Source organism: Impatiens glandulifera, chromosome 5 (genome assembly GCF_907164915.1).
Source record: "Impatiens glandulifera chromosome 5, dImpGla2.1, whole genome shotgun sequence".
Lineage (NCBI taxonomy): Eukaryota > Viridiplantae > Streptophyta > Magnoliopsida > Ericales > Balsaminaceae > Impatiens > Impatiens glandulifera.
This window is the reverse complement of record NC_061866.1, coordinates 2093886-2165974: the sequence shown is the minus strand read 5'-3', so window position 1 is coordinate 2165974 and position 72089 is coordinate 2093886. Positions and strand designations below refer to the sequence as shown.

General features: G+C 29.3%; 8 protein-coding genes across 9 annotated transcripts in view; 6 read left to right on the top strand and 2 right to left on the bottom strand.

Annotated features, from left to right (window-relative positions):
• The first annotated feature begins 1458 nt into the window (after nucleotides 1-1458).
• LOC124937816 (LOB domain-containing protein 14-like) lies at nucleotides 1459-2748 on the top strand. The gene is made up of 2 exons (XM_047478146.1): nucleotides 1459-2121; nucleotides 2317-2748. Exons 1-2 carry the CDS (start codon nucleotides 1843-1845, stop codon nucleotides 2746-2748), a joined length of 711 nt encoding a protein of 236 aa, XP_047334102.1. The 5' UTR covers nucleotides 1459-1842.
• Nucleotides 2749-12476: 9728 nt separating this feature from the next.
• On the bottom strand, nucleotides 12477-13218 carry LOC124937815 (LOB domain-containing protein 16-like). The gene is made up of 2 exons (XM_047478145.1): nucleotides 12925-13218; nucleotides 12477-12824 (listed from the first exon to the last, which is right to left on the bottom strand). Exons 1-2 carry the CDS (start codon nucleotides 13216-13218, stop codon nucleotides 12477-12479), a joined length of 642 nt encoding a protein of 213 aa, XP_047334101.1.
• A 19720-nt stretch (nucleotides 13219-32938) lies between these two features.
• Nucleotides 32939-33271, top strand: LOC124937814 (ethylene-responsive transcription factor 4-like). Its single transcript, XM_047478144.1, has one exon. The coding sequence runs from the start codon at nucleotides 32939-32941 to the stop codon at nucleotides 33269-33271; it is 333 nt and encodes a 110-aa protein (XP_047334100.1).
• A 7102-nt stretch (nucleotides 33272-40373) lies between these two features.
• Nucleotides 40374-40703, top strand: LOC124937813 (ethylene-responsive transcription factor 4-like). Its single transcript, XM_047478143.1, has one exon. The coding sequence runs from the start codon at nucleotides 40374-40376 to the stop codon at nucleotides 40701-40703; it is 330 nt and encodes a 109-aa protein (XP_047334099.1).
• Nucleotides 40704-40765: 62 nt separating this feature from the next.
• On the bottom strand, nucleotides 40766-43205 carry LOC124940075 (probable WRKY transcription factor 21). The gene is made up of 3 exons (XM_047480554.1): nucleotides 41960-43205; nucleotides 41757-41882; nucleotides 40766-41119 (listed from the first exon to the last, which is right to left on the bottom strand). The coding sequence occupies exons 1-3, from the start codon at nucleotides 42658-42660 to the stop codon at nucleotides 40975-40977; spliced, it is 972 nt and encodes a 323-aa protein (XP_047336510.1). The 5' UTR covers nucleotides 42661-43205; the 3' UTR covers nucleotides 40766-40974.
• An 8744-nt stretch (nucleotides 43206-51949) lies between these two features.
• LOC124937438 (photosystem II reaction center W protein, chloroplastic-like) lies at nucleotides 51950-52932 on the top strand. The gene is made up of 2 exons (XM_047477703.1): nucleotides 51950-52112; nucleotides 52501-52932. Exons 1-2 carry the CDS (start codon nucleotides 52025-52027, stop codon nucleotides 52824-52826), a joined length of 414 nt encoding a protein of 137 aa, XP_047333659.1. The 5' UTR covers nucleotides 51950-52024; the 3' UTR covers nucleotides 52827-52932.
• Nucleotides 52933-56115: 3183 nt separating this feature from the next.
• Nucleotides 56116-60511, top strand: LOC124938522 (glutathione reductase, chloroplastic-like). 2 transcript variants are annotated; one of them, XM_047478972.1, is made up of 10 exons: nucleotides 56116-56616; nucleotides 56857-57082; nucleotides 57167-57445; nucleotides 57543-57719; nucleotides 58594-58647; nucleotides 58720-58868; nucleotides 59445-59508; nucleotides 59584-59754; nucleotides 59836-59973; nucleotides 60238-60511. In XM_047478972.1, the coding sequence occupies exons 1-9, from the start codon at nucleotides 56252-56254 to the stop codon at nucleotides 59971-59973; spliced, it is 1623 nt and encodes a 540-aa protein (XP_047334928.1). In that variant the 5' UTR covers nucleotides 56116-56251; the 3' UTR covers nucleotides 60238-60511. The 2 variants fall into 2 exon arrangements, with proteins under 2 accessions (XP_047334928.1, XP_047334929.1); XM_047478973.1 differs by lacking the exon at nucleotides 60238-60511 and adding an exon at nucleotides 60111-60177.
• Nucleotides 60512-68779: 8268 nt separating this feature from the next.
• The window catches only part of LOC124938382 (F-box/LRR-repeat protein 17-like), a 3674-nt gene continuing 364 nt past the window's right edge, over nucleotides 68780-72089 (top strand). The window contains exons 1-10 of the mRNA XM_047478808.1: nucleotides 68780-69536; nucleotides 69762-69863; nucleotides 69965-70109; nucleotides 70207-70391; nucleotides 70474-70578; nucleotides 70828-70925; nucleotides 71020-71225; nucleotides 71307-71373; nucleotides 71666-71751; nucleotides 71853-71954. Coding sequence (XP_047334764.1) covers nucleotides 68941-69536; nucleotides 69762-69863; nucleotides 69965-70109; nucleotides 70207-70391; nucleotides 70474-70578; nucleotides 70828-70925; nucleotides 71020-71225; nucleotides 71307-71373; nucleotides 71666-71751; nucleotides 71853-71954 — 1692 coding nt within the window. The 5' untranslated portion in view covers nucleotides 68780-68940. The remainder of the gene's footprint in view (nucleotides 69537-69761; nucleotides 69864-69964; nucleotides 70110-70206; nucleotides 70392-70473; nucleotides 70579-70827; nucleotides 70926-71019; nucleotides 71226-71306; nucleotides 71374-71665; nucleotides 71752-71852; nucleotides 71955-72089) is intronic.

Here is a 72089-nt window from a genome sequence, read left to right as displayed (position 1 = left end):
AGTAACACTTGTAAAAGTTTGAAAAAAACATTTTACCTTTCATCTTAGGAAATTTCACACTTTGATGTTCGACCACTTCTTTTGTTATTCATCTATGAATTCCATAACATAGGTGGTGATGACTTCTATATAAGATAATTTCATTATTATTTTTTACAACACATAGAAAATATAAATATATTTGAACTATTTTTTTTCTTTAAAAAGTTTTCGCCTTTTTCTCATTTTTAATATTTTACTAGGAAATGGTAAATATTTTTACTTTGAGTTAACTTTAATATCCACTAATCAACCTAAATTGTGGGTATAATATTCTTACAAAAATACTCTAACATGTGTTACCATAATTTAAGAAAACTAAGTCACTTGTAACCATATATACGACATTGATGTGTTCTTGAAAATCTAGACAATGTTGTGTGTGCATGTGTCAGAGTGTTTTTAAATTGCTTGCATATATCTAGGAATATATGCTCCCTTAGATTTAATTAATTATAAATCAAGGCTAGCTGTGCAAATCTTAATTGTCTTCAAATGTTAATTCAGACTGTTTTCGGCACTGATTACTTTAATTGTAACTTAATCATTCACAAATATTTATTTAATAGGCTATGTCTAAATCATTAAAAAACTAAACCCCGGGGGCTAATGATAAAACAATTAGAGGTTCAGAATAATTAAGGATTAGAATGTGAGAGAATTTCATTTTTATCTATTCCTTCAGCCAATTAGTCCGTGACCAAAATTTACTCATAATCCTTATTATAATTATAAGTTTAATCCCATAATAATTTTATATTACTATTGAGGATATATTTTGCAACATGTATTCAGTTTTTCTTTTGTTAATAGAGAAAAATCTGTTGAAACCAATTTTATTTATGAAAAACAATATTCTAATCAATGAAAGAACTCCCAAATTATATAATTCTACTTGATTTTTTAACCCAAAAAAATAGTGATTAAAACTACAATAATCATATATATCTTATCACTAGGAAAATTATGTTTATATCTTCCACTTAAGTGAAATTAACTACGATTCATGGTATAATGTATTGATCTCTCCGCGTTAAGTGAAGTGACAAAGCTATGAATAATTATAAGGGCTTGATTTATTTTTCTGAATTCAATCTTTTAATGAAATGTAATATATTTATCATAGTTGCCGTGATTATACTAAGAATCAATCTCTAGGTCATTTGGGAAAAAGCAAGGAGTCAAGTGATTGATCAAGTGAAAGCTCATAATATTTTTGTGGGTTTCTTGCTTGGTTTTTAGACTATTTGATCTATGATTAAATTTTTCCATTGTCGTTTTTTATCAACTTCTTTTAAAACTTTCTTTCATGGAATTGCGACACAAGTGTTCATGTGATTAATCGAAATAGTTTCACCCTTTTCAAATTATTATTATTATCAAAATTGAAATTCATACAGTCGACAAAAAAAAAAAGCAATTTTTTTATAGATGATTCTTTTTATAAAAGGATAAAAATTTGGGAGCAAAAAGATATGGGTTTGGTTAATGTTAGCTGGTTTGTCCTTTAAGGATGTTGAAGGGAATCTTAAACAATGCTATAAAATAGTATAGAGAGTGAAAGAGGTCCTTTTACATAAAATTAAAATAATGCAATTTGTACCCCATTTTGGAAACAAATTAAATTAATTATTGTTAAGTGCCCATTAGAGTATGATCCCTGCCATCATTCTCAAGTGTTTATAAACACGGGGATTGATGCTCTCTCTTAGCTAGATGATCATCAGATCAAATTAGCTGATCATCACCACCAAATTATCCCTCAAAACAAAAAACAAGAACAAAGATAGAAGGGAAAAAGAGATGACTGGCTCTGGTTCTCCATGTGGTGCTTGCAAGTTCTTGAGGAGGAAATGTATGAGGGGCTGTGTTTTTGCTCCTTATTTCTGCCATGAACAAGGAGCTACCCATTTTGCAGCCATCCATAAGGTCTTTGGTGCCAGTAATGTCTCCAAGCTCCTCGCACACCTCCCGGTTAGTGATCGCTCGGAAGCGGCGGTTACCATCTCATATGAAGCTCAGGCCAGGCTTCAAGATCCCATCTATGGATGTGTTTCTCACATCTTTTCCCTCCAACAACAGGTAAATTCTCTCGTAGTCTGAATGTTTCACCACGATTTATGAGATGGTCACAGAGACTTTGTTTTATTCTTTAAAAAGGAAGAAAAGAATAATATGTAGGGTTTCATCGTCTAAACTAAAACCCTAATCTAACTGGTTTATTAGGTTATTCTTGTTCATTAATTTCTTACATCTTACTTTATTTTTGTTGTTTAGGTTGTAAGTCTACAAACACAACTAGCTTCTTTGAAGGAACAAGCAGCAAGAACTTTGATTAATGGATCAATTGGTGTAAACCCTAATGAAAGATTATGTGGGAAATTCCCTTATAATCCACAAGATCTTCAAGGGTGGCTTCAATCAGAAATCTCAAACATGATTCCTCCGCGATTTGATCCCAACATGTCCGACAATTTTGGAAACATGACGCAAGGAGAGATGATCATGAACCTAAACAACATGGGAAATCATTATCGAAATCCATCCCTCGGCCAAGAACATATGAATTCCTTTGCAAGCTTTGAGGAGGGATCTCATTCTATGGACTCCTTTCAACAAGGTATGGAGACGAGCGACAGGCAGTTGCGTTTCCAAGATCATGCTGACGAGCTTCAATCTATTCCTTTCGGTTATGTTCATCCTCATTGAAAGATTTAATCGTTTTAATTTTTGTATTGATAATATTGCCTACTTTGAAGGGTTATATCTATATATGTACTTTTTACTTCCTTAAGTGTACCACCAGAAACCCTAGGCATGTTCATAGAAATTTAAAATACCTCTCACTTTAATTATTTGTCTTATTTATAATATGATTGTTGTCCTAGATCTTGTGTATCCTTTGATCTTGTTGTAATTAGTGTAGTTTATGAGTTTTTGGTTTAGACTTTGAGAAAATCTTTAGCTAGACATAACAAGAGGAGGAAACCTACATTCCTTCTGTTGAAAACTTTCTTTAGGACGAAAAGGCAACATAACCAAAAGAACCCTATTATAAGGAATTATATTATTAGGTCTTGTCATTTACGATCTTGAGCAAATGATAATTAATTATTCTTTCTTTTTAAAATCAAACTAGGGTTTGTCTAGTTTGATTCAAGAACTTATGTTCGTTTTTCACATTTTTTAGGGTTTTATTAATGAAATGGGAATAAGTCCGTTTTCCAAAAAAAAATGATATTTGATTAAGCGTTATTGATTGTGGGTCTTCTTCTTCTCAGTGCAATGGGCGTTTTTGTGATTTGATTTTTGTGTGCTTGTATATTAGTTATCTCTTCTTTCAAATTAACAAGTAGGATAACCTTATGTAGAAGTAGCTTGTTGTTGGGATACCCCCAACTCATTTAGAAAATGTATGTATATTTGTTCCTCATCATTTTATATCTTAACAAGGTTATTTGAATTCTTCGGAACAAAGATACGATAGATGTAACATATTTTTTTCGAATATTACATAGTCCATTTTTGAAAATAATAAGAGTATATATCATATTATTTTCATGTGGTGTTCTTGATAGAGGTTGTTGAATAAATAACAAATTTTAATGGAAGTCTTTTGACAGTGATCAATAAACTGGTTCTACAATTACAAAAAAAAAAATAATGAATATATATATATATATAAAAGTTTTATTTTTGAAACATTAAAAATAAAAAATAAAAATATATTATTATATTAATATAGTTCAAAAAAATTTATTAAGACTATATTCTCACTTTAAATAAATAATAATATGTAATTAAAAGCATAGAAGTGTAGATGTATAAACTTGAAAGAAAAAACAAACAAAAATAATGTGAGATAAAATATTAGAATTTATTGGAAAAAAAATCATCTCTTCTAAATTTTACTAAATTAATTAAGTGTTTACGGGATGACAGATTTAATCCATAACTAAATAAGGCAACTAAGGTAACTAATAATTAAAATGATTGGAGAGGGAATTTGAGGGAGAGAATGATGTGGCGCAATTTAGCCAAAAAAAATAACAAAATTTCTCTATTTTCTCTCCTCACCTTTTATCCTTTTTTCCAACCAGTGATGTAGTGACACATTACTTCCTGCTCATTCCTTCTCTCAAATTTTTTCCCCTATCACTCCTCTAATTAATAAATCTAATATTAATTTGATTCTTAAACAATTGATTGTTAGTTCTATTTGTTTTTATGTTTATTGGTCAAATAACAATAATGCATACATTCTAGAAATGTTAATTATTTTAATTTTATAGATTTGTCAAGAATAATTGAATGTCATATAATATATTATCACCTTAATTTGAGATAAATGAGATTGTGGAGGGAGAGGCCCAATAAAGTATTGGTTTAACTTTATAAAAATAAAGATGACGAGCCCATAACTTATTAGGGGATGGTATTGTAACCAGCCCAACATAAACTGTTCAACCCTCCACTTAAAATCTTTAAAACCGTATTTTTTAATAGAATTAAATTTGAAATTGGAATGTATGGTGTAATGTCTGATCATTTAAAATTAAAAATTATAATTTGATGGAATTCAAATTGAACCAACTTAATTTTGTAATTTTCAATTCCTCTCTTCTCGAAATTATAATTTCAGTATTTATTCTTTTTATTTTTTTATTTTATTATTAACAATATTGAACCTGATTATTTTTTAAATTTAGAAAATTAATATATTCAATTGATATTTTTTTTCTTAATAAAAATCACACTATACAAAAAAAAAATGTATATATAGAATGGATATTTTTTATTATTAAAAATCAAACACTATCTAAAAAGTTTTACATTTTTTGGGTGTGTATATATTAAGAATATAGTACATATTTAAATTAATTTTATTATGTTTATTACATTTTTTAATATAAAAATTAAAATTAAATTAGAATTTTACAAATTTTTCAAAAATAAATTTCAAATCAAAATTTTAATAGTATAAATGCAATATAATTGAATAGAACAATGGTTGGGAGAAGTACTACGGGTATTAAAAAAAATTGAGATAATTATTGTTATATATATATATATATATATATATATATATATATATATATATAGGTGTAAATGTATTTATACATGCATCTGACAGCTGAAGAGAAAGAATATGGAGATTGCCCGCACGTGCACTCTCAACGGACACCTTCGGTGGCACACGCATGCATTTCTATCTCTCATCATGATCAAAATTCCTAACTCATCATCACCATCTATTTTTTTTTTTCGAATCACTTACATTAGGATCCACCAGAAAAACAAATTGACATTAAATTTATTAGGGTTTGGATACGACATGACACGAAAATACAATTTGGACCGAATACAAAAAAATCATATTAAGGTCATGTATTTTTTTGTTCGGGTCAAAATTAGGTCGACCTGTTTAACCTGATTAATAAACATGTCAAAATCGGGTCGACTTGACATGATCCAAAATAGACCCGATAACTCGTTTATAAGTTTTTTTTGTTTGTGTTATTCTTTCTTATTCACTCACTCGTTTTCTTTTGTAAAATTTTTTATAAATCAATTTGTAATTTAACTTTATTTTTATTTTGTATTGATATTATTTTAATTTGAAATACAGAGATGTAAATTAATTATATCGGGTTTGGTTCGAGTTGAGTTATGTAAATCGGGTCAAATGAGTCAGGTTCAGGTCAAACACAAATAAACAGGTTAGGTTAAAGTTAAAGATTTTTGACCCAAATTATTAAACAATTCAAGTTTAGGTTATAATCGTTGAACCTGTTAACCTATCAACCCGAACCCGCTAACCTAAAATTTAGGTAAATTGCCACCTCTAAGATTTATTTAAAAAAACTAATATTTTGTTATTAAGTAGATGAACTTTTTTAAGTGAAAAATTATTTTTAAAAAATTATTTTCTAATAAATTTTGAAATCTAAACTACATGAATTTATTTTTTTCAACTTTTTTTAACAAAAAAAAAATGATATGTTTCCTTTGTAAGAGATTTTCTCATATGATTTTACAGGTCACGATGTTACAAGTATATTGAGTCTTTTTTGGATTTTGACCGGAATTCAATGGGTTATGTTGAAGATTGTCAATGACTATTGGGATGCAAGAATTGAAGCAACTAAAAAAATAAGACTTATAAGATTGATCTTTGTTTTTTTTGTGGACTATCTGGTTGGAAAGAAATTGGACAACATTTAACAACCGAAGTAGGTCGTTAATGATTATTTACAATGTCATTATCATGAAGATTAGATCCGAAAACTTATAGATTTGTGTGAAGACTTTATTGCTCTTCTTGAAAACTATCGAACCAATTAATTGTATATATATTTTTTAATTTTTTTCTTGCTTTTTTAAACTCTATTTCATGTTTTTTTTGTCGTTGTTGTGTTTAAGCGATTTTTTTATAAATTGATCATTTTTAAAAAAAAATCTAAAATAAACACGTATAATTTAATTTTTATGTTGTGGCTTATTCTTTTTTAATTGAACCATAATCAAACATTATTTTATACATTTTGCCACTAATTACATCACTTAATTTATTAATTAAAATACTATATATTTATTATAAAAATATGGCCATAAGGGAGTTAAGCAAATAGCTCGCAAACAGAGTTAACCATTTAATTAGACGCATAATTTATCGTCTGACAGACTCGAACCCAAGACCTCTCAAGAAGACTGGATATGCCTAACAGGCTCGAACTTAGAACCTCTCAATAAAGTTAAGGATATTCACCTCTTGTTGTCGCTAAACTAGAAAATGGAATAATATATATTATTATATATTAACATTTTAAGTCTTCTTACATAAATAAAGTTCATTCTTTTCAATAAATTTAAATAATTAATAAATATATTTTAAAATTTTCTATATGAAACAAGCTTTTATATATATATATATATATATATATTTATATATATATATATATATATATATATATATATATATATATATATATATATATTATGCTCTTCTATTTTATTGATTTATATATTAAATAAATTTATTAAATTACTATAGAAACATAATTAATTAAAATTAAAATATTTTTAGTATAAATTACTTGTAATGAGTAGAATCAGTGTATCCAAGGATTCACTTAATCCAATGATTGTGTAGACAATAAACATAATATTTTAATTGAGACACACAGAGGATCAAGAAATTGTTATTCAAAGTTTTTTTTCTCTTTAACACACGTAAATCAATGATTTCAAATACAGATTTAAAATAATTTATTTTAAAAACTCATCAATTATTGTCAATATATGTAGTTTAGTGATTAGAGTGTCTATATTTTAAAAGGAGGCAGAGGGTTCAACAAATAGGGTCAACACATAACTGACCTATTTCAAAATGAAATATTATTGATTATAGAACTTTTTGGAAAGTTATATGTGTCAATTATAATCACTTTGAGAAAACTAAATTAAAAAGTGAGTAATATTACTTACATTTAATTAAAAAGTTTGATTGAATTATATAAAGAAGTTTTGATTGAAGAAATTTAAATTAAAAAGTGTAATATTGCTTACCTATTTGATTGAAGTTTAATGTGAAATAATTGGTAAATTTATAAATCATATTATAAAAAGTTTTGTTTATAAATAATTGTTAGCAACTCTTGGCATTTGTTCTCTTATGAACAACTTATCACTTGAATTGTTGATTTTAAACTAAAAAAAAAATAAAATTACTTTTTGTCACTACTATTTTAGCGGACAAATTTCAAATCTCACAATTTGTAATCGTATTTAAGATGATCCAATGAATCTCAATTAAACTTTTCATCAAATTTAAGATATTGTTAACTTTGTGACAATATAATAGTAGATGAGTAATTGTATTACTCGTAATTACATATCCCTTCAACCCAACAAAAATTCATATCCCATAACCAAAACCTTTATTGTTTCCTTAATCAATCCATTTTGATAGTGACTTCAAAAGTTCAATTAATTAAAGGGTACCCACAATGAATTTCAGCTTCAGAGATAGAGTATTAAACTATTTTTATTTGGAATATGAAAAATTATTACTTAATTTGAAATTGATTAGCGCCGAAAATGAAGTTTGAAAAGCCAACAAATTCCCCTTGACTATTAAGTGGTCTTGGTTTAAGTTTTTGGGCTCGAAGAGCTTTTCATTTAATTAAATATATTCAATGATGCCATGCATCTTCTTGCTTACCATTTAAGTAATCATTTACAGCAGTTGTATACTCATATTAACTATTTTATTGAATTAGTTAGGTAGTTGTTTAATTTAATATTTTTTAGCCTGTATATAAAGAATTAAATAATTTTAAGCAACATTTGATAAATTAATTTATTCCTAACAAACATTTAATTTAAAAAAGACAAATCAAACACATATATATATAGATGCAGCAGAATATATTTATCAAGTCATTCATGGTTTCCACACAATTTATCATCACTAATATATGATGTTAATTGTGCTTTGAAATTGAACACATACACTAAAAATATGATCAAATTATTTTTTCCATTGGATCTAATTTTTTGTTGGGATCTTCCGTTACGAAATATTATTTGCGCCCTTCACATGAAGGGGTAAAAAAGTAATATTTTCGTTACAGAGGATTCGATACTTATTTTTCGGTTACGTAAATAAGCATATTCAACGTTATCATAAATATAGAAAAGAAAGAAAAAAAAGTGATAGAATCATGCAAGAGCACGATGATGATGAGAAGATATTGATCATGACAGACAAATCTTCTTCTTCAACACATGAAATCCGGAAACTAGAATTTAATAATTATTGCCTTGTCTTTTTTTAGTTAAGTTCATCCATATTATTTATTATTTATTAATTAGTTTTCGCTTCAGCCAAATTAAGATTCAAAGGGTCTATTCAATTATTGGGGTCCACAGTTTTTATTTATTATTGTTATCATTAAATATATTTTTATTAATATTTTTTTTGTTTCTATCATCCGATTTTATTTTCCATGAGTAAGCAAGATCTTTAAAATCACGACCATTTCAAAATTACACTATTTTTATTTATTGAAAATTAAACCTACAAATTTTTATTTATAAGTATTGTATTATCATTTGAGTTATATTGATATATATGTATAGGCTAATTAAATAAGGTATAATGGGCCGGGATTAATCTAAACTAATAATTTAAACAGGATAGTACAGTTTAGGTTCTAAATTAGGATACTTTGAAAAAAAATGAAGTATTGAAGGAACATAATTAATTATAGTTAATTGCTGATTAATTTAATAGATCATGCACTCTATTACAAGTAATTAGTACTAATTAATTAATTAGTATCAACTGGTAATGATGCAACTACAAGGAAGTGCAGTCAATTAGGAGACATTTTGTCTGCTTAAATGTGTACACATCATTCTTTAAAAATAATATATTATATTGTAATAAAATCAAATAAAATCAAACAAAAACTAATAATCTATTTTTGAGCAATTTTATATTAAAATGTGTTTATATGAGTTTTTGTTTGAAAATTTTTCAAGTGTTTTCACAATTTATTAATGTTACGACCTTCTATTTCAATTTAAAACGTTATTAATAGAAATCAAATCTTAAATAATATTGGATCCAATGTCAAGATTTACATTTGATTAATCGAAAAAATGACACTATTAGACTAATTGAATATGAAAGAGCTAGTGATTTTCAACTATAATTAATTAACATTAGATTTAGGAATTGAGAATAATTTCTTAACTAAATTTTATCCCAATTACTTACTCTACTTACAATTTACAAATAATGAAACTTGCATGATTATAAATTTTGTTTACCTAGCTTTTTCTAAAGAGTGCATTTTTTTTAAAAAATTTATAGTGCCACAAAATAAACATAACCCCACAATCTAAAAATTGTAACAAAATTTGGAAGAATATTCATCCAAAAGTTCAAAATAAAAATAAAAAAATAAAATGACCTAAGTTTAAACTACCCTAACTTAAAAACAAAATAATACTTATATATACAGTTTAGATAAGGTGTTAAAAGTCCAAAAATAATTAAAAACTAGATAAAAAAAAAGTTTTAAAAAATAATAAGACTTATATCAAATAATTTAACAAATTTATATATAATAGTATATATTGGTCATCAAATAACATTTTGTTTAAAATGCAAAGAAGAGTTTTTTCTTATATTATAATGTTTAATTATTGATGACGGTGTGATGCATTTTTATTGATTTGAATTTTCATATGAGTATAGGGATAATATTGATTAATTAATATATATATGGATTAATTCGCAATTTATATCAATTAATATATAAATATATATACAAAATTATATACATAAATCAATACTTTTAATAATCTAATAGTCCAACATTTTATAATTTACAATAAATACTAAGACACATGCAAGCAAATTTGAAATGAATTTAAATTTTATATAAGAGAGGAATAGTTATATATGTGAAGGATAATATGTGATTAATTAATATATGATTGGTTTTGAGTATTTAAATTAAATATTTACAAACAATCGATAAATTAATTTATATATATATATTTTTAAATAATATATATAAATATTTCTTTTTTCTTTTTTAACAATGGGTTGGTTGAATGATGTACATTTAATTAGTTTATTATCTTATTAAAATATTTATTTTATTATTTAAATTCAATTGTAAGTTATAATTATATAATTGTTAATTTATATTGTATTAGACTAATTTGTTTGACATTATTTTTGTCAGTTTGTACTGTATATTATTATTATTTTTATTATAATATTATTATTTATTCAAACTTTTTAATTATAAACAATTAATTATATATTATTAAAAAAATTATAATATTTAAATTTAGAAGTTAAAGTATTATTTTAAATTAATATTAAATTTAATCACTTAATTATTTGAACAATATGATCAAATATCATTTAATTATACCTTAAAAAGTTTTTTTTACAAATCAGTTGCATCCATGCGGTTAATAATTATCTCTCTTGCATGTTGATAAAAATCAGTGATTTTTTTCTTTAATCTAATTTGACTATTTTTCTTTTGATGCAATTAGTAATTTTTTTTCTTTTTGTAATAATAGTTTATTAGGTTATAATACTTCATTTCTTTGACATGCTCCATTTGTATCTTATTTTTGTAAAAGTGATGTTTGGATTTAAATAATGATCTTAACACTTTGACAATATATGTTGTCAATTAATTTAACATCGAAAATATCAAATTAAGCTGATTTTTAACAACCCCATAGCATGACTCTACTACTACTCTAGAGAGGTTGTCGTCTAAAGTCAATGGCTTAATTAATATATTATCAATCATAGCCAAAATCAATACTAGTTTACAAATTAGGCTTAGCTAGATACGGATACCAATACATTAATAATAATACTATACAATTAGATGATAATATCATACTTAAATAAATGCATACAACAAATAAACTTGTGATATGCAACAATTAAATTAATTAAACCCCTCTCTATATCTAAATTAGCCTATCAATGCCAAGTAGTTTTTCTTCCTTTTGATCCCATTGGATGCTAGTAAAAAAGGTAATGTTGAAATAGATCGGATAAAAGTAGTTGAAATCATTCAAAAAAGAGAAACGGGCATTCACCTCTCGAGCCAGGTTGAAGCTCGAGAGGCCTTGTTCTTGAAAGCAACTGTAATTGAGAAAACGAGAGATAATGCAATTAAGGATGAATTCAGCGGCCCTCCACACACATATAAGGGGGAAAATGGATTAGTCGTATATGTTCAGATTTGTTAATTTCGAGATTGATTATGTAAATAAAACAACTATCAACAAAATGGATATTAAATTATTGAAAATGTTGAAAGTAAGGTTAAAGAAACATTTGTTTGAGAAACAAATAAAAACACTAGCAAGAACGCGAACTATAATACTCGCAAAAGAAAAAGATTAAACTTATCACTAAGAGTGCTAGAATCAGTATTATCGATTTTATTTATATAGCAAGTTTTGATATGATATTATTTCTCCTTGTTTTGAGAATTGATGCTATAATTTTTTTTCCATAGATTCATTTTTGTTATTGTGACAAATCATGTCACTAACTTACTTTTAAAACCTAAGTATCTAAAAGAGATTATCATTTTTTCAAAATAAACTTATAAAATGACATATATATTAAAGATTGTCTCCCTAAATTAAACAAAAAGTACAAAATGCTTAATCTAACATTAATTTAGATTTTTATAAGCAGAAGAACTAATGTTGCTTTTAATATTACTCAATGTATCACCATAACTTAAAACCGGAAACAAGCTAAATTGTGTTGTATCTCTCTAGACTCTAGTGTACCATTTGATCATCTTCATCTTCTTCCTCTTCATGATCTTCATCTTCATCTTGTATATATACATAACATTATAGATAGATTAATTCCTCATCATTCTAATGGCAAGAGCTTGAAGCTCACTCATATTTCCGCAGAATTTCCTTTCATAACAATCCGACCTATTACTTTGTATTTCGTGCATTCCATAAATTCCATCAAGGGACTCCATTGAATCATTACTCATCGATTGATCATGTGATGAGAATGAATTGATATTTCCTCCATTAGTAGTTTGATAAGAATCACCTTGAAAATGAGATTGAATTCCCACCATATGATCATCATCATCCTTAGCTTGCCACTGATAAATTTGCTGATCATGATTGTTCTCTATATTTTGTAACATCTGAGCCTTGAATTGCATTATTTGAGCTTGTAAATAAGCCACCTACATATAATCAATAACAAAAATGAGAAAAATGAATTCTCTAACTAAAACTAACCCTAGTTAGGTTAAAATTCCAAAACAGAATTGGGGTTTGTTTTACCTGTTGTTGCAAGGCAAAGACATGTCCTACGCAACCATAGACGGGATCTTGGATGCGGGCCTGAGCTTCATAAGCAATGGTGACGACGGTTTCATACCTTTCGGCTGGAGGAACTCTCATAAGAAGCTTTGAGACATTGCTGGCACCGAACACCTTGTGGATGGCGGCGAACCGAGCCGGGCCTTGATCGGAGCAGAAATATGGTGCGAAAACACAGTCGGAGGCACACTTCCGACGGAGAAATTTGCACGCGCCGCATGGAGATCCGGTGGTTGGGGTCACGGTTGTAGCCATACTTAATTAGATTGGTATTTAGAAAGAGAAAAGGATGCACGAATGAAGAAGGAAATATATTATTATATAAGAAGTTAGATGGAAAGTAGTAACTATATATATATATATATAAGTATATATATATAGTAGTGGGTGTAATGTGGGGATGATGATGTTTTGTTATGGGTGTGAATTTAAGGAGTTTTAATTTAAGAGCTTGTTTGATATTAGTTTCTGGTTTTACTTTACAAAATATTATTGAATAAAAAAAATACAGTATTAAATTATTTGGGTTTTTAATTGATTTATTTGTTAAAATATATTTTTATTTAAATTTAATAAAAAATAAAGTAAAAACTTGTTCGGTTTGAATTTATTGAAATAAATTTGGTTTATAAGATATGTTTCTTTATGATAATTTTAATTGATGACAAATGTATGAGATAATATTTAATTATGGTTGAATTTAAAAATATGTAAATAAATTTTAAGAATATTTCAATTGATAAAATGAATTATTTAATAACTAGAATAATAATAAAGTGATGAAGATAAAATTTTTTAAAAAAAATCAAACAAATTCTAAAAAGTATTTTGACCTGAGTTTTTAGAATTCTACAAATGTTTTTATAAGAAAAATTATAACATCACTATATAATTATAATTAAAATACTTATTTAATTGATTAAAATACATTATTTTATTTTTAATATAAAATAATATTTTAATAATTAAATAAATTCTAAATAATTTGTTAAGAAATGAGGTATTTTTAATAACATTTTTAGAATCTAAAAAAATATATCAAACAAACTCTAAGAGAGAAAAAATATGAAGGGGACAAAGAAGGATTACATGTGTGGTTATGAGGGAACACTTGACATTATTTAATTATATCATTCACTAATGTCTCCTTGTCTTAATTAACATAATATTAATTATAAATATGTATCATAATTAATCATCCATATCAAGTGTCAAACTATTTTATTTATTATTAGTATACTTCAATTAGTTAAAAGTTTATCAATCAAATATTTACACTTGTAGAAGAAGAGTACCAGTCTAGCTAGGTTCTATGGAGAATACAACCATGCAAAAAGAGAAGAGATGAACAAATTTATTATCCAATCAAAACTGATAATTAGGAGTACTTAACAACATATACTCATTGAAGAAACACATCTGAACCATGACTTGGTGTAGAGCAACCCTGGACTGAAGTTTGGTCCTAGGCTCCTAGCTAGTTAGAAAAAAAAAATTGTTCTTATTTTTTGTTTAACTTATTATATTTTATATCATATTTAAAACATCAATAGTTTAATATTATATTAATTTAAATAATTTAGTTGATTAATGGTTATAATAGTTTATACTTCTTAAGTTCAAATATTAATAATGTATTTATTTCTTAATTTTTTAAGGGATTTATCAAGGAATCTAGATTGCATAACTTACCTCAAGACCGACTCTATGCTGGAAAAGAGATTAATGAAAAGTAAAATGAGCATGATACAAGTCATAGTATGGTGAAAATGGTCGAAAAACATTATATTTAGATGATGAGATCTAGACTATGACTTATACTAACTCTAACTATAAATTTACATCTTTCCCGTAAGGTACTTAAGGATTCCATTAACCGCGAAATAGATCGAGATCTCACACTGCAAGCCGCTGATTGAAAAGGTAAAAACCACGATATCGGGTTGGGCGGCGAATAAACTTTCTTATGTAGGGAGGATCGAGCTTATCAAAATCGTAGTCATGAGCATAATTGGATATTGGGCGCAGCAGATGGTCATTCCGAAGAAGGTAATGAAGGAGCTAGACACGCTAATGAGGAACTTCATTTGGAGTAGTAGCGGGAGAGGAGGAAAGAAAATCAAATGGACTGCTCTCTGTAAGTCGAAAGAGGAGGGAGGCATTGGCCTGAAAAACTGTGTCAAGTGGAATAAGGCTCTAACTTTCAAGCATCTATGGGAATTGGAACGCAACCAAAAATCATTATGGATCAAATGGGTACACACGCGATCTATGAAATAGGAAACCAGTATATGGACATGTAAAATCAATAAAGGTATGAGCTGGTCACTAAAGAAAATTCTTAAACTTAGAAGTGATATTGCATATCTTTACGACATCCGGCTAGGGGACGGGAAAGGCACTCTAATCTGGCACGATCTCTGGTTCGAAAACCTGTCAATCATTCACAAAGAGGAGTTCAAAAATACACGTATTAGAAGGGACTGCGTAGTGGCGAAAATCAGAGACGTAAAAGATAGAGACTGGGACTCGCTTTTGAGAAGAAATTTAGAAGGACAACGGATACTTGATCACATCAGTAACATACATCTCTGAGCCATACCGGACGTTCATGAATGAAATGCAGAAGACAATGAAAAGTTGGTCTCAAAGAGAATATGGGAGGTAATTCGAGAAAAAGCGCAGAAAGTAGAATGGGCTCCTCTCGTATGGTCAACCAAGATCATTCCTCGACACCAGTTCATCCTATGGTTTGCCTTCTGAGAAAGACTCAACACTCATGACTGTATCAACAAGTATATGAGAATCTCGGACGTGAACTGTCCTCTATGCAACATAAGTGAAGAAACCACTGATCACCTGTTTGGGAGCTGCAGTATAGTATTGGAAATTTGGGGTAAATTTTCTAAAAGCATGAAGCTGATCAGTTTCCCGGAGGAATGGAAAGAAATCAAAAAAGCAGCACTACTCAAAGTCAAAGGAAACAGATTCGTAACAAATGTATTTAAGTGCGGCTTTGGAGCAGTAGTTTATAACATTTGGCAAGAACTTAATGCGAGAGTCTATGGCAGAACCCGTAGAAGTGTTGAAGAATTATGGAGAGACATAGTCTCTGATTGTGGCGCACTTGCGGGAACGTGGAGAAAAGTTCCAAGTACGAAGCAGAATTAGAACATCAACAAGAATTGGAATTTACCGTTTATTAAAATCATTAGAAACGAAAACATTATAATCAAATAGTTCAATTACGTTTTTGCTTTTATTCAGAATGATAAAACTTCAAAATCATTATAGGTTTGTTTAGAATGATCTCTTAAACTTGTGATTTTTTTTCTCGTTTTTAGAAATTTTTAATTAAATGACGCTAAATTGTTTTTCCAAAAAAAAAAACTACAAATTTATAAGTGAAAATAGTCTATTGAATAAATTTCACGTTATAATTTTAAAGAATTTTAAAAAGAATTATACATGCATAGACAAATTATTTACTATTTAATGATGAATGGGTAATTCAATGCTATATCAATTTAGAGTTCTTGTAAAGATAATTAATTATAACATATCTTATTAGTATCTCAAATGGGATAACACTCAAATAGTCAAATTATATTCTAAAAATAGATAAAAGAAAATAAATAAATAAATAATGTAATAAGTTAGTGCAACTTATTCCAAGTTAAAATGTTATTAGTAAGAATCAAATTTATTAGCACAAATTCTTATCATTTAAACTAATTGGTTGGTTAATTCATTGTTATAGTTAAAAATAAATATTAAAAAGAATCACCCATTGAATGATTATCTCTTTCTTTTCTTGTATAAAAGAGTAAGGGTGAAGTATGTTTAGTCTAATTATAATTAAATTTCTTAATATGGTCACTCTAATTTGTTTATAAATAAATAAAAAATCCTGCCCCCATCCATCCATCCTTTTCATTGCTGATATAAGAAAGAAAAAGAAATAGTTTTCCGCCGAACGCAGCTCCTCGGGACTGCTGCCAGCCACTCATCATTGTTTCACTCCCACGTGTACTCTTTCAACCTTCATTAATTTCATTTTAATTAATTAATTAATTAATTTATTAATTAATTATTAATAATAATGCAGGCATCCACCACACCATACCATACCCACTATTAAATACTACTAAGTGCACTAATCTTTATTTTATTTTATTCACAAGTAACTGACCACTAATTTGGTTTGGAGTTAGCCATAACATTTTTTAATTTCTTGTTTTATTTGTCTACTCTTAAATTAATAAATCACCACTACTAAGAGTTATTTTTGTTTTATATAAGTATTTTAATTGATAGAATTAGTGATTTTAATTATTAGAAGAATAGTTATATATGCAATAATGGAGAGAATTTATACTCTATAATATTACAAGTGTATTTTTTTTTATTTGTTATTTTTTCTTATTGTGAATTCAACAAAGACCTTGTAATTGTAATTGATTTGCTTAAGGAGATTAATTGTTGATCAAATTCTTAATGCATGATACATTTGGTTTTGATTTTCAATGTTTCAAATGAAGGTAGGCCTTAGGTAAGACCAACTAGGCGGTCTCAGGGCCTTCGATAAGACCAACTAGGCGGTCTTAGGGCCTCCTCTCTCGGATGATTTTTTTTATCATTAATGTTTATCCTTAAGCCATTAAATAGGTTAAGAAAACTTTTTACCAACTAAATTGTATTATTTTTTAATCATTTATTATATTTATTTAATAAAACATTAAATTTTATTTAATTAAAAAATAAAATAAATATTATTTTTTGTTTGGATACACAAATTCTCAACAGTACTAATTCCTAACTCATAAATGTCTCATAGATAAAATTTCCCTAATTGGGCACATGTCTTTATTTAAACGTCATGGTGTTGCCAGCCCATTTGTTCATAAAGGACCGAATCAAAATGGGATAGGCCCAAGACCTTTGGTTTATCAAAGGCCAAATCAAACTGGTCTTGGACCAAGCCCATTTGTTTATCGATGGGCCGATGGCCTAATTAGGCCCAAGACTTTATTGATAATGGTCATCAAGTAGGCTTGAATAGAAACAATTAGTGCCCCATATCTATTATCTAAAATAATTAAATATTATTTTATCATCTATATTACATATTTAAAAATAAATAAATAAATTTGTTAACATATTTTCTCATCTAAACTAATATTTCAACTAACAAAGAACTCGATTAGATCAATACATTTCAAATTTATCCTTTGTTTTGTGAATAAGATATTTTTAATTTTTATATATTTATATTTATACACTAATAAAAATAATTTAATTCTGTCACATAAAAAATCAGATGTTGTAATGACTCAAATAATTAAATGTTTTGTACCAACTGGTTGAAGATTTTAGAAAATTTATACCTCTATGAGTCTACGATAATTGTTTAGGGGAAAAATTAACTAATTAGTCATTTATATTTTAAAATCAATTAAAAATGAGTTTTGAATAAGGTTACTTGATTGAATTTGTTTAAATTTTTAATTTTTTTCTATCATTATAATTGTCTTTATTTAACATATATACTATTCAAAAAATGGGTTATATGATAGCCCAAAACTCATAGGTAAGAGCTTCCACAATTTTATGATGATTGATTAGTGGGCTTAATCCTTAATCCGTTGCCCATCGATTATTATTAGTATATGGATGTAAAGAAATATAATTTTATATATTTTTTTATAAAATACTTAATATTTCTTTTTTAAAATTATTTAATTAATATATATTAATATATTTGTTAAACTTTTAAATAGTGTATATATATTATACATTGTAACTGGAGCTGGTTTGAACATTTTTTTTTATTTACTTAAAATTATATATATTTTAAATATTTTAAAGGGTTATTGATTTAAATAAAATAATTTTTTGAAATATACTTTAATTATATATATAATAATAAATTTAATAACATTTGTTTTATTAAATACACTCATTACTTTGCCCAATTATTTCCTATCCATTTAGGAAGCCTAAGCTACAACATTTTAATAAAGTAATTTAAGCTCTTCAAGCCTTAAAAGGCTCCAAACATATCTAGCTTTTTTTTAAGAAGATTTTTATTTTAATTTTGTAAGTCTATGCCTAGTTCCATAAAATATGGAAAATAACTTAAATAGTTAAAATCTCTAATTAATTCTTAAAATCTTAAAATTTTATGATTTCAAATAAGATAACTTTAATAAGTGTGATTTTAATTAACTTTTAAATAAGTAAACTCTTACTATTTTAAATTTATAATGATAAGATTTTATAATTTTACGAGTTTATAAATAATTTTGATTTTACGATTTTATAATATTTTACATTAAAATATATATTATTTATAAATGAAAATATATTATTTATTCAACTAAATAAATTAATATAATTTTTATATAGTTTTATTTACTTATTATTATTTTTAGTTAATTTTATATAATAAGTATTTTTAATTAATTAATTTTATATTTAAATATATAAAATTGACTAGGTATAAAATATTTAATTATATATATATATAAATAATAATAATAATATAATAATATATAAATAATATTTTTTAAATTAACTGTGAATATTTCAAGAAAATTTTAGATTTTATAAGTTTTAAATTGTCCCAATTTTACATAAATTCTCAATTTTTATTGCGAATAACATTATTTTAGATGCTCATTATAATTTATTTATTATTATTTTTAAATACTTAGAGAATATGAATTTATTTTTACAAAAGGGTAAAACCTACAAATATTTTCAAGTAGAGCAAAACAACCTTTGTTCTAATTTCAAACACAAAACCAACACAAATAAATTACATGTTATCAACTAAACAATAAAGTTCCTTAAACAAAGTAGTTTTTGTGAGTTCTTCGACTTTGCTCATGTATTAAGTTATTATTAATAAACTTAATTTTAAATAACAAACTATTATAATTTTATAAGTTATTTGAAACATAAAATAAATTTTATTTAGGAATTGATTTAATCTATTAATTAGTTTTGCTATTAGTTAACTAGTTAGCCTAAAATCTAGTTGATAAGTTATAATTTATGATACTTAATATTTTCATAATTAACTAAATACAATCAACATTTTTATTCAAACAAACTTGTTATCTCTATTCATCTATTAAATATAAAATTAGTTTGTTATTTGAAACTTGGTATCAAATCAATAAAGAAAAAGACTCCCGATTCCAACTAACAGATGCTTCCAAGTATTTCGGTAGGTGTAAAATTAGATAAAAATAATTTTACTTATCAGAGATCTAAAGTCTTACCAATCTTAGACAACTATGATTTCTTGGATTTCGTAGAAGAAACTTTAAAAGCCCCTCCTAAATTCTTCAAACCGAATTACACTAACATCACAGCGATAGAAAACAAAATCATCAATCCTGATTACAAATCATGGCGAGTTAAAGATCAAAGAAAAATCGCCTAGCTCTTCTCTACGCTCACGGACCAGATCCGACAACAATGTTCAAGATGTACTTCTTCACAAGAAATTTCGATGAATCTACAAAATATATTTGCCACACAATCTAAAAGTAGACTCTACAATTGTGTAATCAACTTCAGAATGTTCATAAAGGCTCTCGTCTGTTTCAAATTTATCCATGAACTAAAAAAATAGTTGATTCTTGAATGATCGCTAGATCATTGATCTATTAAACAATGATATGCATTTTTACCTCGGTGAAAAGATTTATTGTTCAACAAAATGATCACCATACTACATAATCATGAAAATTGGCTAGATTTTAAATTGAAAATATTTGTGGATGTCTTCTCCTTTAGTGAGCATAGCTTCTCACGACCAGGGACGGATTCATGTACAAAGCTATCTGGGGCTGTAGACCGGGTAGCCTAAAATACTATGTATGTATTTGAAAATAACGACGGTATTTTCCCGTCGTTATTGACAAGTTTCCAGTCTCTAAAGGATAACATTCACATTAAAACTTGATATTATTATAAGTTAGTCCGGTTAGATTTTGTATAAAAAGATTAACCCGGGTAGATTTCAAATCATAACTCCACCCATGCTCACGAGAAGAAATAGAAGGAGATGAGACATTGAGGACATGTACGTAGGTCTTCACATAAGGGATACTATTCACGTACATGGCAACAACAACATGGTTACTATTCATGTACATGGAAACAACAACATGGTTACTATTCACGTACATGGAAACAACAACATGGTTACTATTCACGTATATGGCAACAACACCAATGATGCTTTTCAAATGAGTCTTTAATTAACACATCATACCCACTCACAATTATGGCTTTTCTTAAATAAAAACCTAACAATTATGGCTTTTCTTAAATGGGTTTTTTTTGGATTAAATTGGTTTTTCTCTCTCCTCTCATCCATCGTTTCAATCTTTTCAATCATTTCATTCCTCTATTTAAAATACTATTTTACCCTTACCAATTTTTCTAAATTTTAAATTATTAAACTCTATTACTCAGAGTGCCATGCTCCGTAATTTTTAATAACAGTAGGGACTTAAATGTCCTAAAACTCATTCTACTCAAATAAACTTATTCATATTTCATACAGGTTTTTCTGAGACTTTAACCAAAATAATTCAAATAATCCTATTTAGGACAAGCCCTTACTCTAACAAATAGAATTCCTCATTTAACATAAATCAAGTAGCCTCTTATTCTAATTCCAAAATGAGTTATGGATCAAATTAAAGGGTATGTACTTGTAAGCACTAAAAATTTATATACCCAATTTATAAATTTAAAATAATTATTTTGATTTATTTTTAAATAAATAAAATTAAAATAATTAATTAGATTAATTATTTTGATAATTAAAACATAATTAATTAAGGATAAACACCAAATAAAATTTCCTGTAACTTAGCACGTGTGGGTGTACATGTGGCAATACGGGTCCGGAGTGACTTAAGGTTCGATGACTTTAACCTTGGTTTGCGTGCCAGACATCTTTTAAAATAAAACATTATATTTAAAAGATTTTAGTAGTACCTGACAAATTTTAAAATAAATTATGTAAAAATAATAAATTTTATTCAAATTTTAATAATATGGGGATTTGCTTATAATCAAATGATGATTTGATCTTTTTTTGAAATCTGATTTAATTAATTTAAGAAAATATTATTTATTTGAAAACATAGTCAATAAAAAATGTGTACGTGTACAAACGTATTTTACATCAAAGTTTTGTTTTGGTTCGAAGTTTGGTGATACTTAGGAAATGACTTTCGCATTATTTCCTCAGTACCTGTTCAAAAACGGTCTCTACTTTGTAAACTTGGCTTTTAGAAAATCGGTTGTATAACGTTTTAAGTTTTAACCGTTTATTCTTTCGGTCCTAGTCATGCTTCTAGGTTTAGCGTTATTTAAAATATTGAAACATCAATATTTAAATGCTGGTACCTGTTGTGGATGGTGTTAGTGTGGAAATATCTGAAGAACGTCAATCATTTTTAAAAGCATTAGGGTTTAGAAATAAACACCAAACAAGCCTTTGACAAAAAAAAAAATTGTGGAAAGCATTCCAAAATATTTTGAAACCATTTTCTATTTTTTTTGAGATTTTTAGAAAAATGATTTGGGGGTCCATAATTACAAAAATAATTTTGGGTTTTGAAAAGTGGAATCAAACAGGCCTTAGGACCAGAGTCCTAAGGCTCAGGTTCGTTTTTCATCGGTCGAGGTCAAAAGACTCTCGGTCTAGGTCAATAAACCTCTTGGTCGAGGTGCTAAGTACTCTTGGTCCTTAACTGATCTTATCAGTCAAAGTGTTAAAACCTATCGGTCCGGGTTTGGTTTGGGGCTAGATTCACCAGTTTGGGTGCATAGACTCATCGGTCCTAGGTTAGCTCAAGGATAAGATCATCGATCCTAGGTGAAGAGGGCTCTCGGTCCTAGGTTAAGTTTACCGGTTTGGGTGTATAAACTAATTGGTCCTAGGCTAAGGGTATCTTCAGTCCTAGGTTAAGTCCCTCGGTCCTAGATTAAATAGGTCTTCGGTCCTAGGTTAGAAACATCGGTCCTAGGTGGAAATGGTTCTCGGTCCTTGGTTAAGTTCACCGGTCCTAGCTAGAAATCCTTGATCGGACCTCTCGGTCCTAGCTCAAAAACATCAATCTTATGCCACGGTCCTAACTCAAGAATATCGATCGTACTCCACAGTCCTAATGAAATCTTCGGTCGGACCCCACGGTCCTAGGCTAAGATTTTCATCTTTGGTTTCTCGGTCCGTACCGAGGATCCTCAATCGGATACCACGGTCCTAGGCTAAGAGCCTCGATCCTCAAGAACACCTAAGTTTTAAAATTATTTGTTTAACTCTAATTCTTTGATCCAAGAGCTTTGGTAGCTTCACAAAGCTTTTAAGAACATGTTGATCATCATCTCAATGTATCAATCGATCTAGTTGATGATCAATTTGTTCAAATTAATTTGTGATCAAATTTTGAGTTTTTGATTTAAAAGTTGTTTTGAAGTGAAATAAGATAACAAATAGCTTTCTTATATCACATATACTTGGTTGGTGTCAAAACAAGAACAATGGTTGTTCGTTTTAACCAATTTAAGAAATCAAAATTTCAGTTATTTTAGAAAAAAATTGATTTTGATCAAACATGATCCAAATAGTTGCCCAACATCATTACAATCATGTTGGGAATCTTTATGGGTTGTGATTTCGATCGAATTAACCCCAAAACAACAAACCCATTTTTTTTAAATTCAAATTTGGTTTTTGGTTATTTGACCGATTGATCGATTTAATCATATCCAGATAGTTTCTAAATGATCATAGGATCAATATTCAACCATAAAATCACATGAACAACAAGCATTTATAATTTGAAATATAAAAATTTCAAATTCAAAATATAAATATGAATTAGAGGATGATTGAAACCTTACTATGGATTCGAGAGCACTCATTGATCCTTAAGGAAACTTTCTGGATGCACAGATTCAAGCTTTAAGGCCTTAAATAGAAAATTCAAAACATCCGAAACTTTGAAGCTTTAATGGCAGATTTTGATTTTCTTCGATTTAAGGGTTCTATGTTGGTAGGTTAACTTTGGAATGACTTGAGGGGAGTATTTATACTCATCCTAGGTCAGTTGGGGAAGTCTAGTGACCTAAATTAGCCAAAAATCATTAATGGTGTTTTGACTATTCTTCAGTTAATTGGTTGGAGTAGGCTGTGTCGAGGCCTACTCTTGTAGGGGAAATGATCATTGTCGTAGCGTGATCATTTCAAGCTTTGAATCAGTCAATTTTGTGGACTGTCGTAGGAGTTCCACATTGGCTTGAAGATCATATGTGATTGTTCTTATCCACTCCGGTGTCGCGTTGGAGAAGATGGTCGCGGTAGGAAACGTCGTCGTTTCAAGGCCGGGACGCGTTCTATCATGACACTGTGGCATTTGAGCAGTCTGTTAGTGTTCCAGCTAATGGTCATTTAGTGATTAGTTTCTACCCGGACACGCGTCTCCTTAGAAACAACGGGCTGCGCAACTGCTTCTTGGGTGCTGGATGATAATCCAGCGCTGATTTGATGGTCCTGGCGTGTGCTGCAACCGATTTTATTAGTTTCGGCCACACAGGATCACACTTTTATTTTTATTTTCATTTTAAAACTTTAAGAGTTTGTTTGAATTTGATTTTTCTTTCACCATTGATTTTAATTTTGATCTTTTTAAACACAAAAATATTAAAATAAATATTGCAAATATTTTACCATTTTATTTTATTTTTGTATATTTTTAGGATTTAAATAAATCATTCTTTTAGGTGAATTGGATACAAAATTCACTCTCAATTATTTATTTTTATCCTTTAATTTTTTCTAAAATTATTTTGAGATAATATGGGTACAACATTTATCCCAAATAATTTTATTTTTTATTTTTGCCTTAACCCTTAATTAATTTGATTAATTAACACATTAATTAATTCTAATTAATTGTTTTAAATAGATTTTTTGTCACGGTGTTAATTATTTTGATCTTATTTATTTAAAAATAATTCAAAATAATTATTTTAATTTTATAAATTGGGAGATAGATTTTTAGTGCTTATAGAGTGTGCCTATCGAATTGATTTTGAATACAAACAAACTAATTTTTGAAAACGCTGATTTGAATATGACATCAAGCACTATGTTATCTAGTCCAATTTACAATCAGAGAGTTATGTAAGATGGAACATGTAGCATATCGTGGTTGGAGTGACCTGTTGATGCTATACATAACATTCGTCGGGGGTGCTTTCGAGCGTTGCTTTAGGAAATCCTTTCCTTGGTGTTTATCCTAATAAGGATGATTCTTGAAAATCCTATTTTACAGAACTTAACAAAGTACTCGTAAAATCCAAGGGTGATGATAGTTATAGGTATTGAAACATCAAATTTCTATAAGGTATGAATCTCAACAGATTATTCATGTTTTAGTCATGTATAAATGGCTAAGGTTATGGCAGAAATTAACAAACTTTTTGTGGAGCTCACGCATAAGTGAGGTTGGAAATGATTATGTATAAGTTATCGTGGCGCTATCAACATATATGCGTTCGTGTTATTGGGAAATGGGAACAAAACATCATTGGAGTACATATCGGAAGATAGGATTTTGAACGGGACCAGAATAGAATAGTATTAGAGAACGAGAACTTCATTGGAGTACCTATCGTGAGATAGGATTTCAAACAGAACTTTATGAGATTACATGTCGGGAGATAGAATTTGAGCAAGATTATATACAAATATTGTTGTGCTTGTCGACAAACAAAGCTTAAATACACTTTAATGACAATATCGTTGAGGCGTATTCCAGAAGGTGTTAGGATTCTTAGCTTCATGCAAACAATACACTTTAGTGACGATATCGACTCGCGACTTTGGAAGGTGGAAAGATACGGAATGTTCAATTCTAATCTAGCTTGGGAGTCTATTCGTGAGAGGGGGAACGTTGTGGCTTGGACTCATGTTGTTTGGTCCGCTAAAATCATTCCGAGACAACAATTTATGTTATGGTTGTTGTTTAAGAAGAAACTTTGTGATGACTAAAATCATTCCGACTTAAGAGATTTATGAATATCCCGGATTCTAAATGCCTATTTTGTGATGACAATGAAGAGACGATGGATCATTTATTTGGTAGCTATCTGTTTACACTCGAGTTATGGAGACGGTTTACAAAAGTTATGGAGTTAGTTTTTTTCCCTCGGATTGGATTGATATCAAGGAGATGGCCATCTTGAAATCTAAAGGTAATCTTTTTCATTCAAATATGTTTAAATGTGGTTTTGCTTCTACAGTTTATCATATTTGGATGGAAAGAAATTCAAGAGTATTCACGAGGGTGAGAGGTGGTGTTGATGATGTTTGGAATAACATAAAGTTTGATTATAATTCCCTTATTCGGACTTGGAGGTGAATTCCCAAAAATGAGCAAATTTGGTGTTTATGTCAAAATTGGGATATTAACTACTATGAAGTCACTCAATCTAGCAACTTCAAGGCGAGATCATAAAACTATTATTGTTTGTTTGTTTGAAAAGTTGTAATTCATTTTGTGTTTACTCATTTGGTTTGTTATTCTTTTTTTTTTAAATTAAAGCAAAGTTGGTTTTTGCTTTAATTCATGAACTCATGTAGGTTTTTTTCTCTTTTGGGGTTTTTTTAATGAAATGACTTTGTCGTTTTCCCAAAAAAAAAAACTTAAATAATGTAAGCATGAAATTTGACTTACCCTAATTTTCAAATAATATTATTATTTTAATAATCTTAAAATAATATTTTTATTTTTAAAATAACTCAAAGAAGGAATTAAAATAATTAAAGGTTAATTATTGTGATAATTAAACCCTAATTAGGAAAATTATTCAAAATTCTAAAATTAATTTGAGGATAAAATATTGTCCAGTGTATCCAGATTTTTCTTAATATGTTACAGCAGAATTTTGGACCATCAGATGAGCGCCTAGGCTTCATTCAACATGCCAGACGCTCCCACGCATCCAGATGCAGCGAAGCCACGCGTGCCAGCCCACACCGAAACAACTAACTGGATGGACTAACCCCATTAGTCAAAACCACTGACCGTGGACGGAATGCAGACGCCATTAGTTGAATCGACGCTGTTTCAACCGTCTTTTTCGCTGGGATGCAGGGCTCACCAGAAACGCGACTCGTTAGCGTGTGATCTTCCATAAGGGACAACTCATGCTACGGGCATCCTTATCTCTTCAAATTTCGGCCACGTCTCCGCCTCATCCTCGCCTACAAGATGCCATTATCCTCTAGCCTTATCCTGCCATGGATAAGGCTGCTACGTTTTAGGAATAAGATCGCCATAGGGTATTTTTTACCTGAATTATCCCTCCCCGACCTACCTTAGGAAATTATAAATAGTCCCCAATTATTTGTGAAGCAAATCATCAAACAAACACTAAGAATTACAGCCTATAACAATCGGAATAATAGTCTAAAAATTCGGCCAAGAACTGGTTTTTATCAAAATCTTCTCCAACGACTCTTGATTCGATCCAAGCTTTTGGATAGCCTCCAACACCTTCCAAGAGTGTTCTCCAAGTGTTTGTATGAATCTAGAACGCCTATATATCAATTTGTAATTGAAACTTTTGATTTTTTTTTAAATTTTCTTGCTTGATCGTGTTTGATCTGTTTTTAAGCTTGATTATGTGATTTCTTTATTTAGAATCATTATATATATCATGTATGAACTTTTTGTTGAAAGAAATCAGATCAAATCACTTTAATAAAAAAATTCAAAAAATGAGTTTAAGAACTAGATTTTTTTAAATCTTATTTTCTAGAGTTTAATCTAATTTTTTTAATTCAGATAGTTGATATACATGTTTTTTAAGATGTTAGAATGATTTCCAATCAACTGTAACAAACTTTTGATCATATTTGATCAAATTGCAATTTTTAAATTTTAAGCTTAAAAACTGGATTTTTGAAATCTCGTGTTCTCGAGTTTAATCGGAATCTTTTGATTCAATTAGTTGTTATACATGTTTTTTGATATGTTAGGATGTATCTCACACAACTGTTTCATCATTTAAATCAAATTGTGTTTTTGATTTTTTTGGATTTTAATTCAAACTTCAAAAACTATTTTTATGTTTGAATAATTTTCTTGTTTTGGTTGTATTCAACTATATTCATCATTTCAAAACTAATTGAACAAAAATCAGACATTGAAATGGCCTAATTTAAAAAATCTATAAATTTGATCTAGAAATTATATTTTGAAATTAATCTTTGTAAAGATTTTGAAATAGTGATTTATGTTAGGAATTTTGCTCTTCATGATCAAATGAACTATTTGTAGCTTACAGATCATGATTCCATGATCTGAATTAAAAGTTATGATCTTCTGAAATTTTGATTAGAATAAAAACACACTGTCCTAAGGTTTTAGCCTAGGACTAGTGATTCTCGGTCAATTTATTCAGTAGGGACCGAGAAAACCAACCTTCGTCTAAAATTAAGATCGAGAAAATTGACCTAGGACCGAGAATCCAAGGACCGGTGTTCTTCATCTAGGACCGAGCCCTATGACCAATATTTCGAACCTAGGACCGTGTATCCTAACCGAGCCCTATTTTAACCAAGACTGAGAACCTCTAGCCTATGACTGATGATTAGGACCGAGAACCTCTAGCCTAGGACCGATGATTAGGACTGAGCCTCCTATACCTAAGATCGATGGACTCTAATCCTAACCATAGGCATAGGACTGAGAACTACCTAACCCTAGGACCGATAACCTAGACCGGTAGACTTGACCTATGATCGAGCCTCCCGAATCTAGAACCGAGCTCTCCGGTCCCTTGACCCATACGACCCGAGCCCTAGTCTAGACCATCTCGATCTTGATCGACCCGACCAAGCCAAGATCGGCCAAACTGAACCCAGACCCTAGAACTCCGGTCCTAAGGCCTATTTGGTTCCACTTTTCAAAATCTAAAATTATTTTTTGTAATTCCGAAACCCGAATCCATTTTCAAATAATCCTGAAAGGTCAAAAAAATATATTTTTATATTTTCGGGATATTTCTTAAACCAATATTTTGGCTAAGGCCCCGTTTAAAATTTATTTTTAAATTCTAATACATTTCTCTAATATTATTAGGTTTTGTTAAATCGGAATACTAGCGCAACAAGTACTCACCCCTTCAAAATAATTTGTACAATTATTTACGCAATCTAAACTCATCCTTATTTAGAACCCTTAAACTACTAAATAAGGTAATAAATGTTATAAATGAATTTATCATAGCCAGACTTTGTTTTTTTACAAAACTTTTAAGAACCGTTCTTAGGCGGGCGTAGTGAACATATTGTGAAAGCCCTTTCTCGAGCGTAAACAAACAACGAACTCCTTTTCAGAAACTCTGGTATAAATACGTTTGTACACATATCATTTTATTGATTTTTCATAAAATCACTTGGCGACTCTGATTTTCAAATAAATAATCTGTTAAATTAGTTATGTTTAATTAATTTAAATCGAGTTCTGACTTAATTGTTATTTAGCCTCCAGATTATTAAAAATTTGAACAAAGTATTAATTTTTTAATATAATTTATTTCTTACCGCTTAAGGTATTTTCATAATCTTTTAAAAATTAAATGTTTCATTTTAAAAGATGTTTAACACGAAAACCAAGGTTGAAACGCATCGAATCTCGAGCTTTCCCACGATAGTCCTTCATATTATCACACGTCTCTTGACATGTGCTAAACTATGGAATGGATAGAGATCATGAGGGATGTACAACTTTCGTGGTGACTTAGCCAAGGAATATAAGGAAGCAATTGGAGAGATTTTTTTTCTCAGAACACTTTTAAAACCAAAAATCCATTTTTTGATCACAAACTGTTTTGAACGATTTGATCATACAGGTCGAATGATACCTTGAGATGATGATCAACATGTTCATGGAAGTTTTGTGATGCTACCCAAACTTTTGGATAAAATAATCCAAACTTAAATCAAAATTGCAAAATATGCAACTTTTATGTTCTTGAGGACCGAGAGGTCCGACTGACAATCATCAGTCTAGACCGAGACCTAGGACCAAGAAATTCAAACCCATGACCGAGAGGTCCCGCCGAAAAATTCGATAGACTGAAAAGTCCGACTAATGTTCTTAAGATAGGTCCGAGAGGTCTGACCAATGTTCTTGAGTTAGGACTGAGAGTTCCGACCAATGATTTTTATATCTAGGACTGAGAGGTCTAACAATAGGACCAGCACGTCTAAACCCAGGACCAAAGAATCTTGAGCCAACCTAATAATTCCAGAACCTAGGACCGAGGAGGTTAGCTTAGGGTTAACCTATGACCGCTGAGTTTATACACTCTAACCGAGAATTTAAGCTAAGGAGCGAGAGTTCTTAGCACCTCGACCGAGGGACTTCATCACCCTAACTGAAGATCCCGAGCCTCAATCGAGAGGTTCCTCGACCCAGACCGAGAGTTTTTAGACCCCGACCGACAAAAATGAACCTCAGAACTAGGACTCCGGTCCTAAGGCTAGTTTGCTTCAACTTTTCAAAACCCAAATTATTTTTGTAACTTTGGAACCTCGTATCATATTCTAAAAATCCCGGAAAATTAGAAAATGTTTTCAAAATATTTTTGAAATGATTCCACAAAATATATTTTGGCTAAGGCTTGTTTGGTGTTTATTTCTAAACTTTAACACCCTTAAAATGACTGATATTCTTTAGGTATACTCCTCTTTAGTTATCATCAGCAGCAGGTACCAACATTTAAATATTGTTGTTTCAATATTTTAAAAACGCTAAAACTTAGAAGCATGACTAAGAATAGAAGAATAATCGGTTAAAATAAAACGAAATACAACCAATATTTAAAAAGACAACTTTATAAGTAGAGACCGTTATAAAACGGGTTTGGAGGATGAAGCGCAGAAATCCATTCTCGAGTATCATCAAACTACGAACTAAAAAAAACTTTGTCCAATATGTTTGTACACGTAGGCAAATTTAGATTTTCAAAAAAAATCAATTGACGACTCTGTTTCAAATAAATAATCTTTTAAACTAATTGTTTTTAATTAATTTAAACAACGGATTTAAAATATTCAAATTGTTATTTGATTAAACGCAAATTCCCGGATTATTTAAATTAGAACCCTAAATTAATTATTTTTAATTAATTTCAAAAGTTATAGGGATCATTTCAAAATCTTTTAAAATAATGTTTTATTTTAAAAAGATATTTCTGACACGTAAAACCGATGTTGCAATTTTTCAAACATCGAGATTTTTAAGGAAACCTACAAAAGAGTTTTTCGTGGGTTATAAACAAGCACCAATGATGCCATGTTTCTTTGTCAATCCAAATATTTTGATGACATTCTAACTCGTGATAATATGATGGAAATATTTTAGAATATCATTTCCAATAAAAAAATCTTTAGGAAATCTTCAGTATCTCACTCTAAATTGTCATGAGTTAATTTTCGATGTTAATCGAAAATGTTAATACATACAATCTCCGACAATTTCTCATTGGACATGATGTTCTGATGACCGCGTATCTAAAAATCGGCTATTGCACTTTTTTTTTACTATTATCTAATTTCTTGAAACTCTAAAAATATTCAGATTTAGTGCTAGAACAAATCCAGTGTTTCATTCTCGTACAAAATATATTGAGATTAATTTTCACTTTATTAAAATAAAATTCTCATAAACAACTACTCATACAATATATATATCTACAAAAGATAAGTTCCTAATATTTTTATTAAAGATTTGCCTCTCATAACTTACTCTTTTAAGTGGCAAGTTAGCCTCACCATTTTGATTTGTAGTGGAGGATAAAAGTAATTAAAAATTGATTTAGTCAATTATCTATTAATTAATTTTGGTATTATTTAATTAGTAGTTATTTGTTTAACTATTAGTTAGCCTAACATACTTGATGAGTTATAATTTAATTAATATAAATACTTATATTTAATATTTATATAATCAATTAAATACAATCAAATCAAGAATATAGTTTTTCATTTAAACAAATTATTCATTTCAGTCCATCTTCTAAATTATTACAGAATTAGTCTATCATTATTTCAAACTTAAAAAAAAAAAAACTCTTACTGAAATAAATATATTTAGATTTTTGGTTATTTGAGGGATTAAAACTCAAATAACTAAAAGTCTAAAATAGATCTCACTAACATCAGAGCATGTTTATCTTTTGATTATTTGAGAGTTTTTTTTTTATTTCATAAAAAAAAAACTTAGTTTGATAAAAATTGAATTATTTGAATTTTTAATTAATTTAATTATTAAAATATTTTCTTATTTAAAATTTAATTTGATAAAGATAAAGTAGAAATATTTTAATATTTTAATTGAAAAAAATGAGTAATAGTTAGAATGATAACTATATTATTCAGAATAAATTTCTAAAAAATTGGATAAAACCTAAAAAAATCCACATCAAACTTGGTCTAAGAATTAGTTTGATATTATATTCTTTTAAAGTATATTAAAATTGTATATACTTTTTTATTTTAATAATTAAATTACTCCTTCATTAATTAAAATAATAAAATATTTTACTTTTTAAATACTAAAAAGAATATTTTAATAATTAAACTAATTAAAATCAAAATAACAAACTTTAATATCAAACAAAAATTATTTTAATTTTTTAAAATTTAATGAAGATAATAAGTATATTTTATATTTAAAATTAAATTATAATAAAAAATTGTTTAAAAAAATGAACATGACCAATCAACAATTTTTAAATAATATAATTTAATTTGAATAAGAACTAACCGAACAAGCCTTTGAATGGGTCTTTGTTAGTTCAGGCAAAGGTTCTTATAAATACCAATTCCCATACCAATACAAATTACAAACTCTATCTTCTCATGGCCATCGAATCACTGCAACTTACCAACAACCAATCCAATTCTCCAATCGATTCTCTAAACAAGACTCGTACGTCGGCGTCGGGATCGCATTTCCGCGGCGTGAGGAAGCGTCCATGGGGGAGATTCGCGGCTGAGATCCGCGATCCATGGAAGAAAACCAGACGCTGGTTAGGAACCTTTGACACCGCAGAGGAGGCCGCCAGAGCCTACGATGAAGCCGCTATTACCTTCCGCGGTCATAAGGCCAAGACTAATTTCAATCCTCACATGCTGGAAGACGAGAAGAAACCTTTGCTGTTTGATTTGAATTTGCCAGCGCCCTTGCTTTAACTAGATTAATTTAATATGAGTCTTGTCTCTATGTTTGGTATAGAAATTTCTCAAGGCCGGATGGCATTTTTGAAAAAATGATTATCTTTGATGATTTTAATAAAGAAAATAGCTATGGGCGATGATTTTGATAATGTGTCAATTTATTATTTATTTTTAATTTTTTATAAAATGATTTAAATATTGATATATATAAATAAAATAAAATAAATAATAATTTAAATTAAATGCAGTACAAACCATCGTTTAAAGTCCACCAACATAATCCGAACAACTAATAAAAATGGGGGTAAGACAAGACATAGGATGTGAATTAAATAAACAAAAAGGCCAAGACCTCTTTAAACGAAGAGAAAGAGTTTAGGGGCCTCCACATTTGAATAAAAAGATAAAAGATCCCTCATTTCCCAAAAACCCTAAAATATATTTCCCTATTATGTCTCCCATATAACCCTAAGCCCTTTTACTTTCCCTCTCTTCTTCTTGCCGAACCACCCTGATCTTATCTCTTCCACAAAACGACAGTAGTCTTTGGCCTTATCCATGCCGATAAGGTCAGATTTTTGGGATCCAAATCCTAACATATAACATATGTGGTTCTTTTACTTGAAAAAGAAATTTAAGATTATAGATATATCCTTATTTTGATATAAGTTCAGATTGTGTTATTATTAAAGATTTCTTAAATCAAACTCATCATACTTCCATTTCGGACAATTTTGTTCAGAAAAATGAAGTAGTGGCCGAAAGATTTGTGTATTTTCGGTCACTACCTGAGAATCTTTGTTAGGCGTTTGTTGTCGTTGTTGATAAGTAGGTCATTAAGACTATCACACCTACATTGTTCGACGAACGAGTTGTCCGACTATCGGTTGGCCGACCGATGCCCCTATCTAACTGATGTAAAGTTGGATTAGGTTAACCCGTCAAAAGCCCATAACCCCGTCCATGACCAACGAGTGGCCCATTAAATCTGAGAGTCCTTTGGGCTTATTTGTATTTGGGCATTTCAAAATAATTAATATATATATATATATATATATATATATATATATATATATATATATATATATATATATATATATATATATATATATATATATATATATAAATGTTTTGCTGTAAGGCCTCGTTTGATCTTTGGGTTTTTGGGATAAAACCCAGGTTTTATCCCAAAACCCAACCATCCCATCATCAATCAAATCAATCCTTTTATTAATTAAAATACCCAAATTACCATCTACTTAAATATTTATTTTTATATTAATAAAAAATTATTTTAATATATATAATATTTATTTATATTTTAATTATTTTAATATAAATTAAATTATAAAATTATTTCATTTTAAATAATTTTATTAATTATCTCAAATAAAAATAAAATCACAATATAAATTCAATTATAACATACCCTATTAAAATTTAAATAATTCAAATAAATAAATAATTATACTAAAAAATAAAGTTAATATATTTGAATAACATATATTAATTAATTTATAAATATATCTCATATAAATTAAATATTTATAAAGAAATTTATTCTATTTTTATATATATAAACTCATTCTAAATAAATATATTAATTAATTTAAGTTAATAATTTTTTAATTTAATAAAATCGAAATATTATAATGTAATTTAAGAAAATAATAACAATAAAAATAAATGACATTTAAATTATAATTATAGACCACTGAAACTATTTTATTTAATTTTTTTAATTAATTATAATAATTAAAATAAATTTATAATATAAATAAAATTATAACATATTATATTATCTCATATAATATTTAAATTTTAATAGTAATAATTTATAAAATTAATATTTATTTAAAATTTTATTTTTATATTAATAAAAGTTAATACTAATATATGTATAGTTTTTAATATTTATTTTATTATATTTTAAAATTTAATTTAATAGAAATTAAATTATTTCATTTAAAAAAAGTATTATTAATTATAATATATATATATATATATTAAAATTTTATTTTTTATTAATAAAAGTTAATATTAATATGTGTATAGTTTTTTAATATTTATTTTATTATATTTCAAAATTTAATTTAATATAAATAAAATTATTTTATTTAAAAAAAGTATTATTAATTATAATATATAAATAAATAGAGTTTTTTTATTAATAATAATATTAAAATATTTAAAGTTTTTTAATATTTATTTTATTATATTTTAAAATTTTATTTAATTTCATATAAATTAAATTATATCATTTACAAAAATATATTTTATATATATATATAGAAAGGGTAAAATTGGTATAAATTTTAAAAAAACTGATTTTTTATCAATTCTATCATATAAGGTTATTTGGACAAAACTCAGTATTTATCCAAATAACCCCTTCCTCAAACAAGCTCTAAAAGAGAAAAAAAAAATAAGGTAAAAAGAAAAAAAGAAAAAAAGAATAAAAAAATGAAATAATATGTAAAATATAATATATACACAAATATGTATATAATAAAATGAAATAATAATATTTTGAAAAAATTTAATAATAATTTTAAAAATATAAATAAATTATCTATTTAATATATAAGGAATAATTATTAGTTAGGAAAGGATGATTCATAGGATATCAATATAAATATGATAGTTAATAAAGATTTACCTTAATCAAGATAATAAATGTATTTTACAAGCCTTCCACATATATCTATAAAATTTAAATATTTTTAATTAATTTTTCTTTTATCTACAAACAAAATAAAAAATAAGTATTATTATTCTAATAGATGTAATATCTTATTGCACTACACAGGTGCATTTACAACATTTCAAATGAATTTCAAACCGACTTAATATATACTGTATTTAACAAGCATGTTTTATTTAGTAATAATTCTAAGTTATTTTCCTTAGTTTTGAATTTAAATAATAAAAATTGAGTGTAGAATCCAAATTTAATAATTTAAAAACTATCCAACTTTCATTAATTATTTATTTTTTTTAAATTTAAAATACTTTACTATTCAATAGTCATCTTTCTTAATTTTAGCATAATATTTTAATGAGATTAACATGATATTTTCCTTAAATAAGAATGAAGAGATTTAAAAATACACTAGCATTTAGCTCGTGCATTTGCACAATTAATAATATAAAAAATCGTGAAAAAAAATTACGGATAACATTTTTAATTTTATTTTTAATCGTTTTAAGTTTATGGGTGGGTCAATTCACAATCCGACCCAAGTATCCATTTACTCAACATCATTATATATATATATATATATATATATTAGTTAGTTAAAAAATTGAATTTATATTAATGTTAAAACGTCTCGCATTCATCAAATTTGGTGTTGAATTTAAAATATAAAATCTTAGTAGCCTAGTTGGTAAAAGATTGTACTTGTTTTTGTTAGGTTGCAAGTTCGAAACATACCTCTAGCATTTTTATTTAATTTTAACCGTTTTAAATTTAAAGGCGGGTCAATCCACAATCCGACCCAAGTATCCAAATTAACCACAGCTCTCGACCCAGCAATCCAGACACTTTAAAAATTAAGCATCATTATATATATAGATTCGGTTCTCTTTTTATTTACTATTGTAAAAAAAAAAAACTTCAAATCCCAAAAATTAATTAGTTTTTATATTCAATCTAAAACTAACAAAGTTTAGTTTGTTATTCTTTTACGGGTATAAAATTCGATCAAAACTCTATCTCCAGGTATAATTTAAATTACTAATTTTCAATATTTTCCATAATTAGTATTTATAAATAATGTGTGAAAATTAAAAGTATAAAATAATAAAATTTAAAAAATGATCAAAAATTTAAATAGAGACCGTCATTTTGACGGGCATAGAGGAGTAAGCACGAGAGTCTTTTCCCGAATGTAACTAAGCCCTGAACAGAAACAGAATCTCTAAAACATGCTTATTTACGTAATACATTTTCCTAATTTTAGAAAAATTAGGTGCCAACTCTATATTCTAAAAGTCAATTCTCGATTTATTTAAAATGTTTTCTAGATCAAAACCAGGAATAAAAAGACTAATTAAAATTTTAAAAATAAAGAGTTGAGAGGATTTGAGGCGTTACAAAAGCAATATATGGTCTCAAACATACTCCTCGAGCTTGGTACTCCACTCTTCGTAGTGATTTAGTATCAATTGGTTTTACTGAATCCAAATTTGACACAACCTTATTCATATATCATACATCAACTATTCAACTATATCCACCTATTTTCTGGTATACGTTGATGATATTATTCTTACGAGAAACTCGCAATCCTTTATTAAAGCTCGTTTCGTAACAATTGATTTTTACAAAGCTCGTCTCGTGGAAAAATGTTTCCATCAACAACAAAGCATTGATTATGAAGAGACTTTCAGCCAATGACCAAACCTACAACTATTCGCATTATTTTATTTTTTGTTATCTCTCATAAATGGTTTGTACATCAACTTGATATTAACAATGCATTTCTTCATGGTTCCTTAAACGAAGAAGGCTCAATGTCTTAACCACCTAGATTTTTACATCCAAATTTTCCTAATCATATATGCAAACTTAATAAAGCAATATATGGTCTTTTAGGCTTAGTACTCCACTCTTTGTAGTGATCTAGTATCAATTGGTTTATTGAACCCAAATCTGACAGAATCTTATTCATATGTAATATGTCATACATCAACTACATCCACTTATTTTTGGGTATACGTGGATAATATTATTCATACAGGAAACTCTCAATCTCTTATTAAAGCTCATCTCGTAACAATTGATTGTTACAAAGCTCGTCTCGTGGTAAAATATTTTCATCAACGATAAGGCATTGATTATGAATAGGCTTTCAGCCCAGTGGTCAAACCTACAACTATTCACATTATTTTGACTTTGTTTATCTTTCATCAATGGTTTATACATTAACTCGATATTAGTAATGCATTTTTTCATGGGTCCTTAAACGAAGAAATCTACATATCTCAACCACCTGAATTTTTACATTCAAAATTTGCTAATCATATATACCAACTTAATAAAGCAATATCTGGTCTCGAACAGACTCCTCGGGCTTGGTAATCCACTCTTCGTAGTTATCTAGTATCAATTGATTTTACTAAATCTAAATTTGACACAACCTTATCCATATGCCATACATCAACTACATCCACTTATTTTCTAGTATACATTGATGATATTATTCTTATAGGAAACTCTCAATCCTTTATTAAAAAATAATTCGTCTCGTTTAAACCATTTATTTCCAATAAAAGATTTATGTCAAATACACTATTTTATTGGAATGGAAGTAACACGCGCAAGGATGGCATGTTTCTTTGTCAATCCAAATATGTATATGACATTTTAATTCGTGTTAATATGCTTCAATCTAAATCACTACATAAACTTATCTCTTTTGGTTCTTCTCTCTCTAAATATGATGGAGATCATTTAGAAGATCATTTTCTAATATCGAAACATAGTATGAGTCCTTCAGTATCCCATTATAACTTGTCCAGAGTTAGCTTTCACTGATAATTGAGAACGTTAATACATGTAATCTACGATAACTTCTCATTGGACAACAATAAAAAGCATTCTATGATATCTCAAATACACTCCTCGTCATGAAATCTTTATTTGCTCAATGTCAACATTTACTCTTACCACTTATTTTCATGTTGATTGGGCATGATGTTCGGATGACCACATATCTACAATCGACTATTGAATTTTCTTTGCGATAATCTAATTTCTTGGAACTCTAAGAAATAAAAAAATTGTTCGTTCAATCTGAATATTGTGCTATTGCATATGCAATTGATGCTCTGTGTTGGATTCAATCTTTACTAAGTGAACTTTGTGTCTCGCTATCTTCTCGCTCCAATATTATAGTGCGACAATATTTATACGGCATTTTTATCACTTCGCTAGAGAAAAAGTTTCTCGTAAACATCTACTAATACCAATATTTTTACTAAATGACTTACCTCATAGATTTGCTGTTTTACGTGGCCACCATTTTGCTTTGAATGAGAATGGGAGATAAAAGTAATTAGAAATTGATTTAGAAAATTATCTATTAATTAATTTTGGTGTTATTTAGTGAATTGTTAGTTTTTAACTATTTGTTAGCCTAGAATTTAGTTGATAAATTTTAATTTAATTAATATAAATATTGATACTTAATATTTATATAATCAACTAAATACAATCTAATTTTCCATTCAAACAAATTTCTTAACTCTATCCATCTACCATCTGAAATTAGATTATCATTATTTCAAACTTTAAAATAATAATTTTTACTAAAATAAAAATATTTTGATATTGGGCTATTTGAGAGATTAAAACTCAATTACCTAAAATAGATCTCACTAACCTAAGCATGCTTGATTTGGAAAATGATTGTTTAACAAAATTTAAGTTAATTGAGTTTTTAATTGATTTAATTATTAATATAATATTTTTGTATGTAAAATTAAAATCTAATAAAAATAAAATATATATATTTTAGTATTTTAATTAATAAAAATAAATGATTTATTACCTACCATGTGATAAATAATAAATTTCTAAACTTTTGATTAAAATTTAAGAAAATCACAAAATTTTACATCAAATGGACTCTAAAAGCTAGTTTGATACAAAATTTTTTAATTATTTTTTAATTTTTTTATCGTTCTAAATTTCTAACCATCAAATTAACTAAAATACTTCTACTTTATTCTTATTAAATTTTAATTTTAAATATTAAAAAAATAATAATTAAACCAGTTAAAATTCAAATAACATACTATTTAATCAAACCAAAGAAATTAATTTTTTTTAATTTAATGAAGATAATAAAGTATATTTTAATTTAAAATTAAATTTTAAAAAAATATTTTACTTAAAACTTCTTTTTAAAAATAAACACTAATCAACCATTTTTAAATAATATAATTTAATTTGAACTAACCGAACAAGCCTTCAAGACTGGGTCTCTGTTACTTCCGGAGAAAGCTTCCGGAGACTGAAACATTCAAAGCTGTCGGAATGAAGCGTGGCAGCCACCACCACTCTCCTATAAATAATCACTCCCAATTCCCATATTCTCTGTATATAACTATGGCCATCGAATCACTGCAACTTACCAACAACAACCAATCCAAATCTCCAATCGATTCGCTAAACAAGACTCGTACGTCGGCGTCGGGTTTCCGCGGCGTGAGGAAGCGTCCATGGGGGAGATATGTGGCTGAGATCCGCGATCCATGGAAGAAAACCAGACGCTGGTTAGGAACCTTTGACACCGCAGAGGAGGCAGCCAGAGCCTACGATGAAGCGGCCATTACCTTCCGTGGCCACAAGGCTAAGACTAATTTCAATCATCACATGCTGGAAGACAAGAAGATACCTTTTCTGTTTGATTTGAATTTGCCAGCGCCCTTACTTTAACTAGATTAATTATAATATGATTCTTGTCTATATTTGGAATAGAAATTTCCAAAGCAATAAAATTGATCCCCATTTCAAATAGCTCTTCAACCATTATCATGAATATATATAGTTTTTGACTGATCAGTTGCAGAACATGGAAGAGAGATAGAGATGACTGGAAAATTAAGTGTTCTTAACCACAATGACAGGATGATTGATGATCCTAAAAGACAACAACAAAAGGAAATGCAAATCTTGTTTCATGCGATTCTGTAATAACATTTCTTCTTCATACGTTAACCGATTGGGAAGGTAATCTTGGGTGGTTATGTTCTCCTTCGTACGTTACAATGAGCATAGTCGGTTCTTCCAAACACCTTTCAACATGTTTCCTCGCAGGACATCCTCTCATGCTACTACATTTATAGTATCCCCTACCAAAACAAAAATATCATAATCAGAGGAAAACACAAACCAATTATCTTTATTGATTTTCAAATGGGTTCATTTAAAACTAAAGTTTGTCATGGTTATGATCATAGTTCAGTGGTAGAGAACAAAAACTTATTTTCGGATAATGGGCTTAATTAAGTCTTCACACAAAAATAAAAATTATCTCTATGATTTTGAAGCTAATGATCCATTTTATCCGAATCATGATCCTTAAAGTGTTTTCAAATATTCAAAACTAAAGTTTTGTAAATATAATAATAATAGCAAGCTGATCTGTCTAAAGATTGCATTCTTCCGACTTCAATCAAAGAATTTTATCGGACCTGAGACCTACATGAGAACTGAGAACAACTTACAACTTATAAATTGTAAATACAAGTGAACAAACATGATGAAATTACCTTATTTGGAAAGTAGTAGGATTTATTCAAATATGTAGATTTTGAGACAAAGTAAATGAAAGATGAAATCTTCTTGTATAATTTGAATTTACAATAATTTCCTTGGAAGACTAAGCATACTATTTGGAAAGAAGCCAAATATCTCATTAATTAATTCTTCAATCAAAATTATTTGATAAATTTATATTAGTTTGGATTAAGATTGTAGTGATCGTACCTAGGGTGTGGAGAACCCTTAATGGGTTTCTGCCCATACTTCCTCCATGAATAATCATCAGGAGGGATATCCGCAAGCTTGTTACTAATAGCAGGAACCTTAATTGATCTCTTGATCCTATGTTTCCTGTAAAAATTTAACGTTAAAATCATTTCAGACATAATACAAATAATGATAACAGGGGAAAAATATAGAAAACTGACCTTTTCTTTGAGCAATGGCATCTACTTCCAGTTCCACCACATTTCACACTCCCGTCATCACCCTTTCCAGCTGAGCACTTTCGTTTATGAAGCTGATTCGAATTCTGATCAGAAGATCCAGCCGCACCAATTAGATGGAAAGAATTCCCACCCAAATTCGCAACACTTCCATCAATACTCAACGAAGAGATAAAAGACCTTGTAGATGACATAGTAGGTGTGCAGATAGAGCTATCGAAATTCAGACTCAATCCACCACTATTGCTTCTCTGATATATCATGTCAGTTGCCCGATTCTTAAGCTGTTGATGGATTAGACCGCTGTAGCTTGTTTTCGGAGTGGGACGAGCCAATTCAATCGAGTTCTTCTCAATCTCCAAAGACGGGATCGCAAGTGTTAGAGACGTTTTAACGTTATTAGCAGGGAGAAACTGAATAGACTTCGAATGATCCTCGATACTGAGATTGTTTGGGGATTCCAAAAGAACGTTTTTGGGAAATGCTGATGGAGTTCTTCTAGGTCTTCTCACTCGAGCATGACCTAAACCAGTATTAAGAAGAGATACAACTTTCTTGAACCTAGACACAACTTCACCCGTCTCTGCAGCTAGATTCATCTGATCCTGGTTTTGAGACAACATGCTAAACAGTCTATGGCTACATTCTACAGCAGCCCTGTTGGCTTCTTCAACCATCTCCATTTGTCTCACTTTTTTACACAGTAGAAAAATAGGGGAAACCCTAGTTCTGGGAAACTAAAGCGACCAAAATCAAAATCAAAATCTCCATTGAACAGACTGCGAGCATCTAGTCATAAACCCACAAAGCAGATGTAGAAATCGTAACCACCCACTCACATTTATACAGTAAAAAAGCAGTCTAGCACCGATTTAACCAAATCCAATCCATTCCAAGATATGGGTATTCAAAAAAAACTCAGATACAAACAGATTGAGAGTTAAAAAGAAGCATCGTCGACTGAAAAGAAGTAATCATTCGAAAGAATCGCCTGGGAGAGGTAAGAATACAATAAGTAACAGACCTGGTTAGAAACGGAGAGTCGAAACCCTAGATTGTTTCGATCAAAAGTGCCTGATTGAAAAACGTGAAAGACTCTGAGTTTCTTTCGTTCTCCGCTGGTGATAATCACACACGCCAAAGAGAACAACAGAGAAAGACTGCAAATCCTCTTTGAATATAGTATTAATGGAGAGAGATTAGCGAGAAATTTGGGACGAGGAGAGAGAGAGAGAGAGAGAGAGAGAGACGGTTTTAAGAAAAAGAAAAGAAAAAAAAAAGCCATTGAAGCGAAACTGCCATCTCTGTCGCAGATTTCAACGTGGGACCCATGTTGGACCTTGGTTGTTATAATAATACACTTTTATCTCTTTATTCCTAATTTCCTGTTTCAGCTTTGTCCGAAGATACATTAATTAAAGCAATTTTCATTTCGTCAATCTCAAGCTGGATGAGACTTATTAATTATATATATCAGTTTTCATAAATGTGCTTTATTTACTATATCTAAACTACTAGATTCGCCAAATACCTCGCTAATAAAAAAAAAAGCAATATTAAAATGAATTTGATTTTTATTTAAAACATCTCAAATTAAAAGTAAATATTATAATTATTATGGTCGAGTTAGTTTCAAATATTACAAATCTAATAAACAAATAATTTTAAAAATGGACTCATTTGAATTTTATAATCATAGATTGTGAAGTATAGTAGAACAAGAACTAATGAAATGATATTGAAATAATCTTTAAATATTATGAAGAAAAAAATTGTCTTTAGTGCATGATTGATGAGTTTATGACTAACCATTTATATATATATGGTTAAGAAATGATTTTTATAAGATCGATTTTAATTTTTTTTATTGAATATAAGAAAAACAACTTTAGATTTAATTTTTTTTGCTTAATTTGTTACTAAAAAACGTTTCGCACTCGAGAAATAATCATCGGCACAAGCGGAGAGTAAGAATAACAAACTATACACCAAATACTAAAAAAAAAAATATTATTCTGATTAAAAAAATTAGTAACAACAAAATTTTTATCTATTTAAACAAACACACCTAATAAAATATAAAATTCAGTCAAATTTAAGTAATAAAAAGGAGTGAGATGCATTCCTATCCTCTCAAAAAAAAGTTAATTAATTAATTAAAAATAGGATATGGTGAATATTTATGGTTGAAATTGACCAAATTGCAGCATTCAGTCTCAATTTTAAAAAAACTATGGGTGGAGCAAATAAAAAATATGTTATAGGAGTTTTTTAATTCTTTAAAATATTATAATATTTTTGATATTTAAAATTAAAATTTTATAAAAATAAAATTATTTAATTATTTAATTAATCAATTAAGTGATTTATACTAGAATAGAAATATAATTGAATAGTTAAATTTTTTATAATAAAAAAATCGCATCAAACGAGTTAGTAACGTCTAAGTGCACGCATGCCTTAATGCAAAATGCATATCTTCTGAAAATTTATTTTAAAAAATAAAATGATGAGTAGAAGTTTCTTATGCCCGATGACAATGAGGGCACTTAGTTAAGGTAAAGATGTTTTTTTTTTCTTTAGAATTATGGATTTTTATTAGTGGTGATGTTTTTAAATATTCATGGCATCATGAGAGATTTTGTATTATTTCATTAGTGTTTTATTATTTATATATTTTATTCATTTAAATATAATAATTCCATCCATTTCAACAATGGAGGATCTACATAAATGTGAATGGAAATACAAAGAGAATAAAGTTACACATTAGGTCACTTCATCTTAACCCACTATTCTTATGCTGATGTATGTAAACTTGATTGACATCAGAAATAATGAAAGATTATTTGAGATTTGCTTACAATAAATTATGATTTTTTTTTTTTAAATTTGAAATTTGAAAAAGTAAAATGAGGGTATTTTAGTTTTATAATTAATAAATTAATTGAATTGATGGTTATAATGATAATTAGGAACTTTTAACAGAAGATCAATCAAGCTTTTTTAAGCTTTATCTTTATCTTCATTGAGGAAGATTTGTCTTTCTTTAGATTAAATAATTATTTCTTCATCTCTTTTGACCCACTTTTTTATCACTTTAATTTGTTTACGTTTAGTGTATTTTTAAGAATTCCTATTTGTGCAAAAATTGTGTTATTCTTTTGTTTTTAAAAAAAAAATATTAGGGCTTCTTTATATATTAAATCTCGTATATTGTGAAACTGGACTGGTATGCCAATTTTTAACTGGCAAAAAATAAAAAACAATATGCAAAAAATTGTCATAAAAAAAAATTAAGTAGGAAGATACTAAATTATTGTCTTTTTCATAAGAAATTTTATACTGAATATAAAATTATTATATATTTTACTTTAACAAATTTTAAAAATCTTTATAATAATTATTATAATCTAATAATATTTTTTTTTAAGAATGCCTTTATTTTTTTATTAATTTATTTTTCAAATAGAATAATGAGATTATAGAAATAAAGATGTTAAATTATTTTTTTATCAAATAAATTTTGCTTACAAATATTTTAGTATAAATTTATATCAAAATAAAGCTTTAAAGTGGTCTAATTTATAAGATATAGACCTCAACTTGACTCCTTCCTTTAATATTTTTTTTATAAGTTCTTACAAAATATATATATATATATGAAAAGAGATGAAATAAAATTTGTAACTTTATCTATTCTTAATTTTTTTTTTTAAGTATTTTCTTCTTATATTCATTGTATTTCAAAATATTTAATAAAAACAATTCTATTACAATTTGATTATTTCGTTCAATTTACTTGATTTTATAGTCAATATGACGAGCTATTTCATTCCTCTCTTTTGTATATGACTCGTTCACTTGTGTGAGTTTAGAAAGTCTTTTCCTTCCGGTGAGGAATTTATACAATTTCTCGATGTACATATAATGGTTTGAATCAAAAAATGTCTTTTTTTAACTCTTCGTACCATTCATATGAAGTTGTTAGGATATTGTCTTTTTATGTTAAGACACATGTTTGATTCTCGTGAGGGAGAGGTACTCATTCTCGACGGCTTGAAGTTAGTGTTCATTGTTGAGTGATCGCTCTCTAAGAAGGGAATGGTCAAAAAGGTCGAGATAGATGTTTGTTTCTATTTCACCGGAAGGTTTCTGATTTCGCCATCTAGAGACAGTAGTTTTGCTTCACCCACTTATTATATTCAATTTAGTTAATTAACATTATCTAACTACACTAGATTGTCTTTTAAATAATTACTTATGTTCTTTTTTTTTTTTTTTTTTTTTTTGATAAAAATTGATATTTTTTAAAATAAATTTGATTTTAGAAAAAAAATTTGATAGTTGAGTTTTTGAGTAAAATCTACAAAAACTTATATGGAACAAGCTCTTGTAGTCACCAATAAATTTTTTATAATAGTTTTTTTTTTATATTGAAATTTTATTTTGTTTAAATGGATCATATTAAGATTATAAATGTTTAAAATTTCAATATCAATTAAATTTTATACTCCTTATTTAAAATTATAAAAAATAATTTTATCAAAAGGAAAAAAAAAAAGTGGATTTTAAATTTTTTATACTTTTGATAGATTGATTAATTTTCTTTTTCCAAGTTGTGATTTTGATCAGTTTCAACTTTCAATGGTGCAACTTTCAAAAGTGTTGATTGAGGCCACCACCGTCTGATCTCACAACTCACAAGAAAAGTAAGGAGCCGTTGCATTGTATTTTTTCTCTTGAAAGGATCACTACTTATTCTTCTTCTTTTTTTTACTTTTTTTATTCACAAAAAAAAAAAAAAAATTATTTAAACATTTTTTCAGTTTTTTAATACTTTATAAATGGTTTTATATCAAAACTTTTTTCAGGTCAATCAAATATAATATCATACAAAAGAAATTCACTTTTTTCTAATAATATTAAAATTACTCATTCTTATATATGAAAATAAGGCAGATAAATTCTCTCTTCTAGCCTAGCGACAATAATAACCCTAAGATACTGTGTTTAAGCTCGTTAGACAACAAATTTTACGCATGGTTAAGTGTATTTGCGGTTATATATACTTACTAATAAATAAATTATTATTGTCACGTTATTATTTTAAGTATATAATATTTTTTTTATTTAATAAAAGTTCAAGTAAAAATATAGAAACAATAAACAACTAATAATTTTTTCTTTAATAAAAAAAATTTATTTTTTTCTTTCTAAATAATTTAATTATTTTTAAAATACTGTAAAATTTTAACAGTAGCTTATTCAATGTAGGATTATATAGTGAAAATTTAAAAAGTATATATTTTAAAGTTTATTAATATATAAAGATAATTTTTTTAATAATTTTTCTTGACTTAAAGTCATTTAATTTAAAATACAAAAAGGAAAACAAACATCAGTTTTCAAGGCAAAATATACCATTTGTCTTGATTAAAAAAAACAAAAAAAAATCAAATACAAAGAGAAATAATCAAGAAAATCCAAGGATAAACAAAAGTTAATCTAAGTTAGAGTGCCTTGAAGAGAGTCACACTAGTGACTTCACCAAAATGAATGTTCTAATTTTGGTTAAGAATTCAATTTTGTTCATTTGTAAGAATCTGCCTCCACGTACAAGCAAGAGAGTTTTTGTCCATGAAAATATCATTCCAAGTTTAATCCATCGTCCTACGAACTCGGGTAAAAATTTTTGCATTCCTTTCAACCCAAAGGTGGTAGATAATGGCACCGAATAAGCATCTGAAAATATTAGCATATAATTTTGTTCACCTAGAATTAGCAATAGCAAATTCTTGATATCCTGTCACTTATTCGAGAAATTTAGAAAATAACAATCTCCACCATCACGTATATCGCACCATTAAAAGATTATGAGTCACAAATTAATCTTCACTGTTCGAGTCATTCACGAGATAAGTTATTATACCTCACTTCCACTCAAAAACCCTAAGAAGATAAAATCATAGAGTTTATAACACCAAGTAAATTTGGGTAACCACGATATTTTAACGACGAGAGACACTCAATAACTCTTCCCAATCTTTGTTCATACTTGTTGACATATGCATAAACAAGAATTAAAAATTATTTATTATGTCAAAATAATCTTTACCGGGTTTGCCACAAACTGAGTGCCTTATTTTTCAAGTCCAACAATTGACTGAAACTAAAACACCGAATAGACTCAAGAAGAACTTCCGTCGTCTATTTTTTTTTCAAAACTAGATATCTATTGAAAAACAAAGGACACCAAAACGAAATTTCATCGTCTACTTCCTCAAAATAAGATATCGATCAAAAGAGAGAAGACCCAAGAAGAACTTTTATTGAATACTTCATAACAAATAAATTAGGTTATCTCGACATCTCTTTTCTTAAACTCAATATCTAACAAAATATTTATCACTTATCTTGGTTTAAACATTGCATACTCAACCAACTTGAACCTCATATTTCTCCTTGAACAAATTAACTTGCAATTTGCTAGTTTTTTGAATCAAAAAACGAATAGCAATTCAACAATATCCTTTCAAGATTCACTATCTCTCTTCAATTGTCTTCATCAATGCTTCAAATGATCATCTATAGTTTCTCCGAAAGAAATCGTGAATATCCTTCCATTTGAATTGATCGAACCTCTCATCTAGCCTTTTTCATGACTAAGATTCTCATTTAAGGTCTCAATCCTCTCCTCGATAAAATGATAAATCAATCATCTCATTTATTTAAACTATAATCCACAATGCATAAACAATTAAGATAGAACAAAAGAAGTAACAAAATCATCACCTTTGAATAAACCGAGTCTCCTATCTAGTCTTTTTTTTATGACTAGGAATATTATTCAAGGTTTTATTTATCTTCACACATTAGAAGATCATGAAATGATTTATTCTTAGTTCGTTTGAGAGTTGCTTTGAAGATGGCTCCACATCAACTTATAAGTGTATTTCACTAGTCTTCCTCTTCCTAGTTTTTCATTAATATTGTGTATTAGCTAGAGTTGTGTCAATCCTTAATCACCCGCCAACTCGATGCAATCTTGCAATTTGGCCTGAAGGATTGCTCTAACAACATGTCGACACGGTAAACACTTTTTTGATAAAAACTTTTCATACTCGATCATGTTTTTGTCAAGTGTAAAGCACATAATCTCACCATAATCTTCATCTTGATTAGCTCTTGCAATATATTTCTTCAATAACCATTTTCCAAAGAAAATCTCTCTAAACTCATTTTAGCTAAAAATTTCTTCAAGTCAAAGTTCTCAACATTGTGAGTTTTTTTTTCTACTTTTGACTATATCTAAGAGTATATCAATAAGAGCTTCAAATAATGTCACTCATGTATGCCAATACAACAATCGATTATAAAAAACCGCAAACTAATTTTCTATAAGCATGAAATAATATCGTTTGTTCTCTATATTCTCTAGCCAAATCATGCATAGAAAGAATCTAACAAATCATGATAAAATTAGTGTATCCTCAACTCATACCTTAGAAATTATCATTCTTGGTAGAACCTTTGAGGCATCAACACCCACTTAACAATTTTGCACCAACACTTACTAGAGATTGCCAAACAAAACTACTCACAAGTTTTAATGCAAATCCAAATTTAGACCTTATACACATATATCAAAAATCACACTCATGCAAACAAACCTTAAAGCCACGCGCTTTAATTAGAAAATCATTTACATGTTTGCATCAACTGTCTTCCATAATCTGCAACATCGAATAAGCACTCCACCTTTTTTCAACTCCAATTTTCAATCTCTATATTAACGAATATCAAATCTCTTAACGATAAATCACAAATTTCAATCTTTGAGAAATTCAAGTCAAACAAGCCTCAATACAAATCCAAGATCAAAGCAAATGAAGTTTTAAAAACTTGATTAAAATCAAACAAGGCTTTACTTGTGAAAATTGGAATCAAATAGGCCTTAAACCTATTTTATGAAATCAAACGAGATTTAAAAAAAAAAATCTTAGTTGAAAATATCTTAGTTAAAAAAATCTTAGTTGTCGACCGATTCAAATATTATTGGCTCATTCTCTCTCTATATTATATTATATTATAATATATATATTATTCATTTTTGATATTTTAATAGAGCATATGTCTCAAACTAAAATATGTCAAAATAATATACATCATCTTTTTCATTCTAGTGTCTGCCTACACGACGACTTTTCGTCACCTACACCCATTGACGACTTTTCGTCACCTACACCCATTGACGCATTCGAGAAAAACACGATGACTTTTCGTCACCTACACCCATTGACGCATTCGAGAAAAACAAAATACTCATTGTCTTATTCTCTCTTCTTCTTAAGACATCATCACCAAAAACTAAAAAATATTTTAACGATCTTTTGACATCTCCTTAACAACTAAAGATTTCAACTCAAATCTTCACAACGGCTAATTATTCTACAACCAATATTGTTTTCTCAAACAACCAACAATTTTCAACAAAAACACAAATTTGTAACAATTTATTCAATAATTTTTAGGGTTTCTGTCATATCTTCATAAATAGATTGTGTTAAATATTCTCAAAATATGATTTGATACCACTTGTTGAGATAAGAATCTAATCTAAACACACGATAAAATAATATATATAAAAATAAAATGGGGTAAAGAATAATAAAAAACACAAGATATAACGAGGTTCGACCAACAAATGCCTAAATCCTCAAGGAGTCGTTCATTCTACATATTTTTCATGGAATAATAGTCCAAGTAACCATATGTTATAATGTCTCTATTATAGAAGTACATCAAAACCAAAAAGATTATATTACTCCTAAGCCCAATAAAGACTAAAAGTCCATTACAATGTATAAACTTTAATAAAATATGAGCTCAAACTCAACAATCTCTTCCTTAAGTGAATACCGCACTTATTGAGATGTGATGAATAAATTACAAATTCAATAATCTCCACATTAACGAATTTCTCGTTCCTTAAAAAATACACGAATCGTACCCATAAAAAACATCACACGTCAACCTTATCAATATTAGAATGACTAATTTTTATTTCAAGAATTCTCATCACTCGTATTGTTTTCTTTCGCAACCATTTTGATTTCATGTCTCTAGATTATTCAAATCATTATATTCATTAATATGATATTTTTTTATTAATTTTTAATTAATAAATTGAGTCATAGATAAAAAAAAATATATTAAATGATGTTGGAATATATTAAGATTTAAAAAAAATCAAAATCAAGGACTTAGACTTACCCTTAATTTTTTTTATGTTCTTCAATCGAATAATATTTATTTATTTCCGTTCAATATAATCTACTATCTTCTTACACATCATTGTTAAAAAGTTCTTCGATCATATCTAGTGTCATGTAAAACCATGCACTAATCACGATTCTTTTAATAAATACTCATTTAGTTCATATAAAGCATCGAACAAATCTATGGAATGCACCTATCAACTTGAGAATTTATAAAAATTATAATTATGTCCCTAATAAAAAATAAGATGGTGGTTAATTATGCTCTTGGACATCCCAATCAAAAATAGGATACTTATAAACGGTCATAAATTTGTAGCTAGTCACTTTTTATTCTCCTTGAAAACAGAGTAAAGATAAATTATGTCCAAATGACAGAGAATAAGATTAAAGTTTGCTCGTATTTTCATAAAGCACATCAAAACAAACTTTTTACATCGAGCAAAAGAAAAAGGAAAAGTTGGGTGCCCGGCTGCCCGTTCTTTTAAAAACACTTTGGCATATCCTTTTGCCTTTGTTATACCAAACAGACCCTAGGGTTTTGATTAAATGAAAATAGTGTCCATAGTGGGATGTCGTGACACGTGGAGACAATCCATTGGTTAATTAAGGATGAGGAAACGATTCTTCTATCCATGTTGTGTGGTGAACTTACGACATATTGTAATTGTTCTTGTGTTTTTCTAGATTCTCTCTTTTATTATTATGTACAACAAATATCAAATAAAACACTACTTTCTTCAATCTTAATCTATTGGGTTCAATAATGGCTTCCTTCGCCGGCGCTTCATCTGTTACTGCAACAGCTCTTCTGCAGAAGAGATCGCCATCTCTTCAACCTTCCGCAATATTGGGTACTTTTCAAATAATTAATATTTCTCTGTTTTTGTTATGAGTTTTGATAGATGACCCTTATTTTTAAAAATTTAACTAAGATCATCCATTTTTCATTTCAAAATTAAATATATTGATAAAGGATGTAGATTGGAAATTGGGTTAATTTGTAGGATTGAAAATTGGGTTTTTTTTTCTAGTTCTGAATACGACTAATACCCGCATGTTAAACTTATAGTCCGTAAACACAATTAACCAATTAATCAAGGCAAATGTAACTCGTCGGTCCACGGGCTAGAACCGAGGACTCGGGCTGGGATAAAAATTTTTTTAGAAAATTGGGTTCATTTGTAGGATTTGAAAATTGGGTTAATTTGTAGGATTTGAAAATTGGGTTAATTTGTATAGGATTGCCGGCAATGTCAAAGATAAGTAAGGTTGGGAAAGTGAGGTGTTCGATAGATCAAGAGAAGGGAGAGGAGGAAATTAAGGGTTTAACCACGATGGGAAAAGGGGCGGCTTTGATGGCGGCAGCAAGTGCGGCGGCGTTGTCTAGCCCAGCCATGGCTCTGGTGGACGAGAGGATGAGCACCGAGGGGATTGGTCTTCCATTTGGTCTGAGTAACAATTTACTAGGTTGGATACTTTTGGGGGTGTTTGGTTTGATCTGGGCACTGTATACTGTTTACTCAGGAACCATTGATGATGATGAGGAATCTGGATTGTCTCTCTAGATTCATGTTTTATAATTTGTAACTATTATTAATGCTACTATTATTATGTAATGAATGGCACTCGATCCTCCATAATCAATTGTGTATGTGTGCTCTTCTTGGTTAATAATTTTCTAGTTTTTTTTTTTTTTAATTCTTCTCTCTAGGAAGAGTGAAATTAAAAATATGTTGATTGGTGAGAAAAAAGGAACTTAAAGATTGACAAATCTAAACTTAAACTTACTTTTAGATTATGAATGGATCATGATTAGATTTGAAGTTTATGGAGTATAACTTAGATTGGTAATGCAGGAGTTATTAATGTAGTTTGAGAAGTTTGATTGCTAACATGATAAATCTATATTTTTAGGTTAACACAATAATTACTGGATTTTTTTTTATGATTGTAGTGGTGGTCTTTTATTGAGTTAATGAGAAGTTTGGATTTAGGTAGGGTAACATGATAAATCTTGATTTTTAGGTTAATTCAATAATTAATTTTTATTTAATTATATTGATGAAATATATCGATTTTTAGGTGATTGATAAGTAAAGGATATTATATATATATATATATATATATATATATATATATATATATATTTATTAATTTTAGAAAGTTAATACAGTTTGAAGTGTAAAAATATCTATTTTATATTATAAACTCTGAGAAATTTGATCTTTTATACTAGAGAAAAGTTAGTTGTTTTATTTTTGTATGTATGCTTGGTTTCTTTTTTCATTATATTTTCTTTATTAGATTGAAGTACTTATTTATTTTCTTTTGATCAACAAATATTATAATTTTATCTGAACACTCATATATTATGTCCAAAAGAGAATAAAGATTATTAATGTAGGATACATAATTCATGTTATTCTTAAATATGAAGTTATCATCAGTTTGTTTAATTCCCCAAATTGCATATCCTTTAGGGCAATGGTGGATCTATGCTAGTCCACCAAAAAAAAAAAAAAAGATAAAAATATGATATAACTCTAATTATTTAAAATTAAAATATCAAACTTTCATACATATTAATAATTTAAAACATGATATTTCAAAATTAAAATATGAAATAATCATAACTATTGAAAATTCTAAAATATAATAATCTAAAACATTAAATCACCGTTACTAATCAAAATTCTAAAACATAAAATTCAAAACTTAAAGTACAAAATTATAAAAATTATTTGAACATTCAATATATTAATTTTTTTAACTCATGTTCTTCAATCATATCACACATACAACTACGTGCATTCAATAATATGATATCTGCATTCAATAATATGAAATGTTTAATCTTAAAAATAATTAATATAAAAAATAAATATTAAAACAAATAACTAAAATTTAACTTACTTTAAGAGGTAGATACCGGTAACAAAATTTCTTGATATGTCTTCTTCTTTTGAAAAAATGAAAAATTAATTAAATAAGTAATAAAAGAATATATAAGCATAAATATATATTAACTATTTTTATCCGTAAATAATTATATATTATAATATACTAATTATTATATCATAATATTTATTTTTATTATATATAATATATTTACTTTTTTTTATCTCTTTTCAATATAAAATATAAAGTATAATATACTTTTATTATAAATAAAATATTCACCATTTTTTATTTTTTTATACTAAACTAATTATTATATCTTAATATTATTTTTATTATATATAATATATTAACTCTTTTTTATCTCTTTCAATATTATATATAATATACTTTTATTATATATAATTTATTATTTTTTTTTTATTTTCTGTCTTTTTTTTTATAACCAGTTTTTTTTTTTATTTTTTATAAAAAATAAGTGTTATTCTATATATTCATCCTTATGGATAGAATAATCGAAGTCTAAGTTTATCCTAAATACATGGAAAAAACTAATACATGAAAGAAAAAAAAGATATATAAGCATAAATTTCTTTTAATAAAAAATCAAAGTTAAATAAAAAGCAAAAACAATAGTTATCGAAAATAAATTTAATTACCTCTTCCCTCTTCTGAATGAGAAAATGAATAGATGAAGAGTGAAAAATATGTGAAGACTAAAAAATAAGAGATTAAGAGCTAAAGAAATGGTGAAGAATGAATGAAGAAAGATTAAGAGTGAAAGAACGGTGAAGAGTGAGAGAAAGAAATGGTGAAGATGGAAGAGAAAATGAAGGAATAATGAAAGAATAAGAGATTAGATGAAAAGGATTAGAAGGAAGAATGAAAGAAGTGAAGAGTGAGAGAAAGAAATGGTGAAGATGGAAGAGAAAATGAAGGAAGAATGAAAGAAGAGTTGATTAGAAGAAGAAAATTAAAAGGAAAAATGAAAAAGAGACTATTAGATGAAAAAGATTAGGATAGATGAGAATGAAAGATTAACGATTAGATAAGAAGATTAGGTTAGATGAAGAGTCGTAGATAATAAATATGTTAGAAATTAGGGTTTTACTTATAGATTGTGGGCCTTTATGGGTTTTTAAGAGAAATAGATGAAAAAAAAATATATTATTTGAGTTTTAATATTAAATAAAAAATATTATATATTATATACTTGCTCGAAAAAGCTCGACTCGAATTTTAAACGAGCCGGCTCGAGCTCGGCTCGAGCTCGGTCAAAGTCAAGCTCATGCCGAGCTTTGACCGAGCGGCTCACGAGTGGCTCATGAGTAGCTTGACTCATTTGCAGCCCTAGTATAAATGATATAAATGATAGTTGTTTAAACCTAACGACAAAAATAATATAAAACACAAGTGTTCACTTTGTCACCAAACACATATACACAACAACGAGATTAACTATTTAAGAGCAATAATAAAAACATAAACAAAAAATGCTTATCAACGAAGAAACATAAAATATAACATTAAAAAAACCTAAAAATCTCAAAAGGTGATCAAGAAAAGCTCGAAGATCCTTAAAAGATCAATGAGTTCACCGATCGTTTCCACCGATTTTCTAGAAAAAATCTTTAATATCGTCATAATAATAATATTGTGCAATAATAAATGCATTGTTCGACCGCGATCACTAAACGTCTTACGGTTTTTTCGGATCAAATAGTTCATAAAAAGTAATCGAGATACAGGTCATCAACTCAATTTAACCTAACTTGCAACTTCTATCCAAACCTCCGCACTTAATATCAATCTTACTAATTTTGTAGATATTATTTTATATTTTGTTATATCTAATTAAAGAATATACAAATTAATTAAATCAAGGTCCGGAATAAACGAGAAACTAAATGATTATTAATTAGTTTTAATAAACTCGATTTTGACAGTCCTTTTTTCGCATTTCTGCAATCCATAGTGAGATAAGCGAAATTTGAGAAGAAGGATAAAAGAGCTTCCAGGTTCCTTTCCGTCTGCGGCGCCGGCGGGCAGAACAGAACGGCAAGGGTTCACAAGAGAAGCTAAGCTTACAGTAATGGCGACCTCTGTAACTGCGCCGAAGCTGTCTATCTTCTCTTCTTCCTCGACCTTCCACAACCTTCGCAACAAGCTACCGGTGGTGGTGTCTCTCTCCTCTCCTTTTCTCCCTCTTAATTCTTTTCCTCAGCTTCTATCTCCTCGCCGTCCTTATTCCTCTCATCCTCGTCTTTTCTCCGTACGAGCTGAGCTAGACAACGGAACAGAGTCTCGTAAATACGACTTTGATCTCTTCACTATCGGCGCAGGAAGCGGCGGCGTCAGAGCTGCTCGTTTCGCCTCTAATTTCGGCGCTTCAGTTGCCGTTTGCGAACTTCCATTCTCCAACATATCTTCGGATACTACTGGAGGAGTAGGTGGAACGTAAGTCCTTTCAATTTCATATGTTATACAATCAGTCTAAAAATTAATTGTTGATAGAAAACATTGATTGGATCATTGTTATTAGCATATTTGCACTGCAATTAAGTATAGTTTTGAAGCAATTGGAATAACTGGCTTGATTCTCTTATGTTCTTCTATATTATTATGCTTGCAAGTTGCTAGAAATCCGAATTGGTTGTTTAAGTCTAAGGTGAAAGATTTTCGGTGTATTAAATGAAGGTGTGTTCTTCGTGGATGTGTTCCCAAGAAATTACTAGTGTATGCATCCAAGTATTCACATGAGTTTGAAGAGAGTGGTGGTTTTGGATGGAAATATGGAGCAGAACCCGAGCATGACTGGAGCACCTTGATGGCTAATAAGGATGCTGAGCTTAATCGCCTTACAGGCATCTACAAAAATATTTTGAATAATGCTGGAGTCACCTTATTAGAAGGTCGAGGAAAGGTCAGATACTGTTGCAAAACTTATGATCTGATTTGGCTTAAGCTTAAGTTTATACCTAATGCACTTTGTTCTGTCTCCATATAGATTGTGGATCCACACACTGTTGATGTGGATGGGAAGCTTTACACTGCAAAGCACATATTAATTGCAGTTGGAGGACGCCCTAGTATCCCTGATATTCCTGGCAGCGAATATGCTATAGATTCTGATAAGGCTCTTGATTTACCGTCAAGACCAAAGAAAATTGCAATAATTGGAGGAGGCTACATTGCGCTCGAGTTTGCTGGCATCTTCAATGGTTTGAAAAGTGAAGTCCATGCATTCATAAGGCAAAAGAAGGTTTTGAGAGGATTCGATGAAGAGGTGATTACGAACTCTCTTAAGGACTGTAGGACTTCTGTTTGATGTTTATCAGCATAAATGTACATACGGTTAAAGGTTAATGCTTTAACTACTGCAGATTAGAGATTTTGTTACAGAGCAAATGGCAATTAAAGGGATTGAATTCCATCCAGAAGAGACACCTCAGGCTATCCAGAAATTGGCTGATGGCTCTTTGTCATTAAAGACCAATAAAGGAACAATTGAAGGTTTCTCTCATGTCATGTTTGCAACGGGCCGTAGACCCAACACTAAGGTTTCTCTCATGTCTTCCGGCATTTGTGTTCTTCCACTATCTTAGTGTGCTATTTGATAAAATTGAAAATTAAGTTATGCATACTTAATTTTGAGTGACAAATGAGTTAAGTATATGAAGAGTAAATGCTGGAAACCAAATGAAAATATCTAAATTTTATAGACTTAGATAGGTAAGTTGATTTTATACCACGTGGAACTAATGTAGGGCAAATACTTTAAAACCTATTTTATGATGCAAGTTGATTAATTTTTAGGGTTCAAGTTGTATTTTATATGTTCTTTATAGATTACCGAGTTAAGTGATTCATAGTTTATCAAATTATGCCAGATTTTATAACTTAATTTTTTAGCTTAATTTAAGCTGAATCTAAGTAATTAAAGTGTTTAAGTATTAAATACTTAATTCAAATAAGCACTTAATCATTTAGATTAAGTAGTTAGTTGTGTTATCTTACAAGGCCTTAGACTTTTGCAAGATCCCTTAAGTGCAGAGAGCCGTGCAAAAGTTCATGGGAAGTTTTTCTTTCTGGCGGAAAACATTTCTCATTTGCCTATATGTGTACTTAATTATTGAGATGGAAACGTAGCATTTAGAGATGTGGATTTTATTCAGTTTTTTAGTTTTTTCTCTCTATCACACCACTATCATTTTAACAATAAAATCACTCATTTCATTAACGAAAATACCCTTACTTTAATTTTATTAAATTTTAAATACAAAAGGAAATTTTAGTAATTAAACCAATTGAAAACCCAAATAACCTACTTTTTTTATCGAACAAGGTTTTTTGGACAAAATCCCAAAAAACCAAGATCAAACAAGCTCTTAGTCCGCACCTCTAAATTATATATTTATATGTGTTGAATTGCAGAATTTAGGCCTTGAAGCTGTAGGAGTAAAAATGAGCAAGAATGGAGCAATAGAGGTACTTATTATCTAAGCCTTCTGCTGCTCAACCATTGTCTATGGCAACTTTAACTCATTATTTGTCTATCAGGTTGATGAATACTCCTGTACCTCAGTACCATCAATTTGGGCTGTTGGAGATGTTACAGATAGATTGAATTTGACACCAGTTGCTTTGATGGAGGGTGGGGCGCTAGCAAAGACCATTTTTGCCAATGAACCGACAAAACCTGATTACAGGTGTTTCTTTTGTTTGTATTAATTGATTAATAATACCTTGATAGAATAAAATTGAATAGGCTTTAATATGATCAATGATTGATTTGGAGTTTCTTGATTATTTATGTAGAATATAAGGCCTTGTTTGATCTAGGGTTATTTGAATAACCAACCTTTGCGCTAGATAAGTTATTTGAGTAAAAAGACATTAGGGGTATAAATCTACAAAAAAAATCTTTTAAATAGTGAGTATCTTTGATATTTTGGTTGATAATTCGAATGATGTGATTGAGGAGTAATTATCTTTTTCCGAAATACAATATATTGTTAGATGGATGGTGGATTAATTTTCCCAAATAACCCATATCAAGCAAGGTCTAAATACATAGATCGATGATATATATCTAGAAGCATAGCAGTTATGTCTTCTAGAATAGTGACGGTTATTTTGTTAATTGTAGAAGTTGTTTTCTCTTGTTTTGTTTAAAACCGATAAAGAAGATTAGGCTTGTAATATTTTTTACCCAATCAATCTCAATAGCATTATTATTTGCAATATTTTCCTTCAAATTTTCACAATTTATACACATTGTATAGGGCTGTGCCATCTGCTGTCTTTTCCCAGCCACCCATTGGACAAGTTGGCATTTCAGAGGAACAGGTGTCCTCTCGACTATCCGAATATTTACAAACATCATATTGATTTTGGTTTTTAATGGTTCGTTGAAATTAATAGGCTGTGAAAGAATATGGTGACGTTGATATCTTCACCTCCAATTTCAGACCATTAAAGGCTACTCTTTCTGGACTTCCAGATAGAGTTTTCATGAAACTTATTGTGTGTGCCAAGACCAACAAGGTTCTGGGATTACAAATGTGCGGAGATGATTCAGCCGAAATTGTGCAGGTTTTGTACTTACTAACTTTGTTATTTGTATACTTTTCTAGAATTTTTGTGTTATGAATTGAGTTTTTCTTTCTTATCCAGGGATTTGCAGTGGCTATAAAAGCTGGATTGACGAAAGCAGATTTTGATGATACGGTTGGTGTCCATCCTACAACAGCTGAGGAACTGGTGACTATGAGAACTCCAACTAGAAAGATCCGGAGTAGCTCTTCACCTTAGGTTTGCCCTTCCACTTTGACCTTCTTTATTTTCTAAAGACAAAAGTTCAATTTCATTTAAAAAGTCGTTTAATCAAATGACAAAGCAAAGAAAAGTAGAATTACTGAAAGATAAAGCAAGAATCATATTGCTCGTAGGTAGACAAAAGCAGGTTTCTCTTACGAAAACTCCCTGAGGGGCTCACCAGAACAAACCGGGTTAAAAGTAACTCCAACTCACGGTAAATATTAATGGCTGAAGATTGATCTTTATTCTTTTCACAGAAAAAAAAAAGAGAAAAGAGAAGGGTAAGGTTAAAGCTGCTGCATAACCGTATCTACTTTGAGGCGAGGTAATTTATATTATTTGCGTACCGAATTTTGTTATGATTATTTTTCTTTCTTTCAGTTGCGAGTTTGATAGGATAATTATTTTTTGAGGAAACTATTATATATTTCATTATGTGGAGTTTGAAAGTAAATTTGTATTTATAATATAAGATCAAAATGACCTATTTAATGTTGGAAATACACAAATGGTAACTGGCTCACTTTATCTTTGCTAGGTTGTCTTTGTCCAGATCATGAATTATTACTGTGAGGACTGTTAATCGAAGACAGAAATGAATATTTTGATAATTTAAATTAAAAGTTCTTATACATTTCTGGTATGAAAATAAATATAATTAATATAGATATAAAGAGTATAATTACAAATGTAGACAAAAATATTAATTCAATTAGAAATTGATAATCACAATAAATGCCTAATGGAGTATAGGAGGAAAGTGTTGGGAAATGCACAACAACGGTAAACAACAAAATGCGGAATTTAACCTCCGTTTGACAACACTTTCTCAAACCGTTTAAACCTGCGAGGAAGTTAACAAATAGGCATGCACAAATGCAATTAACACAGTCCTAAAATAGTGAGTAACACACCAAAATAAGCAACACAAAATTTTAGCGTGGAAAACCCTCAATGGGTCAAAAATCACGGGACACCTAGTGCCGTTTAAAATTCACTACCACCGGCAAGAGAGCAATACAAAGTCTTCTCTAGACAATTTAGAGACATGCAAATTCATCATACCCTTAGAAACATGTACATCAAGGAATATGGAAACAATCAAAAAATAAGAAAGAAAGAATATCACCGAAATAACTGCTACTGTTCCGGCAACGAAATCCCGATCTCTGGACCTCAGAATCCGATCTCAATCGTCCAGAATGTTGGCCCAGAAGTTGTGAAGCTGCTGTCCAAAAATTATGACGATCCAACGGTGTAAACTCTGACGATCATCAAAACACTAAGACTGGTTCGGAATAAACAGTACTTCCGAAATTTAAGTTTTTCTCTTTTTTCTTGCTTTTTCTCTCTCTTTTTTTCTTGCTAAAATTTGTTAAAAAACTCTTCTTTTATCTTACTCTCAAATAAGTGTATACAAAAGGTCCAAGATGGGCCTATTTGTTGGGCTTTTCCTCATGGGTTAAGGAAAACAAAAAACCCAACAAATCTCCCTTTTTTCCTAACTATGAGGATGAGTTCGCCATTCCGGCGATCGAACAACACACCTTCAACTTTTCCCTTGCCAATGTCTTTGTCAACATATCGGAACCATTATCATCGGTTTGAACTTTATCAAATTCAAACAACCCATCTTCAAGAGATTCTCTAATCCAATGATACCGCACATCAATATGTTTCGTTCTCTTATGAAACATGAAATTCTTAGCAAGATATATTGCACTTTGATCATCACAAAGAACCACGTAGCGTTGTTGTTTTCACCACAATAGTTTTTTGCAAGCTTCCGTTGATGCCATATACTCAGCCTCTGTTGTCAATAAGGTCACACACTTTTGCAATCTTAATTGCCATGAAACAACTCTCCCTGCAAATGTCATCAAATATCTAGAAGTAGATTTCATATTATACTTATTTTCTCAGCCATATCAGAATTTGTGTATCTCATAAGCACCGACTTTTCATTTTCAAATGTGACTCAATTTGGAAGTACCGCGCAAATATCTGAGAATTCATTTAACTGTTTTCTACTAGGATTTGATAGAAACTGACTAACAACACTAACTGCATGAGCTAAATCCGGCCTTGTACACACTATAACATACATCAAGCTACCAACCGCTGAGGCATATGGAACCTTATCCATATCTTCAATGTCCTCCTTTGAAATATGATAATCTTTATCTGTTAGCTTAAAATTAAGTTGGTAGTAAGAGGAGAACTAACCACTTTAGTTTTGTCTATGTTGAACCTACAAACCACCTTTTCAATGTATTGCTTTTGTGACATGTGCAACTTCTTGACAGCTCTATCTCGAGTGATCCGTACTCCAAGAATTTGTTTCGCTGGTCCCAAGTCTTTCAACTTAGCAATTCTTTCTGCATTCTTGCCAACGATAAGCATGTTATCAACATAAAACAATAAAATGATGAAATCATCATCACCAAACCTCTGGAAGAAAACACTATGATCTGAAGTAGCATTGCTCCCCCATAACAGACTCAAACTTCTTATACCACTGTTTCGGTTGCTTCAGCCCATATAGACTTTTCTGAAGTCTACACACACAGTCTTTTTTACCTTTCACCTGAAACCCTTCAGGCTGCTCCATATAGATTCCCTTATCCAATTCACTATGAATGAAAGCAGTCTTGACATCCATTTGCTCAAACTCAAGATCAAGATTAGACGCTAAACCAAGAACCACCCGAATAGAACCCATCTTCACGATCGGAGAGAAAATCTCATCGAAATCAATACCCTTTTTTGGCTGAATCTTTTGACCACCAATCTAACTTTGTATCTGGGTTGTGAGGTAAACTCATCGGTCTCCACCTTATAAATCAACTTGTTCTTCAATGCTCTCTTGTCTTTAATCAACTTCACCAACTCATAAGTATTGTTCTTATATAAGGAATCCATCTCATCTTGCATAGTTTCAGCTCATTTTTTCTTGTGCTCATCTTCTATAACTTCTGCATAACACTCGGGCTCCCCCTCATCATTGAGAAGAACATACTCATTTAACTGGTAACTCTGGATGAACAACTTCATCTACATTTTGCTCTTAAGCATCAACATCATCAGCACTATGATTATCAATAGGAACATCATCTTCAACATGTGTGCTCCAAATCAATAAGATCATCACTATGTTGAGGAATTGTCTCTATCTTCTCAACATCCTTCAAAATCTGATCTTCAATAAACACATCCCGGCTTCGAACAATCTTCTTCTGAACTGGATCATAAAGCCTGTACATAAACTCATCCTCGCCATAGCCGAAGAATGCACAAAGCTTAGACTTCATATCAAGTTTTGACCTTTCATCTTTGGGAATATGCACAAATGCCTTGTATCCAAAGACTCGCAAGTGACTGTAAGAAACATCTTTGCCACTCCAAATCCTGTTAGGAACATCAAACTACAAAGGAACATAAGGGGTTAGATTAATAACATGTATCGCCGTGTTCAACGCTTCACCCTAAAAGGAACGCGGCAACCCTGCATGTGAAAGCAAACATTTGACTCTCTCAACCAATGTTTTGTTCATCGGCTCTACTAAGCCATTCAACTGCGGTGTCTTTGGAGGAGTCTTTTGATGCCGAATACCATGCTCTATACAGTAAGCATCAATTGGCCCAATGTATTCGCCTTCATTGTCTGTCCGAATACACTTGAGCTTTTTTCCAGTCCCTCTCTCAACTGAGACATGGAACTGTTTAAACACATCTAAAACTTGATCTTTAGACTTCAAAGTATAAAACCACACATTCCGAGAGTGATCATCAATGAATTTGACAAAATATGAGCAACCTCCAAGTGTTTTTGTCTTCATAGGACCACAAACATCGGAATGAACAAGATCAAGTATGTTCTCTCTTCTGTAGGGAGGATGGCTCTTAAAGGAAACTCTATTTTGTTTACCTACAAGACAATGAAAACACCTCTTCAATTGGACATCATTTACACATGATAACATTTCATTCTTTGACAACAAAGTCATGTCTTTTTCACTCATATGGCTAAGTCTCTTATGCCATATCTCAATCATGTCAGCATTCTCCACAGCATTAATAATGCTCTTGGAGATCTTCGATTGTGCCACATACAACTTTGAGCACATTTACCTCTTACCATGATCAAAAAACCACGAGTGAGTTTCCACAAACCATTACCAAAGTAGTTGTTGTATCTATCATCATTAAGTAAACCTGTAGAAATCAAATTTAATCTCATATTCAGGACATGTTTTACATTTTGTAAAATCAACTCCATCCCAGTATCAAATTTCAAACAAAATTCTCCAATACCAACAATCTTTAATAACCCACTATTACCCATCTTGACATCCCCAAAATCACCTAAAGTGTAAGATGAATAAAAATCTCTTTGTGATGTAACATGACCCGAAATTCCACTGTCAATAACCCAACTCGCCTCATTATGTGCAAAGTTCACCAAATTATCATCAACAAACCAAGAAATCATTAGTGATAGTATTCATTTCAACCTTGTCTCCGCCATCATCATCTTTCCTTTGATTGTTGTAGTTTTTTCTTCTTGTTTTTTTTCTTTGCATGTTTGCAGAACTTTTGTGTGTGCCCCTTTTTACCACAATGGTAACATTTAACATTAGCATACTTCCATTTACCGGAGTTGCTAGTACCACACTGATTTCCTTTGTTACCACCCGGACTTCTACTCTGACTTCTCCCCCGTCTTTCAAAGACCAAGACATCTGATTGTAAAGTGGAACCTTGTGACTTTTTTCTCATCTCTTCATTCATAACACTGCCCTTAGCCAATTCCATGGTGATAATACCATCTGGTGCAGAGTTGGACAAAGATGCCCTAAAAGTCTCCCAAGAATCCGGTAATGTACCAAGTAGCCATAGATCTTGAATCTCATCATCAAACTTGATACCTATTCCTGAAAGCTGATTCACAATGCCCTGAAATGCATTTAAGTGATCTGTAACAGGAGTGCCATCTCTGGACTGTAACTTGATCAATTGCTTAATCAAGAACAACTTATTGTTCCCAGTCTTTCGAGCATACAACTGTTCAAACTTGTTTCACAAAGTACGAGCATGTGTCTCCCCAACAATATGATTCAGCACATTATCCTCCACTCATTGCCGAATATATCCACAAACTTGTCTATGCAAAATAGTCCATTCTGCATCAGTTTTATTCTCAGATTTATCAGTAGTAAAAACAGGTAAGTAATAATATTTCACATATAGATCTTCCATTTTTGCCTTCCAAACATGATAATTCAACCATTCAAATTAATCATCCTACTTGTATTAGTTTTCATCGTTCAAACAATTCAATTCACAAATAAGCAACCAAAGTTCTAATACCACTTTGATGAGAAATGCACCACAACGGTAAACAACAAAATACGGAATTTAACCTTCGTTTGACAACACTTTCCCAAACCGTTTAAACTATTAGGAAAAGCCCAGCAAATAGGTCCATCTTGAACCCTTCTTAATACATTTATTTGGGAGCAAGATAAAAGAAGAGTTTTTTTTAACAAATTTTAGCAAGAAAAAGAGAGAAAAAGCAAGAAAGAAAAGAAAGAAAAACTTTAAGTTTCGGAGGTAATGTTCATTCCGAACCAGTCGTAGTGTTTTGATCGCCGGAGTTTGCACCGTTGGATCGTCCTAATTTTTGGATAGAAGCTTCACAACTTTTGGGCCAACATTCGACGGTGGAGATCGAATTCTGAGGTCCGGAGGTCGGGGTTTCGTTGTCAGAACAGTAGCATTTATTTCGATGATATTCTTTTTTTCTTGTTCTTTGATTGTTTCCATATTCCTTGATGTGCATGTTTCCAAGGATACGATGAATTTGTATGTCTCTAGTATTGTCTAGAGAAGACTTTGTATTGCTCTATAGCCGGTGTAGTGGATTTTAAGTGACACTAGGTGTCCCGTGGTTTTTGACCCATTGAGGGGTTTTCCATGCTAAAATTTTGTGTGCTTACTTGGTGTGTTACTCACTGTTTTAGGACTGTATTGATTGCATTTGTGCATACCTATTTGCTAGCTTTCTTGCAGGTTTAAACGGTTTGGAAGGTTAAATTCTGCATTTATTGTTTACCGTTGGGATGGATGTTGCATTTTTATTGGGGTGTTAGCCATATGATTTGCATTATGTAATGAGACTTTATATATGTGTTTTTGTGCGATCAACAACATTGGCAAATCAGAGAGAAGAGTTAGAAGGACTAGAACATTTAGACTACTATAAGACCAAAACAATTAATACTGTTTTGTGAAACTTAGTAAAACAATTTCATTGTATATATTTGATTATATTTTGAACCCAAACTTGCAAAATCAGTGGCGAACAATTTAAAGTATAAAAAACAAAAAATCATCATCGATCCGTAAGTTTATTATTATGTTTTATTACTAATTCAGAATTCTCCAAAACTTTTAATTCGTTAATCATTAGACATCAAAGAAAATAACAATAATAACTATTAACAAAAAAAAAATATTTACAACATATGCATTATGTTACACGTGATGGATTGATAAAAGTAAAATATAACTAATGGGTAGGTTTTGTACTAGTTTTATATGGGGTGAACAATTAAAACATTAATGTTTCACAGATCAGATTATATTAATATATTATTGAGTAGGTTGATAAACTTGGTTGTGTAATTTTGCTCAAATAGATATTATATATTCAATTTTAGATGTTGAATTTATTTTATTTGCCACCTAGCAATCAATTTATTATCATATACAATAAATAATTACAAAATAGAAACCAAGAAAAATAAACAACAACCTTACAAAAACAAACCTAACAAAATAAACAACTAGCAATCCATGTGTTAATCATCAAGTCTTAGATCACAAAAATTAAGGAAAACTATATTGTGTTTATATAGGGTGAACAAAACATAAATGCTTTGATGATATGTGATATTGTGTAAACTATTTTTTTTATAGGTTACATTAAAAAATATAAATCGTAGTTAATACCATCAACTTGATTGTATAATTTTACTACTTTCTGGTATGTTCAACTAATAAATACTCATTTACATGTTTAAACATATATATATTTTTCTCCCATATAACAATTGAAAAAAATATTAACCATGACATTTATAATCACAATAAACTTAAAAAAAAAAAAAAAATACAAAATGCACAACTAACCATTCGTTTACAGCATATATATCTTATGTATTGTTGTAAAGTACTCCTATCATCAAGAATTTCATTTTTATTTAAAGTGTTAACAATAAATTTATTATCATATATTATAAATAATTCTAAAACATAAAAATAAATAATTATAACAAAAAAAACATTTATGTCAAAAAAAAATATATATATATAAAGACACAACTACAACTAGCAACTTGTCATGAACTGTTAAAGGGAAAGTATAGATGGTGAGCAAAGCATAAATGCTTGATTAATGGTATAATATCTTATACAGTAGGTGTTGATTATTTTTCTTTTTAGGTTACATTAATTTTTTTTATAAATACAACCCATAGTCAATGCGATAAACTTGGTGTTTAATTTTGCTCAAATGGAACTTATTTTATTATTTTAAATATAGATAGAATAATAACGGTTAGATTAATGAAGTTGTTAATTTTCTACCAAATAACTTTTTTTTCTTCCACGTACGTAACAATCAATTTATTACATATATTATAAAAATAAAATATAACAAATAATAACTATGAAAACAATTATTAAAACATAAAAAGCAAACAAATCGAAAAAATGTAATATAAAAACACAATTAGCAAACTCTATAAAATATAAGTATCACTTGATTGTGTAATTTTAGTCAAATGAACTTTTCTTATGTTCAATATAGAACAAATAATAAATATTCACTTTTAATGGTTTACAAAGACTAAATTAATAACATATTAATTTCCTAATTAATATTTTCTTTTTTTCTTCTTCACGTAACAATTAATTTATTATAAATTATTAAAAAATAATATATATATATATATATATATATATATAATAACAATAATAACTATGACATTATATATAAAACCAAATTAATAAAAATAAACCTAACAAAACTAACAAAATAATACAAATACAACCATTTAAAACACATATATATTCTCTATAAATTGTCAGGATACTATTATATAGATTTTAAAAAAAAGTGAATAGAATTAAGAAGATAGCAACTGAAGATAGCAACTGAAGATTTTTGTGAAAAGACTGTTTTGCCCCTCTCCCTTTGAGAGGGAACATGAGGACTTTGACAACAGAAGATCCCCTTCACAAAAACTCGTTCAAATTAAAATTAAACTGAATAACATTGAAAAATAAAATTTATTATTATTCCACCAAAGTAGTCAAGTGGTAAAAGTCGTCTTAAAAGACCAATATGTCATAAATTTAATTACATTCGAAAGCGATTTAAATTTAAGAGATTGTATTGTCCCTCGTTTAATTAAAAAATAAAATAAAAATTCATTATTCAATTATAACTATATAGAAAGTAAAAAGTAAAAAGTAAAAAGTAAAAAGTAAAAAGTAAAAAGTAAAAAGTAAAAAGTAAAAATAAAATAAAAAATATATATATATATATATAATTTACATGAATCAAAATTAAACTGAGGTGAAGTTTGACCTATGATTTAATTTATATATATATATATATATGAAATAATTAAAATAAAGAAAATAAAAAATAAGGAAAGGAAGACATGTGTAAAATTGGAAGCAAAATATTAGGCTGGCTAGCTCCGCGCAAATAAATTTAGATGGCGCGAAAAACTCGCGGTCTCCCGCCTTCTTCAGCCTTCAACCCTTAGCCTTGGCTCCGCCATTTATTCAGTCATCCTTTTTTCTATTTCCTTCTCTCTCTCTCTCTTACCCTTCATGTGATCCTGCATCTATCACTTCTTTTCCAAATCAATTATCTAAATCGATCAGATGCAGGGTCACCAACCTCATCCCACCACCACCAATGGTTCATCCACACCCATAGTTTACTCTATTACCGATCTCTCACAATCCAAGCAAGGTAAGAAACGTGGTAGCTATAACTGTGGCCGATGCGGAGTACCCAAAAAAGGTCATGTCTGTAACACTCATTCCATCCTATCCACTCCTACTGAATCTAGCTCATCCATTGTTGTCGCTCCATCCCCTTCTCCTCTTTCTCTCGATTGGAAACCTAGATTGGGTTCCACCCAACTTCGGCGGGCACTGTCGTTCGATGATATCGATGAAAGGGTCTCCCCTGATTTCAATGAGGAAGTTGAGTTTGATGACGTGAAGATGGATATGGTTGTGGGTTCTGGTGGGTTGCCGATGGTTTGTTTATCGGAGGTGTTAAGGAGATTGCCGCCTACATCTCTGTTGTCGGCGGCGAACGTGTCTAAGTTCTGGAGAGATACGTCGAAGAGAGTTTGGAGGACGGTGGAGGAGCTGAAACTTAAGATTCCAGCGAGATCTCAGATTGGATTTGTTGGATCGGTATTGAAGAAGTGTCCTGGACTGGTCAGACTATCTCTTACATTAGAAAGGTTGGATTTTCCTTGATACCCTACTAGATTCTAGGGTTTTTTCAGCTGGATAACCAGATCAGCAATTAGTTTAAACTAAATGACATAAGTAGAAATTCATCCATCAATGAACTGATCAGGAATAGAAAGAAAAGAACATACAATCCATCTTACACCCCTATTAGATCTGATCTGATCTTGGAGTAAATGTATTTTTTTATTGATAGCATTGATTGACACTTGCAGTGATGTGGATGCAACGATGTTAGCTTGCATAGCATTTTCATGCCCTAATCTGGAGTCAATGGAGATTTATACAACTGGTCAATCTGTCAATCGCATAACTGGGTAAGGGTTTCTTCTCTATACCATTTGGTTGTATTAACTAGTTCAAACAGGTAAATTAATGCAACCCATTATTCATTGTTAAACTTGGTTATGCAATGCAGTGATGAATTGGGTCGATTTGTTGCTGACAAAAGATGCCTTACTACCCTTAAGATGGAAGGATGCTCGAACTTAGGTAGTCTTGTACTCCTTTCATCAAGTCTTTCCACCATATGGCTTTCAGATCTTCATTCTCTTTCCAAGATGGTAAATGTTCTGTTCTGTTCTCTTGTAGCTTTCTAACATTGCCTTAAAAGTAACATTGCTTAATCTAGTTTGTTTTTATGTTCATTTGTTCAAATAGGTTTTCAATTGTCCAAATTTGAAGGAAATCTCATTAGATTTTTCACATCAAGGAAATGATAACACTGATCTCACTAGTATGGTTCATGGTCTGGGAAGGCACTGCACAAGGTTACAAAAATTACATATTGCATCAGTTTGGCTTTCTAATGCTGTTGTTCTTGCTCTTGCTGCATCGAACTTGAGGTTTGTATTTTGTTTGGACAGGAAAGAATAACTTAAAGCCCCATTTAGATTGAGTTTTAATTACTACAATATCTTTCTGCAGGGAGTTACAAATGCTTGCTTTAATACATGGATCAGAAATCACTGATGCATCAGTTGCAGCAATTGCTACTAACTACTCAAACCTTGAATTGCTTGATCTAAGTGGGTGAGTTTCACTTCTGATGTAATATGACAAAACATTAAGCTTTGTTTTATGCGTGAATTATTTGTGATTAATTTCAAATAACATGTTATTTAATCAACAACCCAAATACCCACTACTTAATATATTTTAAAACGGTATCAAAAGTTAGAAACCTACCAACTTTTGACTATCAAACTTTTATTCTGGTTATATGTACATCCATGTCCCTTACATGTCATGTTTGGTTTATTGTTTCATCTCTGTGGTCAGGTCTAGCATAACCGACAATGGTATTGGAATAATTTGCAATGTCTTACCTGATAAATTGAGAAGATTTCTTCTTGCACAATGTCCTAACATTACATCAAGTAAGAAGAATTAAGAACTGGCTTAAACCCAAGCGCATATATATAGTCAATCTGAAACTGACTGAGTTGCTTTTTTTTTATTTTTTTACTTTAGATGGAATTCAATTTGCTACAACTCAACTTCCACTTTTGGAAGTTATGGATTGTGGGATGGCCATATGCGATCCAAGTTCTGAACAAAGTAATGAATGTGAGTTGGAAAAAACTCCTAATAGCAAGTTGCACCATGTTTACCAAAAGTTAATCATCAAACATAGCCATTTGAGGAAACTGAGCTTATGGGGCTGTTCTGGTTTGGATGTGAGTGTTTGGTTCTATTCTAAATTGCTTTTGATTGGCTGCCTTTCTATTTTATTTCTTGACCATATGGCTTGCATACAGGCCTTGTTTTTGAACTGCCCAGAACTGAGTGAACTGAACCTCAACTCTTGTGCAAATTTACAACCAGGTGAGTTCATTTTTGGCAGATATTAATAATTGACTTGTTTTGGTATCAATTTTTTCCATGTACATCAACAATCTCAATGATCTTAAAGATATTTGATCATAACTTGGATACCATATGAAGAAAAAAGATGGCTCTATTTTGGATTATGATCTGAAACAATTCTATACCAGAAAAAAATTCACTTTCAGTTTAAATATTGTGGTTTTCTTGTGACTAGCTTACAAATACAGTCAATATGTTCCATATCTGAAGACTGATCAAATGTATCTTTAAACACTATCTTTGTCTTCAGAGAGGTTACTACTTCACTGTCCGAAATTGGAAATTGTCCATGCATGGGATTGCAGAGATACATTGACTCAAGTTATTCAAGAACAGGTAGAATTGTGTTTCTCACTTTGTAAATTTCATTCCTTTTTTTTGTCTGTCTGAAAATTAATCTAACAGGAACTATGCCTCCAATTTCTTGCATTTTTCAGGTTTCTCGTGAATCCTCTGCAACTGAAAACTATTTTCCTGCCAAAAGGTTGGCTGATGGTTCTAAGAGGGTTCGCGTGCCTAATTTTGTTGGTGATGAGCAGGTAATATCATAGAATAATTCTGACTCATAAATGTGTAATGGTTGAATTTCTAAAAGACAGTTATTTTTTTTTTAAATGTGAACATTTGGCAAATTGACTTGGTTTGCTTCTAGCTGCTGCTCTATTTTGAGTCTC

Excerpts from the sequence above, each read along its gene's own strand:
- LOC124937816 (XM_047478146.1), top strand. The coding sequence starts at position 1,843 with ATGACTGGCTCTGGTTCTCCATGTGGTGCTTGCAAGTTCTTGAGGAGG. Across the intron at positions 2,122-2,316 it reads TCTTTTCCCTCCAACAACAG|GTTGTAAGTCTACAAACACA; the intron begins GTAAATTCTCTC and ends TTTGTTGTTTAG.
- LOC124937815 (XM_047478145.1), bottom strand. The coding sequence starts at position 13,218 with ATGGCTACAACCGTGACCCCAACCACCGGATCTCCATGCGGCGCGTGC. Across the intron at positions 12,825-12,924 it reads TCTTTGCCTTGCAACAACAG|GTGGCTTATTTACAAGCTCA; the intron begins GTAAAACAAACC and ends GATTATATGTAG.
- LOC124937814 (XM_047478144.1), top strand. The coding sequence starts at position 32,939 with ATGGCCATCGAATCACTGCAACTTACCAACAACCAATCCAATTCTCCA.
- LOC124937813 (XM_047478143.1), top strand. The coding sequence starts at position 40,374 with ATGGCCATCGAATCACTGCAACTTACCAACAACAACCAATCCAAATCT.
- LOC124940075 (XM_047480554.1), bottom strand. The coding sequence starts at position 42,660 with ATGGAGATGGTTGAAGAAGCCAACAGGGCTGCTGTAGAATGTAGCCAT. Across the intron at positions 41,883-41,959 it reads TGCCATTGCTCAAAGAAAAG|GAAACATAGGATCAAGAGAT; the intron begins GTCAGTTTTCTA and ends AAATTTTTACAG. Across the intron at positions 41,120-41,756 it reads AAGGGTTCTCCACACCCTAG|GGGATACTATAAATGTAGTA; the intron begins GTACGATCACTA and ends TTGTTTTGGTAG.
- LOC124937438 (XM_047477703.1), top strand. The coding sequence starts at position 52,025 with ATGGCTTCCTTCGCCGGCGCTTCATCTGTTACTGCAACAGCTCTTCTG. Across the intron at positions 52,113-52,500 it reads TCAACCTTCCGCAATATTGG|GATTGCCGGCAATGTCAAAG; the intron begins GTACTTTTCAAA and ends TAATTTGTATAG.
- LOC124938522 (XM_047478972.1), top strand. The coding sequence starts at position 56,252 with ATGGCGACCTCTGTAACTGCGCCGAAGCTGTCTATCTTCTCTTCTTCC. Across the intron at positions 56,617-56,856 it reads ACTGGAGGAGTAGGTGGAAC|GTGTGTTCTTCGTGGATGTG; the intron begins GTAAGTCCTTTC and ends TATTAAATGAAG. Across the intron at positions 57,083-57,166 it reads TATTAGAAGGTCGAGGAAAG|ATTGTGGATCCACACACTGT; the intron begins GTCAGATACTGT and ends GTCTCCATATAG.